The sequence below is a fragment of the Notamacropus eugenii genome, chromosome 6, assembly GCF_028372415.1.
Source record: "Notamacropus eugenii isolate mMacEug1 chromosome 6, mMacEug1.pri_v2, whole genome shotgun sequence".
NCBI classification, from domain to species: Eukaryota; Metazoa; Chordata; class Mammalia; order Diprotodontia; family Macropodidae; genus Notamacropus; species Notamacropus eugenii.
The window spans coordinates 327,000,398-327,072,486 of record NC_092877.1 but is presented as its reverse complement, the minus strand read 5'-3'; the positions used below and the strand labels follow the sequence as shown (position 1 = coordinate 327,072,486).

Here is a 72,089-nt window from a genome sequence, read left to right as displayed (position 1 = left end):
CTGTTGAAGAGACTTTTTAATTATACTATGTTATGGAAATACTTACTTTATTCCAGAAATTGAAATAAAGCAATTTAAAAAAAAAAAGATTGGAAAAGCCTGACAAAGAGAAGGGTTTTATTTTTTATAAAAAAGGAAATCTACATGTTAATTTTTTATATATTTAAAAGGAATAGCAATTTGTATATAATAGATTTGCAGTTGCACATACAATCAAATTTTTTATTATACTATGTTATGAAAATGCTTGTTTTATTACACAAATTTAAAAAAAATAGATACAAGTAAAAAAAATGGAGATTTATGGAGAATATGACAAGTTTGGAAGAGGTCAGACTTTTATTTGATCCCAGATCACCAAACTAGGAGTAACTGATGAAAAAAGCAAGAAGGAAAATTTAGGATTAATATAAAGGAAAATACTTAATAAATAAAATTGCACAAAGGTGCCCACCTCCTGGGGTCCTCGCTTTAGTGATCTTCCAGCAAAGACAAGGTATCTACTTGTTGGGTGTTTTGTAGCATCTCTTTCTTATTTTGACTGAGAATTATTCATTGTGTTTGTTGTTGGTCTATGTTGAGTTTTTATTTGTTTTGTTAAACATTTTGCAATTACATTTTAATGTGGTTTGAGCCACACTTGAGGTTTCTGCATATAGTTTGACATCTCTGAGCACTGAGATGTTAAGTGATTTTGTCAAGAGTCACGTAGCCAATGGGGCAGCCTGGTGGTACGGTAGATAGAGCACTAGGCATGGAGCCAAGAAGACCTGAGTTCAAATATGACCCCAGACACTTACTAGAAGTGTGACCCTGGACAAGGCACTTAAACCTGCTTAATCTCCATTTCCTAATCTGTAAAATGAGCTAGAGAAGAAAATGGCAAACCACTCCAGAATCTTTGGCAAGAAAACTCCAAAATGGGGTTCCAAAGAGTTAGAATCAACTGAAACAACTAAACAAACAAACAAAAACAGCTAATGTAGGTCAAAGATGGAACTTCATGCAGCAACAGCTAAAAACTAATACAACTTAATTTGACTGTAAGGTCCCTTCCAACTCTGTGATTCTGAAAAAAAACCAAACCACTTAGACTTGGTTTAAGGACAGAGTCACGTATTTTTAACATCCTAGAAATAAAAATCATTTATAATTAGCACATTCTTCCTCTGAAGGCAAAAGTTGCGGGTTAATGTATTTAGAAATAGTTTAAGCAGGCAATATTGTTGCCCTACTGATTCATTGTAAACCTTACTTGTTAAAGGTTGTTCAAAGGTAGACAGCAAGGCTTGACTGTCACAAAAACCTAATTAGCAGTTACAAATGAAAATGTCTTTATTGTACTAGGAAGAAACATGGCTACTCAGCCAAATACAAGTGAAATCTAAATTCAACAATTTCTTTTAACTGCTAACATGAGCTAAGTAAGGGCAGCTAAGTGGCATGATGGATAAAGGACTGGTCCTGGAGTGAGGAAGACTTCCTCTTCCTGAATTCAAATCTGACTTTAGACACTTACTAGCTGTGTGACCCTGGGCAAGTCACCTAACCCTGTTTGTCTCAGTTTCCTCATCTGAAGAAGGAAATGGCAAACCCTCCAGTCTTTTTGCCAAGAAAGCCTCAAATGGAGTCAAAAAGAGTCAGATATGACTTAAAGAATGACTCAAAATATGAGCTAAATATATCATTGTATTGTTATTCAATTTTTGCATTACTCTTTTTTCTATGTCTCACTTTTGATCAGGTTTAAAACTATTTAAAGTGGAAGGTCATGAACTCAGGGACTACAGAAAGGCTTCCCCTCAAAAGAGTTCTTTATTCAATAAGAGCTTCAGGGAAAACTAGATAGCAGTTTGGTAGAAAATATATTTACATTAGCACCTTATACTATCTACTATATGAAATTTCAAATAAATAACTGATCTAATTTGCAACCACAGGAGAGACAGAAAAGTTATTTCTTTCACAGCTCTGAGTAGGAGTGAATTTTTAGAGAATATGAAATATAGTGAATAATGTAGATTATGTATGACTTTATAATTCTGAAGTTATATATGACATACATTTATAATGTATAATATAATTATGATTGATAAGCATACATTAATATATAATGAATTATATAATTGTTATATTACATATTGTTGTATGTTATTTTATACTATAAAATTAATATAATTATATATTCTTGCTCAGTCATGTCCAACTTTTTCATAATATAATAAATTTTTAATTTATTATTTAAATAACATATTTATATAATTAGTTTTAAATTTTTTAATATAATAAATTATATAATTGTTATATTACATATTGCATTTAATTTATACTATATAATTAGTATAATTATACATTCTTGTTCAGTAATGTCTGACTTTTTATGACTTCATCTGGGTTTTCTTGGCAAAGATACAGAAGTGATTTGCCATTTCTTTCTCCAGCTCATTTTAATGGTGAGGAAACTGAGGCACACAGGGTTAGGTGACTTGCCCAGGGTCACACAGCTAGTAAGTATCTGAGGCCAGATTTAGATTCAGAAAGATGAGTTTTCCTGACTCCAGGCCAGGCACACTATTCGCTGGGTCATCTAGTTGCCCTAATTATACATTGATTATATGATTAATATGTGTCTTATAAATATGAGTACGTACACATGAGTGCATGTGTGTGTGTGTGTGTGTGTGTGTGTGTATGTAAAACAGAGGTAATGTGGCACAGTAGATACAGAAGACCTTCAAAGCCAGGAAGACTGCTTTAAGACCCATATGAACTATATGACACTGGGCAAGTCACTTAACCTCAATGCTCAGAGGTGTCAAGTAACCCACAAAACTCCCAAATCAGATTAAAAAACAACATGTTAATCTGGAGGAATGTAGATGTCTTCTGGATTTGTAGAAAGTGAAAAGGAGAGAAGGCAGTTTTCATTGATTGCAAAAAACAAAATTCAATTTAAAAAATATAACAGGAAAATGTCTAATAAAACAAATAAAAATACAGTACAACATAGATAATATTAATTTGTGGTTTTCTAAGTCAATATGCATCCAGTAAAATATATTTCTCTTTGAGTTTGACATCACTGCTCTAGGCAGCTCTCTAAGATGCTAAGATGCATTGAAGGTGCCAACTTTCTTTGATATGGGGCATTTTCTCATGGGGAAGGAGGGGAGGTAAAACAATGAAATCATAAGAATAGTCCTTATTCCTAACAAATTAATTGCTAGTGGAGCTTGAAATTGGTCTAACCTTCTTGGGAAACAATTTGGAATTGTACAAGCAAAGTTACCAAATTGTTCTTAGCCTTTGATTCTAAGGGTTTATATCCCAGGTAGGTACCTGAGTAAAAAACTGAAGGACAATGTCTCAATAAAATTGTTCATAGCAGCAAGATTTGCAATGGCAAGAAGTCAGAAATAAAATGAATGACCAGTGGTTGAGTAATGGGTGAACAAACTGTGTTTTACAACTATAATGGAATGTTATTGTCTTTTGATGAATATGAAGAATTCAAAGAAATGTGATAGATGATGTGTATCAAAGAGAGCAGAATCCAAATTAAAATATATTCACTGATTCCAGCTGTAACAAAGAAGATGAAGAAGATTTTAAAGGGCAACAAAACTCAGTAAAGATACAATGGACAATGTTGGTCCATTGATTAACCTATTATCAAGTTAAAATACACACCCTTCCTTTCTTTTCCCTAATAGCAAACACTGTTGCTCAAGTGGAAGTTTTGGTTTTTTGTTTTGAGGGCATTCTTTGCCTCATTTCTTATTAAGCCTTAATTACTGAATGGGCATTGACTGAGTCAAAGTGAGACCTGTTAAACTCCTTAGTTTGAAAAGGACAAGATCTCCCTCTGCATCCAGGGCCATCTCCAATCATCCGGATCTGTATCTGGCCACTGAACCCAGATGGTTCCAGAGGAGAAAGTAAGGCTGATAACTTTGCCCAGCCCTCCCTAACTTAAATCCAATTCACTTGCATGTCATGTTGTCACCTCCCTGATGTCATGGTCCTTTTTGAGAATGAGGGGCAAACAGCAAATAAGTAAGAAGATGTATGTGCTATTAATCACAATAACTCTTAGAACGAATCTATTCCATCATTTTCAGTGAAAACAGGAGAATAAATGCTGAGCTTAGGGGCTTTATATGTTTTTGAAACAAAACATCAATTTAAAAAAAAACCCCACAAAGGCTTTCCCTTCCTCCAAATATTTCCCTATAGTCTTGCCTAAAATTCTTTGTATCAGATATTCATTCTTTTAGGTGTGGGTGGTGCTTTGTTTAAAGTAGTTGTAAATGCTCCTGGGAGGGGTAGTACCTTTAGTTAGCTATATTTAGAAGATAAGCATATTAAATCTAATCTAATCTAGGTGAATGGAAATAAAACATGGGAGATAACATTTTGTTGGAACCAGTTGGAGGTAGAGGTCCAGAGCATGAGGCAATGCCCAGAATGGGGTCCCAGAATGCCTCTCTAACAAGAGGAAGAAGGTATCTGCTTTGCTTCCTTTTCTTGATTTTTAAATTTACACTGTAGTTAATGTGTATACCATCCTATTAGCTAGAGCCATTTCACTCTACAACATGTGATGTAATCTTCTAATATTTCTCTGTATCCCTCATTACTTGTCTTTTGGGGGGGAGGGTACAGAGGACGGAGGATAGAGGGGGGAAAATCAGATTTGTGATTTTATTGATATACGGAACTCATATTATGGAAACTTACTCTACCAACACAATATCCCCCTTTTCTATAACTTACAGTCTTAGAGCAAAGGTTCATGACCTAGTTTGGCTTTTTTTTTTTTAAATTTTCAAAATTATATTTCAATATAATTGGTTTCCTTTGTAATCTTATGTGCTTTATTTTATGCATTTAAAATAATGCATTTAACAACAACAAATTAACAATATATTGCATATATTATTCTAAATATGCATTAAAATACATTCTTTTTCAGAAGGGATCCATAGGCTTCACTAGACTTTCAATGAGTCCATGGCATCCTAAAGACTAGGGACTTCTGTCTTAGAGGATTGCCACGGGAACTGAGAGGTTGTGATTGGTCCATGCTTACATCATCTGTATGTTTCAGATGAAATCAGGTCTTCTGGACTCCAAGGGCAGTTCTCTATCTACTACGCTGAAGTGTACTATTTCATACTACACAGTAGCATTTTGTCACATTCACATATCAGGTTTTGTTGTGTGTGTTTTTTTTTTCCCAGTGTTTCTCAATAGATGGAGCTCATTAGATCCAGTTAGACAACATGCCAAAGAACTGTGTTATAGTTCAAGCATTCAGAGTGGAAGAACCACAAATAGAAGAGGCTCCTCAAGAACACCAGAAACATCAACCTCAAGATATCAACACTGACAACTTTGTAAGAAAAGAGAAAAATTGAGCAGTATTGTGAAGGGCTTCATCACCCCTTTGTGTGTCTGAGAAGGCAGATAACCTAAAAATCTACCAGACTGAACAGGAAGGAAATCATGCCTTCCTAAACATTTAAATGGTTGTACAACCAGGCTCAGGCCACAGCCTTGTTCATCGGGAAAGTTCCTCACTTACACAATGAACTGTAGTCACTCCCAAACCCAAGCAAGCCCAGGTCATTTACATGCAGGAGTTCTTGGAGTCATAAAGGAAGTTACAGAAGGACTAAAAGGCACTGGAGAGTAACCAAGAAATCTTGGGTTGATCAAAATGGCAATCAGCAACAATTCTGCAAATAAAGCCGGTTGCTGTGGGTTTCTTTAACATCTTTAGATGAAATTGAAGGAAGACAAGAAAAAAATCAAAGTTCCTTAAGTTAAAAAATTATGTCTCTGAAATTTATGTAACATGGTTGGCCAATGAAAGTTCAGTCCTGGAAGTAGGCTCATCAAAATGTCCTCATGGTACTCTCAATGACCAGCTCTTGTTACATGTTTATGTTCATGTTTAAAACTTCCAAGCTATAGTGAATCCTTGTTTTTGTTTTAGACAGTTGGGTTTAAATGAAACGATACACTTATAAATGTAACTTCTTAGCAAATTTACCCAGTCCCTGGTAGGAATGCAAAGGATAGTTATCTCCCTGGACTATGAGTTGTCTTTATCAGAAATATTCAAGCAAGGGCTTTACTTGATCCCTTTGGTGAAGTAATCTCAGTTCCTTATTTGAGAAATGAAAGGACCGAAAGATTATTATGTGAACATGGAATTAGATCTGAAAGGGACCTTAGAAATCAACCCCGTTCTCTTATATTTGAGAAAATTGAACCTCAGGGAAGATAAAAAGACTTTTCCAAGCTCAAAGAGGTATGGAAGAGTTTGGATTTGAAACCGTCTTCTAACTCCCAATCCTATATTTTACCTCCCTCTACTCAAACCAATTCAAATCAGTTCAAAAAAGCTTATTATGGCCAAGATGCAATCCAATACAAACAAAAGGCAATCCTTATTCTCAGGGTACTTATATTCTACTGGAGGATTCAGTAGATACACAGAGAAATAGACCTGAGACAATTAGATCATGGCTAGAATGCCTCACACTGGGGATCAAGAAGTTAAAAAAAAAAAAAAGACTACGCCAGAAATAACCTTGAAAGAAACTAGGAATCTTAAGAAGTTAAGAAGGAATGAAGATGGAATACATTCCAGGCGTGGGGACAAAGCTCTTAGAGAGAAGTCTGGAATGTCAAGTTGGGGGAATGCTTTGTAGGCTAGAATGGAAACGCAATATGAAATATACCTGGAAAGGTAGCTTGGAACCAAATTATTGAGGGAGGCAATTCAGGAGCCACTGAAGATTTTGTCACGTGTTTTTAAAATATATTAATTCTGTGATAATGTATGCTTTTCTCCTAGGAGTTAGTTGATGCAATAAAGAGAGGATTGAGCCTCGAGTCAGGAAGACCTGAGTTCATATCTGACCTCAGACACTTACTAGCTGTGTGACCCTGAGCAAGGTGTTTGACCTCAGTCTGCCTCAATTTTCTCAACTGTATAATGGCACTAATAATAGCACCTACCTCCTGGGGTTGTTATGAGGATAAAGATGAGATAAGATTTATAAAGTGAGTAGCACAGCATATAGCACATGTTGTTTTTGTCATTGTTGTCCAGTCATTTCAATCATATTGGACTCTTAAAGACATTTGGGGTAGAGACAGACAGACAGATAGACAGAGAACCCCATTTGGGGCTTTCTTGGCAAACACATTGGAATATTTTTTCCATTTCTTCTCCAGGTCACAGATGAGGAAACTGAGGCAAACAGGGTTAAGTGACTTGCCCAAGGTCACACAGCTAGTAAGTGTCTGAGGCCAGATTTGAACTTAAGAAGATGTAGAATCTCAAGCCAATGAGCACTGAGGCGCTGATTGTAGATGTTTATTGCAACCTACCCATGTTTGCCCAATCTTTGTTGCTCTTGCCCATTTCTTCCTACATATTAGAAATAAGAAGCCCACCTAACATATCCGGGGCATTTCTTGATCTCTCCTAACGTCCCAGAAAAATACTAGTGGAGAACTCTGGTTGCCACCTGTCATCCTTCACCTTCATCACTCAACCAGTACATCTTTTCTTCCTAACATAAATTCCCAAACCATAACTCTAAATTACTCTCACAATTTAATTCCTTCACTCTTACTCACATACTGTTAAATAAAATTTGAAGAAGGTGCTGTACTGATTGGGTCCACTTATAAAATTTATATTAGTTAATCCCAGCTGGGATCTCACTCCAGAAAATCAATATTACCATTTCTTCCTAATTCCCTATTCCACTCATCACAAATGGCTAGATGGCACAGTGAATAGAGAGCCAGACCTAGGGTCGGTATGACCTGAATTCCAATTTGACCTTATTAACTATGGGACTGTGGGTAAGGCACTTAACCTCTGTTTGCCTCAGCTTCCTAATTTGTGAAATGGGAATAATAATAGCACGTATCTCCCAGAGTTGTTGTGAGGATTAGTTGAGATGATATTTCTAAAGCACTTATTACAATGCCTGGCAAACAGTGGGTGCTTAATAAATTCTTGTTCCCTTCCCCTGTTCCAAACCTTTTCTTCTCTCCTTATGCCTTCCATAGCATTCCTGAATCCCCACTGTCTCTGCTAAGAACTTCACTTCCTCCTGTGGGAAAAAAATTGAGGCCATTCTGTACCCTTCCCATCTCACATCCTTCTGACATCTGCCACTGTCTTCTCCTTCACTCCAATCTCTGATAATTAGGTAGTCCTTTTGTTTCAAAAAGCCCCTCTTTTAGTCCATCCTTTACTATCCTTTCTAACAGATTATCCTATCCTTAATCCCTTCTCTCTCTCTTTCTCTCTCTCTCTCTCTCTCTCTCTCTCTCTCTCTCTCTCTCTCTCTCTCTCTCTCTCTCTCCTCCTCCTCTTCCTCCTCCTCCTCCTCCTCCTCCTGATCATCATCATCATCATCATCATCATCATCATCATCATCATCAATCTTTCCCAATCTATTGGCTCTTTCTCTAAGGTGTACAAGAACATCAAGTTCTCTTCCAACCTGAAAGAAACCTCAGTAGATCCTATCATGTCCACCAGTTATTATCTAATATCTCTCCTCTCCTTATCAGTTACTGTTGAAAAAGCTATTTATAATAACACTTCTATTTCCTCTCCTCACAGCCTCTCCTCAATTCTGCAGTCTGGCTTCTGACTTCATCAGTCCCCTAAAATAGCCAATGTATCTTAATTGCCAAATCTAATGATCCCTTTTTAATTCTCATCCTTCTTGACCTTTCTGCAGTCTTTGGTATTTTTTATCACTTTCCTCCTGAATCCTTTCCTCTCTGGGTGTTATGACCCTGCTCTCTGTAAGTTTTCCTTCCACTCTTGTCTGACCATTCCTTCTCAAATCTTTTATGTCAGAACTATATTCACGTCACATTAGGTACCCTATAAGACCCTCTTCTTGACTTCCTTCTATTTTCTCTGTACAATTTCTCACTAGGTGGTCTCATTAGCTCACATGGTTTCAATGATCATTTCTCTATAGATGTTTCCCATACTATATATTAATCTTTGGTCTCTCTTCTGAGCTGCATTCCAACATGAATAACTGGGTACTGGACATTTCAAACAAGATGTCCTATAGATCTCTCAGACTCAAGATATTTACAACAGAGCTTATTATCTTTCCCCTCAAATTCTTTCCTTATTGCTCCAGCTTCTACCATCGTCTACTACAAGGTTACCTTCCAAGTATTCTATTTATCTCACACTTTTGATTTCTATGAGTTGGCTCCCTCAATAGAACACATGTTCCTTGCAGGCAAAGTGTGTTTTAGCTATTTTCCTTAGAGCTAAGCATCCTTAGTGTTTAATAAGACTAAAGAAGTACTTAGTAAGCGATTGCCACATTATATACTTTAACAAATGCTTGTTGATTAAATTCCTTGAGAACATCTTTCCTTCTCTTCTTGCAAGTTCATCCTTGGTTATATACTACAGCCTGGTCAAAAACACCACTTGCTACTCCATTATGCCCTAAGTATAATAATAATTTTCAATATTTCAGACATTATTGTATTTTACGTCTCAGAGATATTTAACACCAGTAGAATGATGGTACTAAAAAGATGGAACTTCATTTCAAGGAGAAATTTGAAGTCATTAAAGGAGCTATGTGATTTCCAGGAGGTAATCTGACCCTCTCTTCTCTTCTTAAAACAATGAGAAAAGAAAGAAAATCTTCATCTTAAAAATATAAATCCACAGTTGGTCCAACCTTTTATGAGTTCCTTTCACCTAAATACCACTTAATTTGGACACAAAACTCAAATCCTAACTGCTTTTTGCTATCTATGCTATTTTCTTCGAGGCATTTCCCTTCTCTAGACTCCAGTTTCCTTATCTATAAAATTAGAGGTTTCGATTAGTTGACTTCTCAGGCTCTTGGTAGCTCTAAATTTTATGATCTTATTATCTCAAGTTGCACAACAAACCTTCATTAGAAATCAAACCTTTCTTCCCTCAAAACAAAATTACAGTTTCTATGAAATGATCAAAGTAGAGTGGTAAACAGCAGAAAGCTTTTGGACTTTAGAGGGAAATGGGTCAATGAGGTAAAAGTATATAATGACTTGGCTAACCTGCTGGGCCTCTTTTCCCCATGGTTCATGTTTCTCTCTGTCTCTCCTTCCCACCCCCCTCTCTCTCTTTCCCAGGCTGGGACTCTACTCAATTCTCTCACAGTTGAATGATGCAGAGGCAGTTACAAAGGCAGCTAGCCAGGTTGCTCTGAATGCTTTCCACTCAGCCCCACAGTAAACAGTGGTTGTCTGATATTTCTTAATTGAAAACTCATGGATAACAAGATGCTATCATACTTGACCATATCAGACTAGTCTGTCATCTGTTCTCTATCTCTTAGAGACAGTCATTGACACATCTAAAATTTTTATTTGGATAGAGGGTAGGGTGCGAAGGAGCAGATCTCTTAAAATTTTAGAGTTGGAAGTGCCTTAGGAATCCATCCATCCAAAGCCACCATTTTTCAGGTAAGGAATCAGAGGCTCTGAGAATATGTAATACGTGTCCTGGGTTACAGGATTAGAAATTTTGAGTTGGTTGTAGTTCAGCCACCTCATTTTAGAGATGAAGAAAGGAAAGCCAAGAGAGCTAAAGTGACTACTAAATAACAGGCATAACTCAAGCCTGAGTGCTAATCCCAATACTAATATTCTTTCCACTGCACCATTTCCCTAGAGAGTAGCAGAACCCAGACTGGAAAGCACATTAGCTTTGGAGTCAAAGACTCTGGGTTCAGATCCTCCCTCTGTCATTTACCTGTTACTTCAAGCATGGCACTTGACTTTTTTGAAGTTCAGTTTCTGCATCTGTGAAAGGAAGGGATTAGACTAGATGTATCTCCAATGTTCCTTCCTGCCCTAAATCTGCCATCTCATGACTACAATCTGGGCTTCCTAACTCTTTGGGATGCTACAGGTTCCAGGAGTTTCTGCCTTGAACTTTGGAGTTTATGAAGTTATTAGTTCTAAGGATTCAGGAATGGAAGGGGACTTCGAGAACAATCTAGACTAATTCATTCATAATTACAAAGAAGAAAATTTCCAGATGGAAAGTTCTCATGGTCACTTGGGTCATAGGAGGCAGAGATGGTGTTCAAGTCCAAATTCTCTAATTTTGAACCCAACATTCACCAACACCAAGCTTTGGAATTACTTAAGCATTCTGGCTAACCTGGAAGCTGGTTAGCTCAGACTTGACTTTGGCAGTTGAGGTCCAGAGTCCTATTGGGAAGACAAAATAACTCTTAAAGGTAAAATAATGGGGAAGAAGAGTATTGAGCCATTGCAACACAGTTCCATCATTCTTCATCCCTTTACCTCATAAGATCACTGAAATGGGTTTGTGCAATCAGACTACTCCCAGGGCCAACTGGTTCAGACATGCTGGGGTTTCAGGTAAATAAGAATGTAAAGGAGGTGGGACCAGGCTCAGGCAACTCCTGGAAGGAGTCAGTGTAGTTCTTCAGGTCTGGAGCTGAATGCAGAGACTGGGGTGACATGTACATATGTGTATGTATCTCTGTCCTCTTGACACGCTACAGTCCTGAAGCATAATTTGGAATGAGCAGGTGTGTTCTAGTTTTGTTTTCTTTTCTTTTCTTTCCCCGGCAGACTAGTGAAAAGCTGAGTCTACTCTGGTGCTCTGGAGTCCATAGCTTCATTGAATTGAAAAACAGTGCGTCTATATCATTCTTGTCTCTTGTCCGCCAGAGTACAAAAAAATGTCTTCATGAAGAAAAATCTTCTTCCATGTGATCATGGGAGACATGTGATCATGTCTCCCATGATCATAGGAGACAAAGAAGAACTGTCTCTCAAGCCAGGGGTATTTCCATTCAAATCAATGTTAAAAGGTCATACCTTAAAATAGCCGGGCTGGAAAATTCACTTGATTCATCACGTAATAATACAGTAAGAAGTGGATTTTGTAAGGTAAATTTGCCCCTGGAAGTTAGCCCAGAGCTCAACTTCCTCTCTGACTGATTTAGATTATCAGGTGTAAACATGTAATAGATCTAAAATGGAAACCTCAGTTTACAAGATAAAATTAAAATCCCCTTTGAATTAATGAAAGATAAAAAGGAATGGAGAAATGGCACTGAATAAACATTATCATTGATATATTTCTAGCAAAAAAAAGGCATAATTTTGTTCTTGTTGGGTATCTGAAAATATTGGGAGCTTTTACAAGGAGATTTGTCAGTAGTTTAATTCAATTCTACAAAGATTTATTCAGTGCCAAAACAACGTGGCATACACTGGGCTTTAGGAATTTTGAAGAATAACAAATTGACCAACAAAAGGTGTTTTCCACATGACAGAATGCATTTGAGACAAATCATTTCTATCAGCTGACCAAAATGGTTGGTGTCAAACTGACATAGTTGAAACTGATAATTTATGCTTATTTAAATTAATAAATATAATGACCGATCAACAGTGGTTTCTCAAGCATGGGCACTTTTAATTCTTTGGTTTTCCAACTTGTAAAATGGGGAAGATGATTGGACTATTTGTAACATAGGGTTGTTGTTAGCAAAAGTAGCAAGGTAGTGTGCTATGTTTTTAGCCTTAAAATGCCACATAAATGTGAACAATGATTATTTTTATGTAAAAATTCTTTTGATTTTTTCAGTGGAGTTCAGATAAAAACACTGTAGTCAACCAACAAGAAAGTATCTTACTATTATTTTATGTATACTGTTCAACAAACTATCATACAGGTAGATGTCATAACTACCTTCTCTAGTTCAATAAAAGTGTTAGGAGAGAGGCTTATCTTCTACAGGTTCACTCAGAGCATCTATGCAATAGCAAACAGGATGAGAAGAATTTGATCATTACCACTGTTATCTGAGTAATTTCATGTCACTGATACATCAGACACAATGGGTATTTATTAAGCACATACTATGTGCCAGTAACCATGCTTATATAGAATATTAGAAATGTTCAGGTATTTAACAATGGCTTCTTTTTGGAGACAATTTTCTTTAAAGTTTCTGCTTTCTCTTGGTATGCCGAGTCTAGTTGAGTATAGAGTATGTGTGACTCTGGGCATATAAATGAATATTAAAGTGGTATGAAGACAAAAGGAAACCTATGGTGGAAAAGTTAGACTGGAAGTCAGGAGACCTGGGTTCTAATCCCATCTCTGCAATTCATTCAATGTGTGACCTAGGGGAAATCGTTTCTCCTTTCTGGGATTCTCTTTTATCATCTATAAAACTGATATGCTCTTCATGATTTTTCGCCTTTTCCTTCTTCTTCTCCTTTTCCTTCTCCTCCTCCTTCTTCTCCTTCTTTCCTTCTTCTCCTTCTTTCCTTCTTCTCCTTTCCTTCTTCTTCTCCTTCTTTCCTTCTTCTCCTTTCCTTCTTCTTCTCCTTCTTTCCTTCTTCTTCTTTCCTTCTCCTCCTTCTCCTCCTCCTCCTCATCCTTCTTCTTCTTCCTCTTCTTCCTCTTCTTCTTCTTTTCTCTCAGAGGTCAAATGATGGCATTAAAGGGATTTACTGACTTCTCTTCTCATCCTCACCCTGCTGTTTAAACCTGAACATTTCTCGGTGTTCTGTCTCTATGCCTCTTCCCTTTCAACCTTGTCTCCCTCAGCGAATTCATCCACTCATGTGGTTTCACACAAACAACTCTCAAATTCTAAAATCCCAAATTCATATCTTCATCTGACCAACCCCTCCCTTGAGTACAGTCCTAGATTTCAGATTTTCTGCAGTATATTTCCATTTATCTGTCCTGCCAATATCTCCAACTCAGTATGTCTCAAACTGAATACCAAAACTTCCACCTTAAAACATGACCTTGCCTAAACTGGTCCATTTCTGTTGGTAGCACCAACATTTTTACAGTCACTCAGGTTCAACATCAAGTATGTTTCTTTGACTCTTCCCTGTCTTAGACCCTCACCGCTCATATCCAGGTAGTCATTAATTGGAAGCAACAGATTTCAGAGTCAGAGGAGATTGGTTTGAATCCTGTCTTTACCACTTAGTACCTATGAGATCTTGGGGGGAGTTTTACCTCCTGCATCTTAGTTTCTGGGCAGCTAGCTGTCACAGTGGATAGAGTGCTACACCTGTAGTTAGGAAGACCTGAGTTCAAATTTGACACTATTAGCTATATGACTCTGGGCAAGTCACTTAACCCGGTTTGCCTCAGCTTCCAAAGAAGGAAACAGCAAACCACTCCAGTATTTTTGCCAAGAAAATACCACATGAGGTCATAAAGACACAGACAACTGAAGTGACTGAACAACACAACAATCTCAGTTCCCTTTTCTATAACAATGAAGGTATTAAAGCTAGATGCTTTCTAAGGGCTTTTTCAGCTCTAAATCTATGATCTTGTGACTGGCAATTCTATCTTTATAACTCTTCTGAATTGACATTCCTAGTGTAACCATCCTAATTTAGGAACTCTCCTTGTCATAATCCCCCCAGTCACCCTTTTTCCTATCTATCTCCTCTTTAATCCATCTTTAACATTCATTTATTGATGGTTTTTTTGAATGCCTGCTTTGGAACCCCTATTGCCTATGCATGACTAAAGGTAATTAACAGACTAAGGATGAGAAAACCCTTCCTGAGGGAAAGAGAATGGTTCAAGCTGTGACCCTAAAGTGTAGTCATGTTGCTATACTGGGATCAAATCCAAGAGTTCAAATAAGAAAGCTGGGCAAATCTCCTGAAATGGACATTCCTACACTAGCCCCAAGTTGGATGTAGGTCAGTGTAGAACAGGTCACATCTTCCAACAGATGTAAGAGGAAAGAATACAATGCATTTGCAGAGAATAGTTTCCTTCACATTACTCTTATACTCAACAATCTGCACTGGCTCTTCATTGACTACCAACTAAAATATAAACTTTTAATCCTGGCATTCAAGGTGCTTCTGACTCCAATTTATTTTTCCAAATTTAGTTCATATTACTCTCTTTCTTGCTCTAAATGCTCCAGACTCATTGGATTAGTCTATGTGCCGCAAGCTCATTCTGCCCTCTACTATCCCCATGTGTTTTCTCAAACTGTTTCCCAATACTAGATTAATATATGTGTACACACATCTCTGCTGGTTGAAAGTCTTCTCTTCTTTCAAGGCCCATCCCAGTGCCATTTAGAATGGACCTTCAAGGTCATCTTAGAGGCCATGAAGTTTTTATTTTTTCTTACACCCTACACACACACACATGCACACACGCACACATGCACATACACACACACTCCCTCTTCCAATTCATCATAGCTATTGTACCTATATCTCTTCTTTGTATATATCTCTCTTGTTGGTTATTCAGGTATGTCTCTCTACACTGTCTCCATTACACTGTGAACTTCTCCATCTAGCTTTGTGTCCCCCACATATAAACAAAATGTCTTAAACATGGAAACTTAATAAAATCGTGTTCAATTGAACTCAGCTGAAATTAAATATTATAAGCAGATGCCACAATTAAGTATATTAGGAGATAGACTGACATAGATAGATAGAGAGGTAGATATACAGACAGAAAGATGGACAGACAGAATAGATAGATACATAGATAGACAGACAGACAGACAGACAGACAGACAGACAGACAGACAGACAGACAGATAGATAGATAGATAGATAGATAGATAGATAGATAGATAGATAGATAGATAGATAGATAGATAGATAGATAGATGGGGCATTTAAGTGATGATTAGTCCATAAGACTATGAGTTGCTCCATTAGACTGTGAAGCAGGAATTGTCTTTTGCCACTTTCTGTATTTCTACCACTTAGCAATAGGACTAGTGAGCACTTAAATGCCCTATGTTTATCTGCTAATATATTTAATTGAAGCATCTATATTTTAACATTTCATTTTAATATAATTAAATTCAACACAATTTCATTAAGTCCTCCTTTTTAAGACGTGTTTATATGTTTGATGCACAAAAAGAGATGGAGGGGTTTTCAGTGTAATGAAGAGAGTAGGGACATACCCAAATAGTAGGTGTTTAATAGTTGCTTTTGGACTAACTGTTACATGTCAGGCACTGTGCTAAGTGCTAGAAAGCAAAAAAAAAAAAAGACACCCCAATCCTCAAGGACATTACATTCTAATGGAAGAAGACAATGCATAAAAAGGGCTAGAATGGGGAAGGCAAGAGTTCAAGGAGAAGATGGAAGTCTGGAGAGTTAGGTGTGAAGTGAACATCTCCTGGCAGCTTCATGAGATGACAGCACCCAGAGGCAGGGATTCATCAGACAGAAGAGAGGGCCAAAGGAAGGTGGCATCTGCACATCAAAAAGCCTTCTAGGGAAGAGGCAATAAAGTGTGGAGTCAAGAGTGAAGCCAGGAGTGAAGTAGATAAGCATTGGCCATAGGAGACATTTAAATTAATAGGAACAGAGTGGCCTCAGGGCATAGGGGTTTTTCCTTCATTAGAGCCTTTTAAGTGAAGGCAGGAAAACCACTTCTTGAAATTATTTTAGTTGGAATTCCTCTTCTGATGCCCTTTTGACTTAATGGCCCCTGAGATCCCTTCCAACTCAAATTTAGATTTTTGAGGTAGACCTGTTAGAGGACCTAGGAGTACTGATTGGGCCACCTGACCAAGGAGCCACCTACATCATGTGAAAGCTTTGGATAGAATTCATCTATTCTTCCTGGAAAAGTACTTGACATTTTTTGATCACTCATTTGAATTTCCAGAAATATTTGTATCTGAGAATCCCTGTTTGCATGACAGTTTGACCCAAGGAAGAGGAGGCCATTCAAAGGCCAAAAAAAGAAAGTCCTTTCAAGCTGGTGCAGAAGTTTGCAATGAGGAGGAGCAAAAGTTGGAACCGAAATCAGGAAGTTGGAACAAGTACCAGAAAGAAATAACCTAGGCAAAACAAAAAAGAGGAGGTGTAACCTACTTAATCTAGACATTTCCCTGGTTCCCAGAAGTCAAAACGTCGTGGTAGACTAAAAAGAAATTAGAGCCAGAGAGACATAGAGATGAAGAGAGAGACAGAGACAGAGATAGAGACAGAAATAGAAAAAGAGATATGGAAACAGAGACAAATCCGCTAAAACTGAGAGACAAATTTTGTTTAGACAGTTCTGATTTTTAACCTATAGGAAAAAGAAGGAATGGAGAAGATGAGAAGTAGCCCTAGGCAGACTATGATTTGTTGTGCTACACGTTCTAATTTAGATAATTAAATGTGAGAGGTTTAAGGGACCATGGAGATCATTCTTATCCAACCCTCTAATTTTACAGATTAGGAAAGGAAGGCCCTGAGAGGGCCTATGATTTGCCCAAGGCCTTACAGGTTGAAATACCAGAGCTCTACTGATAAGATTCCTATCAAATTACTCTTCAGGTTCTGTATGGTCATTTTATACAACAGAGTCAGGGAAGTAATTAATACTTTTATAGAGAATGTAAAAATTTTAGTAAGGGGGTACTTGTAGCAAGAGTTTAGGTATTCCACAATGGAGAAATATCCTCCTATCATCCAGTGTGGCTGTGTAAAATAAAGACCTAATAGTTCCCTAGTAATCTACTATGCTTTGACCATTGATCTACTTCTTGGAAGCCTTGGGGGAAATTTCCCTTGATCCCCCACAGGTGTAAAATGAAATGGACTCCCTCGACTAGAATACGTTGGGCCCTTCAGTGCTACACCTGGATATCTATAGCCCTGGAGACTGAACTTGTTGAAGAAACAGCAGCTAACATTCTCTTCTTTCTTGCTTTATCTGGCCTGTGCTCTCGCCCTCAATGTCTCTCATTCCTAGAATCCCCTCCCTCTTCGTCTTTGCCTCTCTGAGTCCCTGGTTTCCTTCAAAGCTCAGTTCAGACACCATGTGTTACAAAAGCCCTTTCTTGATCATCTCATCTTTAAAAAATCCTTGAATTTATTTTGTATATACTCAGAAATCTTCATGTTGTTTCCCTTGATAGAATGTAGGCTCCTTGGGCCTCTTTGGGATTGTTTCATTGTCTTCTTGTCCCAATACCTAACACAGTGTCTAGATCTTTAGTGTGTGCTAAACAACTGCTTATTAACTGATTGATTGATTGTCACCAATCTTCTCAATGCAGCCAGGAATTATTATGATATTATCAAATTATCTCCACTAATTTCATTTTCTCCTCTATTTTATTAAAATTTCATAAAACATCTTTTTTAAGTTCTTACCTCTGGAGTATTCTAAATTCAGTAAGATGTCAACTCCCAGTTTTCCAGAATCAAACTGGTATATTTTCCTTCTTTTCCTTTGTTGACAAAAATGCTTCTTCCTGATGAAGTGTCCAAATTAAAAGTCAATATTTGTTAAACAATAACTATCATGCAAGACATTGTGCTGAGCAAGACTGGCAAAGATAAAACCAGACTTTAGACTTAGAGTTTCGGCTTTCAGGAAACTCACTAGACAATCTAGTAAAAGAGATAAGGTTTGCATGCAAATAACTCCTTTGCATATTAGCCAGAATTGCAAAGGGGAGGCCCATACAAAGTGCTAGGGGAAATCTGAGGAGAGAGCCAAGTACTTCGATGAATTAGATCAAATGCAGAAAGCTGTGATTAATGAGCTCTTAAGAAAATACAGTAGAGAGTGTCAGCGGCAGATCCTGTACAAAGAGATATTTGTAACCAACTTCAATTCCTTACAACTCATTTGCTTTTTCTGCCAGTTTGGATACTTCCTTTACCAATACAGAGTCGAGCTCCTGTAGAATTTAGTGAACGATCTTCAACAGTTTCTATGGACCTCAAATCCATTGCCTTGTAGTCACAGGGTGATTAACTTCACTGAATTTAGCTAGTTCATCACTCTCCAAATAATAAATGGCCAAAGGATGTGAATATGTAGTTTTCAAAGGAAAAAATCTGAGCTATCAAAGGCTACATGAAACACTCTGAAGCATTAATAATTAGAAAAGGGCAAATTAAAGAAAATCTAAGTTTCCACTTCATACCTCTCAGATTGACATCACTGACAAAAAAAAGAAAATGATAAATGCTGGAGGAGCTGGAGGAAAATAGGCACATTAATGCTCTGTTGATAGAACTGTGAATAATTCTAGCGATTCTGGAAAATAATTTGGAACTGTGCTCAAAAAGTTATGAAACTTGTGCATACCCTTTGACCTAGCAATAATTCTACTAGTGAAAGGGAGAAAATAGAAGCCATATGCAAAAAGAATATTTATAGTAACCCTATTAGTAGTGTCAAGGAACTGAAAACTAAGAGGGTATCTACCAATTAGAGAATAACTGACTCCATTATAGTATGTGAACAGAAAAAAAATTGTTGTGCTTCAAGAATTATGGAAAGGACAGTTTCAGAAAAACTTGAGAAGGCTTTTCAGAACTGATGCAGAATGAAATGAGAAGAAGCAGGAGGACAATTTATATAACATTGTAAAGACTAACAACACTTAAAGCCTTAAGAATTTGGATTTACACTTTGACCAGCCATGACTTCAGAATTCCGGTGATGAAGCATGACAGAGAGGTGATGGATTCAGAATGTAGGGGTGTGTGTGTGTGGGTGTGTGTGTGTGTGTGTGTGTGAAGTTTGGACATGGACAATGAAGAAATTTGATTCATTTGACTATGATTATTTGTTACAAGAGTCTTTCCTCCCCTCTCCCTTTCCAGAGAGTAAGGTAAAAGGGAGAGAAAATGGGGGAGGTTTTTAATTTTTAAAAATTGAATTAAACTGTAAAAAGGAATATATTTCTTTGCATAGCTACACAGTCTATATGATCTAACTTTCTTCTCATTTTTAAATGGGAAAAAGAGAAAATAAGTGCCTTTTAAATGAGTATCTTTATAGCTTAACAAGAAAAATAACTTAGCTAGACTTTGCTAGACCTCTTTTCAAAGACTTTCTGGCTTGGTAGAACCTGTCAGAACTTGTGTTCTGCTGGCACAATCCTTGAGAAACCTGAGGCAACTACATACCATGGCCAGAGATGGGAGCAGAATTTCAGATTTGTAGTGGATAATAAATAAATCTTTTATAAACTTCTCTCTTTCTCTTTTTTGTTTACATTATTCTCTCCTTTCTTTCTTTTCTCTCTTTTTTTTCCTTTTTTTCCCGTTTCCTTCCTTCCTCCCTTCCTTTCTTTCTTTTTCTCTGGATTAAAAGTTCCAGTTCTTTGGAATGTGAAGGGTAGAAAGGTCTGCACAAGAAGTTTATGTATTTTACATCTTTAGAATAGACATTCACTCTTCCAGCAAATGTCTTAACTTCTCACCCAAAAAACAACCAAAAGCAATATCAGGTGGTTGTTAGAAAAAGTATAGTTTGAAAATATAATCATATTGTCATCATTGCTGTGATTCTAGAACTTCTGTTTGATGAACATGAATGAATGAAAAAGCATTTATTAGTCACTTATTCCATTCTAAGGTACCATGCTAAAGGGGATGCTCAGGGGTAAAGGCCCTAGATATTTCTCTAAAACAGAGCCCTCCACTTACCTTAAAGTATGATACTGAGTTAATTGTAACCTCTCAATCATGAAAGGAGGACTGCAAATGTTTACTTCTCCAGGATCCCATTCTGTCATCCTCCAGTTGCTACAACACTATGGAAAACTGCATCCAAAGAAAAGTTCAAAGGGCATAATGTGTATAGGAAGAGGAAACTTCTCTTTAGCCTTAAAGAACCACCCACAGCTCCAAAACATGGCATCAGAAACTGGGATTCCTCAAAATCCTGTCATACCTTGGTCTGACAAGGAGAAAATCAGAATGCCTTTAGTCATTTAATGGCAAGGGAGACAGAGGAAAAGTCCCCTTAGGCTCATAAGATCATACATGTAGATCAGGAAGGAAATTCAGAGATCATGTAGTAAAACCCATGCATTTTACTGATAAGAAAGGTAAGACCCAGAGGAATAAAGTCCTCCTATGTGCAAAGCCACATAGCTAGTGAGTGAAAAAATAAAGAATTAAGACTTCCAATTCAGCATTTATCTCACTGAACCACCTTATTCTCAGGCCACTAACATTGAGAAATTGTGCCTTTGAACAAGTTGTCAGGAACCAAAGGATTGATGTGTCCAATCACTGTGGCCTCATGCTGGCCTGCTAAATATTAGCATCCTCTCTTTCAATAGTTTCTCATATTCAGGAAGTGGCAAGGATGTTTTTTGACATTTCTGGAAGCAGGATGATTGTCATTTCAGAACGGACAATAGTTTATGAACAATACTAATTTTTTGTTTTTGTTCTGCTTTGCTGAGCTCATCCCTTCAGTCCAGATGTTATGGATAGTGTAGAGAGACAACCCCAAACTTACTAGGCATCAAATTCTGAACATGAAGAACAGATATACCTTATCCATGTGCTAAAAATATGCCAGGTAAACACAACTCCTCTTCTTTTCACGCATGACTGCCTAACATGTTATATTCTCTGGACATAAAGAATCAAGAAGCTGGCTTCAGTTCTTATTACTGAATTTGCCATAATTGAATTATTGTTGAATTTGCCATTCAACAGAAACAGAGATCTAACTAGGTCTTTTGGCACCTGAGGAAAAATCACTTGGAGAGAAATAGAAGGCAATCTCCTCCATTTATATAAGTGAGTCTAGGAGAGGAACCACATATCCTCCCAGGAGTCTGATCCCAGCACCAACCCACTGGAGGAAGTCAGGGAGAGTGGGCATCAGAGAGTGAAAAAGGGACAAAGTACTGGGGGGAAGATGGACCCAATGGTAGCATGGAGCCAATGAGGAACCACTGTGGGGAGAAAACTAGAGCTCTAGAGAAAAATTCCAGTCACCTTGTGCCAGTTATGGATCCAGAAACAGGAGCAAAAGAATGTTCATTTGGCTTCCTACCAAAATGTTCCAGTTTCCTACATGGTGTCCTTTGCTTCAGATTATCTTCCATCAATTCCATGCAAATCTCTTATGTATGTTGTTATTTACTGTTATTTCCCCCACTGGAATGTGGGGAAGCTCCTTGAGGGCAAGGATTGTTTTTGCCTTTCTTTGCAACCCAGGGCTAACACAGTGTCTAGCCTATAGCAGGTAGTCATAAATACTTATTAACTACCTCAAAGGTAGATTATAAAAACAAGTAAGTTCATCTAGGAGCTAATTATAGGAGGAGAAATCGACTTTAGATATATTCCAAATAGATCATGTGTATGTGTGTGTGTATGTGTGTGTGTGTGTGTGTGTATGTGTGTGTGTGTGTGTGTGTGTGTGTGTGTGTGTGTGTGTGTGTGTGTGTGTGTAAATTCAAGTCCATGTTGCCATTACCTGGGGGCCAGGCCATTCACTTCTTAAGGAGAATAAAGGATGTTGGCCAGGAGCCAGCTGGAAAGGGTTCTGGGAGGCATTTCAGAAAAAAAAGTTGAAAGCCAAGTAACAGGAAAAAACAGATGTGTTAATAATTGGAATGAAAGAGGAGGACAAAGTTTAAACTCCAATACCAAGAGTAAGACGTTGGCAAGTTCGGATAAAAGGGAATCCTACAAAGAACATGAAGAGAAGAGGAAGAAATTCAAGGGCCCAGTCCCTAAAGTTAACTGTGGTAGAAATACAGACATTTGACATTTCAGACAAGAAGACAGCCTGGGACCACTGCAAAACAACCACTTCATAACTGCTGGCTCGAGAACTCCTTCCCCAGGGAAGAGATAAGGACAAGATTACAGAGAGATGAAGGGGACTGAGCAGCAAAGTCTTTGGCTAGATGCACTGAGGAAACACCAGGCAAACTAAATCTGGAGCATCCTGGAGGACAGAAGGAGCCCTGGTGAAATTACAGGAATTATTTTTCATGAGAAGAAAAGTAATTTCCCCAAAGAAAAGGTATGAGTTTTGTTTCACAAACCTGTCAGTCACATTTGAGTTGGGCACTTCAAACTGGGCAGTTGAGTTCCTTGTCCACAGAGCTTCCTTCTATGAGCTCCAAAGAGAAGACAATCTGAAAATTTTTCAGACTTGGGGACTCCTTAATACCTGGGACCATGTTCTCATCAGTGACACTTGTACACTGTTTTTTCCTTCAAGGAAATAAAACATTTGTGTCCCAGATACTGATTTACTCAGAGAAGTGAGGAGGCAAGTGTTGAGTTTAGTTTGTAGATGGAATGGTGAGAGCCATGTCCAGCATAATGGTGTCACCTTTGTAGCCAGGCTCTGAATTTGCATCCTGGCTAATGGTATTTTTTGTCTTTGACAGCATTCACCCTACAAAGGTTGCCTCAAAGACCACAGTGGTAAGCAGTGCTGAAACTTTAGCTGACAAGCACCATCTGCGACTCATTTCCATTGACCCCATTCAGCATCAAGCTTACACCTTTTAAGACTGACGATGGTCTTTATCCTTGACTAGGCAATGTACACCCATAGTTGTAACTAGCAATTTTCATTCCTGGGGCAAGCAGCAGGAAATGAATCCTCTAATCAACTTTGTTATTCACAATATGGAAAATAATTAAAGTAACTAACACAAATTCAGTGAAGAGGAGAGAGAATTAATTACAATAAAGGTTCATTGATGAATATATGTGGTAGCTTCCTAATTATTCTTAAAAACTAGCTATAAAAACACCTGTTCCTAGCAAATACATATATTAAATTTGTGTTGACTTTATATTTCACTGTCTTTGGCCAGAGCCTACATCACTGCATCCTAGTTATAATGGACATCCCTAAATCTCTTTTGGTCAATGAGAATCTTAGTTTAGTGTTCCACCTTGCTTCTTTTTCCTTGAAGTCCTTCCACAGACAGAGCTAAATGCTAGGCTGACAGAAAGTTTCCTATAACTATATTCTAGTTTATCTCTCGAGCAAAGAAAATCTAACTTAAAAGCAGTAAGCGCATCTTTATAATTCTCCTACACCCAAAGCTTTATTCAAGTGAAGACAATGGAACAGATAGGAAAGAAGAGAGAAGTAACTTTCAACTGTAGGAAGGAAGCCATCAGTTCATCTCTTCTCTAGGTCTCAGTTTCCCCATTTGTAAAGGGTTTGATGGACTAGATAATCTCTAAGATTTCTTCCAGCTCTTTAATCCTATTCGAGGGTAGATAGGAACAGCAGCATAAAGTCCATAAGCGACAGGATCGGCTTTTGCTGCTAAGCCTGTAGCCTGCAGTGCTCAGGATAGACACACACATAAACGGAGTGCTCTGAATTTAAAATGTCAAACAAATATTTACTGAGCACCTATTAGGAGTACTGGTGGTGACAGGGACTCCAAAATGAATTATGGCACCAGGCATGCAATGGGTATCATCAGTAAGGAAGTCTATCCTTCTACTAATTAGGAGCTTTTAATGGAAGCATCTGAGCCTCTAATTAGCAAGAGAGAGATAGGGCAGCATCACCCCAGAACTATAAAGCACTGGAAACTGAACAATACAGAGCCCTCAAGGCAACTTTGAAACAGTGCACAAGTTACTCATCCTACAGGCTCCATGTCAGGAGAATGGACAGTCACCACCTAATGTTTAAAAAAGAATCCTTGGCAAGAAAAAATATATATATATATGTGCTAAGTTGGTCAGTATTTGTTAGGGAGAGTAGTAGGGGTATAGAAGGAAAGAAACATTTGCAGAGTAGAACAACTCAGAAGCTAGGAAGAGGGACATAGGTGACAAAGGATGAGAAAAATGTCCATTACAATAAATATATATGCAGTGTATTTTATTATGCGACAATTGGGTGGCACAGTGGATAGATCTCTAGAATCAGAAAGACTCATTTTCCTGAGTTCAAATCGGACCTCAGACACTTACCAACTGTGTGACCTTGGGCAAATCCCTTAACCCTGCCTGCTTCAGTTTCTTCATCTGTAGAATGAGCTAGAGAAGGAAATGGCAAACCACTCCAGCATTTTTGCTGAGAGGAGCACAAATGAGGTCACAGAGAGAGTTAAACATGACTAAAAATGACTGGCCAACAAAATATTGTGTTATCAATAGATGTGTGTAATAGCTATTCAGAACTGTGAAGTCAGCACATTATATAGACTGGTGAGGTCAGTAGAGGGTTGGACTTAAAATCAGGAATCATGGGATCATAGACTAGCTAGCTATGTGATCACTGGCAAGTCATTTATGACCTATCAGAATCTCAGGTGTCTCAAAAAGTGATATTTGGAGAACTTACTTCATAAGGCAGTTGCCAGTACCAGATAAGATCATCTACGTGCATTAAAAAAATAATTGCTATCATTTATATGGTGCTTTAAGATTTGCAAAGCACTTTATGCATGCTAATTCATTTGACCTTCACAACAACTCTGGGAGGTAGGAGCTAGTATTAAACCCATTTTACAGATGATGAAACTAAAGCTAAAGAGGTTAAGTGATTTGCCCAGGATCACACATCTAAGTAAGCATCTGAGGCAGGATTTGTAGTCAGGTCTTCCTGACTATAAGTCCAGCTATTCTGTCACCTGTAGGTGCTCTTGAACTGCTCATTAAATGTCAGTTGTTATCATCGTCATCATAGTATAGAGACAACATAGCAGAGTGAATGAGGAGCTAATTATCAAACCTTAAAACTTTACTAAGATTTTCAGGCCAGTGTGTGTGAGCGTGTGTGTGTGCACAGATGTGCAGATGCACGTACACATACTACATACTTATTTACAGAGAGGACACTAGCGTACATATGAGTGAGTATGCATATAAAACAAGCATATATGTCTACACATTATTTGTTCAGATGTGTACATATTTTAGGTGTCAAGACCAGAAGAATTTTTATGTATTGGTAGACTACTGCGGATTGAGAGAATCAGCTGGTCACCTCATAATACTAGCCAACACAGACAGGCAAGTTGCAAAAGATACTGACTGTCAGGTTAAACTGGATGGCTGGAAATCCACTTAGGATGAAATTAAATTTTGTTATTTTTGTTGTTCAACTGTGTCCAACTCCTCATGACACTATTTGAGGCTTTTGGGGCAAAGATACCAGAGAGGTTTTCCATGTCCTTCTCCACTTCATTCTATATATGAGAAAACTAAGGCAAACAGGATTAAGGGACTTGCCCAGGGTCACACAACTAATAAGAGTCTGAGGCCAGATTTGAACTCAAATCTTCCTGACTCCACAAATGCCATCTAGCAGCCCCACTGAAGTTAAAATGGACTTCATTAAAGACTATACTTTTTATTTCACTACCTATGTGGTTTGGGAGTTAGTGGAGGGGGAGAACATATTGTGGAGAAGGTACATCTTGCAAACTTCCTTGAAATAATTAGCCTGACATTTTTGTTGCCACCATTGGGACAAGCAACCCAAACTAGTTTCAACACATTCTTGTTCATGTATGTGTCAGATAAGATGGCTGCTAAGGTCCTTTCCAATTCTGAAATTCTCCATTCTCATGGCTATAAATCAATGGTGCTACCTACTTAAATATGTAAATGGATCTGTTGTTATCATCTGCTTGGAAAGTGCCTCCAGTGTTACAGATTGCAACCAACTCATGTCTTCCCATTCTGTGTGGTGCTTATGTATTTGCATGAGTTCATATTCACCCAATGTTCTAAAAACCACACAACTCTTAGACCTGTAAACTTGAATATGACTGTGGTACAACATAGGGACCAAAACAGCAAGTGAATTTTAGGCTGAATTAGGAGGCGCAAAGGATCCAGAAGCCAGAGGTGATAGTACCATTGTACTCTTCTCTGGTCATATCATTACTGGAGTATTGTGTTCAATCATGGGAGCAACATTTTTAGGAAATGCTGGAGAGCATTAAGAGAAGGGCTATCAAGACAGTGAAGAGACTGGGAAAAAGGGAACTTGTCACCCCAGTAGTATGACTGTAAGAACTGGAGATAGCTTGGGGGGAAAAAAGACTTAAAGGAAACACAATAGTGATCCCCAAACATTTGAAGAGCTGTCATGTGAATTATGCTTTAGATTTCTTTTGCTTTGTCCCAACCAATTGCTCCCAACTACTACCAATGAGTGGGAGATTCTGAGGGGTCAATTTAGACTTAAAGGAAGGAAAAACTTCCTAATTACTAGCGTTATCCCCAAATGGAATGAACTGCATAGCAAGAGAGTAGGTTCCCCCTCATGAGAGAATTCTTCAAGCAAAATAGTCTGGATGACCAATGTTGGGATACAATTGACTTGACAAGAGACTGTGTTATGTTGTTTAGTGTAAAGGGTCCTGAGCTGGGAACACTGGATTTGGAGTCATAAAATCTAAGTTTGACTCTCAGAGATGCCAATTACTTGCTGTGTGAGCTTAGGCAGGGAAATTAACCTTCCTCATTCTACAATTCCTTCTCTGTAAAATGAAGGGATTAGACAAGTGGTCTCTGAGTTTCCTTCCAATTTAGAGATTCTCTAACTTGTGGTGCTTCCTACTTCCTGGGAGACAATCACCAGCATTGTCATAGCTAGCATTTCCATTGTGCTTCATGGTTTGCAAAGTGCTTTACATGTTACCTCATTTGATTCTCACAATAATATCAAATGATCAAACCCAAACACAGATAACTATAATATGTAATGTAATATGATAAATCTCTTTGACAGATAAATGGAGGAGCGTGCTGATAAATATTTAACAACAGATTCTGGGGGAAAAAGTATTAAGGACACATTTTTAAGTCTAATCTATATTATTAACATTTTATCCATCACGTTCTTAAGTTTAGACTATCAACAGAAGAATAAATCAAACCCCAGTGTGTCCTGTTGATTTCTGAAGTGTAAATGATCACACTGAGAATGCATCAGTACAAGCTGCCTCCTGCACACCAATTCAATTCAGTAAGCATTGATTAAGTATCTACTATGTCACAGGCACTGTATGTAGGGGATACAGATAAGAAAAAGAATGGCAGTCCCTTCCCCTAAGGAGCTGACAATAGTCTAATAGGAAAAGACAATGTACAAGATGAAACACTAAAGGAGGAGGGGCTGTCAGGGCCTACTAAGTTCCAAGGAGTCAAAACCGACAAGAGTGGCTGATGAAAAATGGAGAGTTAGACTGGAAAGTTCTGAGTCCTCTATGAAGGAGGGCTTGAGGAGTTTATTGCTCTAACCTCCAGCTCTACAGACCAAGGGGAGAGGCAATAGGGGGTTCTGAGAAGGTGCTTAGTGACTGCATGGTGATGAGATTTCGGGTGATCAGCTTACCCTGGGAGTGGATCTATGTTCAGAGAAGAAACTGTTCAGAGCCACAGATGGAAACTAGACAGGATCAGCTAACTATGTGACAACTAAGGGCAAACAAAGTATTCTGTGAGATTATAATGCCTTCGACTTAGGAGGCATTTAAATTTGTTGAATTGAACTGAATTGGATCTGAGGACATTGTAAATGGCTCAGTCTAGCTACTGACTGACTGACTTCTCTATGATAACGTTTTGTAGAAGGGACACCTCCTCTGTGCAGAGGGAGATATGTCTAGGAGACAATCTAAATGTGCCTTGGCCTTAGAGGTTCCAGTCTTCTCCTAGTTTCTAGAAGGTCCCTGGCACAAGGTATCCATCTGTACTCAGTCTTCTCCTCCACTTTGGGCTGGCAGTTCTGCCAAGTGAAAAAGTCACAAAAGGAACAGGGAAAAAGAGACTGGGAGGAACTATTTGTCTGCTGCCCCACATGAGAAATAAAGGAAGATTATCAGTTACTTTCACTGCCCAGGACCACCTTATTTTATCCAAAAGTTCTATTAGTTCCTCTCATTTTTTCTTCCACAGCAGGTCAAACCATAGTTCTACACGCAATGGTATAAGGTATGCCACCACCATGAAATTCTTCCTGTGCCCACTGGTTCCCAAGCAACATCACAGAGAAGTAGCCAAAGGAGAATAGAACAAGGATGATGAAGGCAAAGATCTCTCACTGGTAATCATGGAAATGATTCTCCACTGGGCAGTATGCATGGGGGCTGCTAGAAATTAAAATGACTCAAAGTTTGCCTATAGGTTACTGTAGCCTTGAGACTTGAGGAAACATTTCAGCAGAAGACTAGCCCAGCTATAAATCAAACTGAGAAGGGCTGAAGGAGAAAAGATGGAGCCAATGTCCACTTCCCTGCAGAGCCGCAGTGACAGGTGACATCAACAGTTACCTCCTCAAACAACCTGGCCACATAATGAACTTGTACTGAATGGGAGGAGTGCTGCATAAAACATCTAGACAGCAGCAAACATAAGAACAGGGCAGCATTTTTCTGAAAATCCCCTGTAGGTCATGGACAATCACTTCTCAGCTATCCACAGGCAAATTATTGGCATTGCCAGCATTGCTAAGGTCTGCAGCAATACTGGTTTATGATTCTTAATGACACAGTCACCCACTCTGCTGAAGTAAGGATGTCATTGACATTAACACTGCTGCTATATACTCTCACTGGAAAGGAAGGGAAACTTTTAAGACACCAATGGCACCGGGGTGAGGTCTTTAGATAGGCCAATCTGCCCAGGAGGAGGAGGGAATGATGTAGGTGTTAAGATTATGAGATGGAAAGCCACTTCCACCCAATACCTGGGATCCTCCACTGGATATCTGGGATTCCACTATTAGTGACACATTCCTTTGTGTTTAAGTCATTAATACCTTAATGAAAATAAATTTAACTAATTATTTACCTACCCGATAGGAAAAAAGCTGGAGGGAAGGAAGGAAAAGGAAGGAAGGAAGTAAAGAAGGAAGGAAGGAAGGAAGGAAGGAAGGAAGGAAGGAAGGAAGGAAGGAAGGAAGGAAGGAAGGAAGGAAGGAAGGAAGGAAGGAAGGAAAAGGGAGGAAATGAGCTGTTATTAAGTACCCATTGGCTAAGTGCTTTACAAACAATATTTCCCTAGGAAGAGCACTAGGAAGCTGAGATAAGATGATGGATAAAAGGGAGCGAGTGATACACCCCACAAGAAATAATCTAGTAGGTACCAAAGATCACTTCACAATTTAATTCAATTTGTGAATCATTGGTAGTGTGTAGACTGATAAAAAAAATATTAGTAATACCAAAATATCTATGAGGGATAAATGGAGGAGGTATTAAAGTAGATTTGACTGTGAAGATTTGAATTTACTTTAAAAAAATCAAACTTGCACATGTTTGTGTTGTAAAGTGGATGCACATGGTTCATAGGATCTTCTGCCCAAGCAGGCAGAAAGGAGAGATGGTGGCTAACCCAGTTATCTCTCTGTCTTAGGGAAGGTGTAATGCTTCACATAATTGCGCCGCTGCCTCAGTAAATGATATAGCCCAACAAACATACCATCAAATGTCCTGAGAAAAGCTAAGCTCTTATTCAAAATGGTTCCTCCAATAGTCTTAAAAGTAATACCTTCTCTTCCCAGAATGAAGTGGGCAGTCAGAGCGGCAACATAAAGAAAATGAAAAATTAGACCATTACTGGCTAGTTCTGTACTTTTGCCTGAATGAAACCTTGAAATATTAGAGACACCTATACTTATAGAATGTCTTATATGTTTTTTTGGTTTTGTTAATTGCACTTTGAGATTGTCCATGCCATTAACAGGGAGAATCAAGAGCTGACTGTAATTCTCCCAACACCGTCCACTAACCTTGTTTTGCATACTTCAAATGCTTTTCCAGGCATCCATGCTTTTGAAATGTTATCTACATTTCTAGCTGGATGATAGCCTTTATAATACCATTTCTCTGTCTTATACTTGTCTCATGACAGGATTCTAGGCCAATTAGTGATTAGCTAGCAAAGGACTCATGACACTGAGATATACTGGCAGATATTTAACTCTGAGTTACTTCACTTGGTCAAGCACAGTACTTAGTACCTAAAGCTCCCACGTCACTTAGCACAAAGGAAGAATTCAAGTTCGATGACCAGGCTGTTTTAGTGATTCTCTCTCATTGGAGATCTCCAGGCAAAGACTGAAAGAACCTTTGTTGGTTATGTCACAGAAGAGATTCCTTTTTTCAGGTAACGATTAAACTATGTGGCTATTGAGGTCCTTTCTCACTGTGAAATTTTTTGATTCTGACCCTCTATTTCCCTACTCCATGCATTTTCACTGGTTGTTCCCCTTGCCTAATAATCTCTTCCTACTCATTTGGCTTCCCTGGCTTCCTTCAGATCCCAAAGAAAATCCCATCTTCTACAAGGAGCCTTTCCCAATTCCTCTTAATTCTACCATCTTCTGGCTGCTGAATATCAGCAATTAATTCTATATATCACTTCTTTGTATATAATTTTCATGTTGTCTTCCCTCCTTAGTCCGTGAGAGAAGTCCTTGAGAGCAGGGACTGGTTTTTTTCATTTCTTTGTATCCCCAGTGCCTGACACATAGTAGTTACTACACAAATTCTCATTTACTTGCCCACTAATGGCATTTTTCATCCCAAATGATCATCTTACAAATACATGTGCCAGTTCATAGTGGGGTACAGGCAAGGAAGAAACTCACCACAATCTGTCACCAACAACTGAAAAGTAATGCAGAGTGTCTTGTTCATTACGGGCCTATACCACTACAATTTCTTTCAAATGACAGGACAGAAATTCATCCACTGAGAAGTCTGCTCTCTGTCACTAACCAGCTGTGGAACTTTGGCCAAGTTTCTTCATCTGGAAAATGAAAGAGTTGGATATATGTAAGGGACTACAATCCCTTCCAACCCTACCATTTTATGATTATATGGTACAGGGCAAAGAATATTGACCCTGGAATCAGAGGCCCCAAGTTCAAATACTACCACTTTGTGACCTTGAACAAGTCACCTAATTTCTCTGAGCCTCAGTTTCCCCTTCTGCAATAATAAGTATGCTGGTCAAGCTAGCTTCCTTGGGCCCTTCTAGCTGTGTATTATAATTCTGTGATGAAACAGGGCTTGCCCGGTACTTATCCTTGGGATCACATTGCCCTCTAGTGTTTCACTTTCAAAGAATCATTAAAAATTGAACATAAAAGTTCATTTCAATTTAGGATTATAGAGCTAGAGCTCGAAGGGACTTTAGAGAATATCTAATCCAGCCTTCTCCTTTTCCAAATAAGGAAACTGAGACCAAGAAAGGTGAAATGAATTTATTTTAGACAGGTGCTGAAGACCGAGCACTAATTCCAGTCTAAGGTCTTCTGTCCCCAAAACCTTCAGCAACTATGTGACCTTGGGCAAGTTACTGAACCTCCCTGGGCCTCAGTTCCCTTATCTGTAAAATGAAGACCTTGGACTCTGTCATCTTTGAAGTCCCTTTCAGTCCTAAAGTTATGATCCATCATGACAAACTCCCAAATACGATCCCAGTTCTTTTGAGGAATTCTGTGTCAATCTGTGTCAAAAATTTGTATCAAATGTATGATGATTTTTTTAAACACAGAAAATTCTTTTGTAAGCTTAATCACTTATAAATGTGAAAGAGCTACACATATTATGTAGGGATGGGGAGGAGACTCTGAAGTCAAGAGAGCCCCAAATGCTAATCCTGGCTCTAATACTTACTAGTTGTCTGACCCTAAGTAAGTCATTTAACTTTGAGTCTTAGCCTCTTCATCTTCAAAAGGGGGCAGTGATATCTACAGTCCCCGTAGACAGTCATTGCTAAGGATGGAGGTGGGAAATGGAGTTATATGTGAGGAGGAGCCCAGTATGGTTGGACTATAGAGTGGTGGAGGTAGGGGAAGGGGAGAGGCATGAAGAAATAATGTTTGAGTGGTTGTTGTTCAAGTCTTTTCAGTCATGTCTGACTCTTTGTGACCCCATTTAGGGTTTTCTTGGCAAAGATACTGGAGTGGTTTGCCATTTCCAACTCATCTTACAGATGAGGAAATGGAGGCAAACGTGTGGGAGAGAAAGAAAGAACCAGGAGGCAAAGAACTTTTAATGCCAAAGCATTTGACATTTGATGCTAGAGGCAAGAGGGAGCACCTGGAATCTGTGGAGCTTGCTGGGATTTAGAAAAAGTTACTTTGGCAGCTGTGTGAAATATTGGAATGTGAAGAGACTTGAGGTGTGGAAATCAGATAAAAGGCTATTGCAAGGGGTGGGGAGAAATAATGAGGTCTGAAGTGTAATAGAAGCAGACAGTGACTAGAAGGAGATGAGAGATACTGTGGGTAGAGAAGTGACAATATCTCTTGTAATGGGTGATTGAGAGAGGAGTGAAGGGTCACCCTGACATTGTCAAAGTAGAGTACTAGGACAATGGTGGTAACCTCCATGGTATGAAGGCAGTATGAACAAGGGAAGAGTTTGTGGGGAGAGTAATGAACTCTGTTTCAGACCTGTTAAGTTTGAGATGCCTGAAGAACCATGAGATTATAAGGCAGTTAAACACTGGCTACAGGAGATAGGGAGAAAGACTATGGAAAGATCTATAGATCTGAGAGTCATTTGCATAGAAATGGAAATTGAACTCACCAGAGCTGATAAAATCACCCAGTTAGACATTCTGGGAAGAGAGAAGAGAGCACTGGACAGAGCCTTAGGGGACATCCAGAGTTAAGGACAATAACAAAGATGATGAATTGATAAAGTAGACTGAGAAGGAGTGGTCAGTTAGATAGGAGGGAAAAGGAAGAGAAAACAGTGTTACAAAAACCCAGAGTATCCACCAGGAAAAGGTGGCTAACAGCATCCAGACAAACAAGATGGCTGTCTAAGACATCATGGACCAATCAGCTCTGCTGTTCTCTACAATCAAAGCCCCAACCCTGCTCAGACTCCATGTCTGCTATTTATTGTCCTTTTTAGGGGCACCTGGTGGGATTGTACAGATGGGATACTACTGTGGTGGTCATGCACAGAGTTATTCTTATGGAAAGTATCCAAATATTTTCCAAATGGTTGCAGGGAATCTTCCTTCCCCTCCCCCACCCTTTTCAATAGATCAAGGGCTTCTTATGGATAGCAGTGAAGCACATGGCAGTGATCTGCAGAGAACTGAAGGGGCAATGAGATGGGCCAGTGAGGCAATAAACTGAGACTGTTCCTGTCCCCCACAATGACGGGGTGCCAACACTGACCTTACCAAGGTCATCTATTCCACTCATACAATTTCTTCTGTGGGTGGAGTGAAGCAGTTGAGGTCTGTTTGATTGTGTGGGGCTTATGTCTGACCTTCAGGGAGGAGGAATGAAACAATGCTACTGTATTTCCTTGTGAACTAGGCTCAGACGTGAGTCTCTTTTATATGCCTAATAATAAACCTGCCTTATGCTCAAATGCTTGTTGGTGGCGTGATAACATACAGAAAGACTGAACACCCCTATGGGAGAGAGAGAATCTAAACAAAATTCAGATATTCATAGGGTCTCCCTGAGTGGTTACGTGATCATTGACAAGCCTTCAAGACTGAACCTTGTAATGGGTTATAGAATACAGGAACAGTGTCAGTGATATTTATATAGCATCTTAAGGTTTTCAAAGTTCTTTACATGCCTCCACCCATTTGGACCTCACAACAACCCCAGGGAGTAGGTGGCATTATCATTGCCATTTTACTGGAACCAAGACAAAGAGAGGTTAATGGTCTTCATTGAGTCACACAGCCAGTAAATAAATGTCTGAGGTGGGATTTGAACCTGCGTCTAAGCCCTCTAACACCATCATCTCTACATTAATAACAAAATCTTGCTTTTGTTTTCTTTCCTTGGATTTCCTTGGTATTCCTTGCATCAAAATTAACTCATGATTCTACCTTTCTTTTTGGCCTTCCACACTATGTTACTTGACACACAAGAGGAAAGAACTCAGTTTAGGAATTCCCACTTCTGATGCTTACCACCTGTGTAACTATGGGTCAGTCAATTAACCTTCCTTGGCCTCAGTTTCTTCATCCATAAAATGAAAGGATTGGATTAGGTGACCTCAGAAGGCCCTTGCAGCTTTAGATCTGTGATTCTAGCATCCTAATTATAGTTTTGCCAGAGAAGATGTCCTTCACCTTCAAAAAAAATAATAAAAAAATAAGATTTTTGCTCAAGGATGCGATTCTCCTAAATACTTTATTTTTCCTGTTCAGGCAGTCAATGTCTTCCATGTCATGTATCCATCACACAGTTACTGAGTGTTCGATAAATGATCTGCAATATGACAGGTGCTGTAGCAGTTGGAAAATCAGTAATATTTTACTTCCAGGATCTGAGGCACAGGTGAAAGAGTCTGGAAGTCAGAAGGTTAAGGTCTGAGTTCTAACTCTAGTGCTTGTTGTTTTTGTCACATGGACAAATCCTTTAATCTCTTTGGAACTTGGTTTCCTTCATTTGTAAACTAGGACTATTGGTAATAACTGTACAGTGCCTTAAGGTTTGCAAAGTACTTTGTGAACAAACATTTCCTCATTTTATCCACACAACCCTGGGAGGTTATCCACCATAACCCTTGTTATCATTATTCTCATTTCACAATTGAGAAAACTGAGGCAGAGGTTAAATGACTCGACCAGGGTCACCTAGCTAGCAAGTATGTGAGGTCATATGTGAACTTAGAGTCTTCCTGCTTCCATGTCTAGTTCTTTATCCATTGTACCACTTAGCAGCCTCATAGTAACACATACACTAATGATCCTCACAGGGTTGTGAAGAAAACACTCTGTAAATCTGAATCACTAGAAATGGGAACTATTTAGAGGGCATAGTGGATAGAAAACTGGATTTGAAGTCAGAAAGACTCAGGTTCAAATCCCGCCTCAGACATTTACTAGCTTTGTGACTGAGCAGCTCACTTAAACTTCATCTGCCTCAGTTTCCTCAGTTGTAAAATGAGGATAATAATAGCACCTATTTCCCAAGGTTATACATACTATCAAATAAGATAATATGCGTAAAGCAGTTTGCAAACCTTAAAATGCTATGTAAACTTTAGCTGTTATTCTTATACTGCTGGAAAGATGAGATAATAGTCCAAAGCCAACCAAGAGGAGACTTATTGTGGGTGGAAATGAAGTAGTCTGGGCAGACTTCATGGAGGAAGTAGTATTTTGTTGGGGGGGTGGGGCAGGTTGGAGACAAACTGGACTAAATGATTTGTCCAGATTTGAACTCAGGTTTGCCTCACTCCAAGGCCACAGCTCTATCCACTGCACCACCTAGCTGCCCCAAAGAAGGAACATTTTATTTGGGCCTTAATAAAAGGTATAGGACTTAGTTAGGCAGAACAGTGAAAGCATTCTAAGAGAGGAGAATGTTAAGGTCAAACAGATCAAGGTAGAAACCAGCAATTAGGATTTACAGACAGCAGAAAGCAGATAAGTTCTGGGAGAGCAGCAAGGTTATATTGGGGTCACATGTCAGAAGGCTTCAAATGCCAGGCCACAATGCCATAAGTCAGAGGGAGACATTACAGGTTTATGAGGGTAGAAGTATTGATATTCTTGCAGGATGAGTTGGAAACAAAGAAGGGAAAAAGGGGAGGCAGGGAAGTCAGTCAGAAAACTCTTGCATCATTTAAGTATAAGGTGCCATTCTGGGATCCCACTTATTTTTTTAATCTGTTTTTTCTACTTATTTTATTCAAGAATGCCATTTAAGGGAACATGTATTTTATTTTCAGAATGAATTCCTATCAGCCCAAATCACTGCCACCATCCACAGCCTCCTAAGCCCCTGAAGGAGCCAGGTCTCTCCAGGGCCACAGACAGGTCCTCCACATGATCCAACAAAATCAAGTGCCTATTTTCAGCTCAACCAGTTTGGCAATAATTGACTCATGCTGGTCTTATACAGGAACAGCTCACTGGTGGAAGCCAAAGGCTTCTCATTCCTCCCACAGAGGATGGAGATTCATTAGCAGCCTGAGGCCAGTTAAAGTTGTGCCTTTTCACCAACCTAGAAACAGCAGAAATCCAGAAATATTCACAGACTCACACAGGACTCAGCGGTATTTTCTCCACTTACTTACATGCCCAAAACAGAAGAAAATGGAAGCCCAGGAAGTGCAAAACAGAGTGGTTTGCACAACTGAGCTGTGCTCTCCAATTCTCTGCCCACCTCTAAGATGTGATCAGTGACAGTTCCTGGTAGTTCTCCACACGTCAGGCAGTTAGGGCTGGAATCAGGAAGACTTCACTTCAAATCCAGCTTCAGACAGTCTGTGAATCCTGGACAAGTCTCTTCAACTCTGTCTGCCTCAGTTTCTTCAGCTGTAGGAGGGGAATAACAATAGTACCTACTTCCACAAATTGTTGTGAGAATCCAAAGAAATAATTGTACAGTACTTAACACAGTGCCTGGCACATAGTAGGCATTTAATAATTTTTTCCTTCTTTCTTTCTTTGCTTCCTTCCTTCTTTTTTCCCTTCTTTCCTTTCTTTTTCCTCCCTCCCTCCCTTCCTTCCTCCCTCGTACTTTTTTCCTTCTTTCTTTCCTTCCTTTTTTCTCCTTTCCTTTTTTATTACCCTCTCTACTTCTCTTCCTTCTTTCTTCCCTCCTCTTCTTCCTCCCTCCATTCCTTCTCTGCTGTTCTTCCTTCTTTCCTTCCTTCCTTCTTTACTTCCTTCTTTTCTATTCTTTCCTTCTACTCCCCTTCCCTTTCTTTCTTCCACATACACCAAGAAACATGAAGCTGAGAAATTAAGCTACAGCTCGTGAAAGTCTATTAGAAAAACAAATCAAATGAGTGGATTAAAAAATTAATACAAAGAAAAATTTCTCTGGCTACAAAAGAGAAGACTAAAATGACCTGGGAACAGTATGCAAATTTGCTGGTGATTTACAGAGGGCAGGGCAGGGTGAATTTAGGGTAAGAAATGTTTTTCTTGGACAACTGCTTTGAAATATTTCAAACATAAAGTCTTTTCGCTGCTGAGTCACTCTTGGCTAGTCTCTAGGCTTCCTTTTTTTTCTGCTTGACTTTTCACTTGCAATAAAACCTCATGAGCTCAGATTAAAGGACAATCAGTCATAATTAGTGAAAAGTGTGCATTTTAAGACATCTTTAAAACTTCCTTTTTTTGCTTTCAAGCACCTCTAATTAAGCAAACTAAATTTTGGAGGAAAGAACAGAGGATTTGGCCCAAGAAAGCCTGGATTTAAATCCCAGTATTGCTGAAATTTATTACCTGGGTGACCTTGAGCAAGTCTGTTCCATGCCTGTAAAATAAGCAAGTTGAATGAGACAATGCCAAAAGTACCTTTCAGTTCTAAATTGATGGTTCTGTCACAAGTCTTCATGGTAATTTTCCACATTGCTGAATCCCATCTCATTAATTGCCACTGGTTAAGGGCTGGGCACTATGTATTTTATTCCTCTCTGTACCGTCATGGCCGTTGGCCCAGTGCCATACGTGAATGGGTACTCAATAATTATTTGCTAAACAAAGTAGTGAAATGAGCAAACTCTACCATTCTCACTGACTGGGACATCATTGCTGCCATACCTCTCTTCATCCCGCTACTGAGCAGTAATAGCGAGATGGGATACATAGAGAGAAGAAGCCTACTTAACCTCTCCATCTTTCAGCATTGGATTTGCATGGGTAAAAAAACAGAATTATCTCACACTAGGCTACAATATGTCACACAATTTACCACTTTGTAGCAAAGTTGTTTTGGACTTCTGTAGGTAAGAAACATGAAAACAGCAAACATAGGTAGTGGCATGCAGACTTTTAATGGGAGTTCATAATTTGTAAAAATAATATTTGAACTAATAATGCTTGAAGTAAATACTAATAACTAATAAAGCTTGAGTTAAGATTTTGCTCTGTTCTGTAGGACTTAATAAATCATGTCGATGAGAGTTAAGAATGTCCTCCAAGATGGATAATTATTTTGAAACAATGAATTATTTGGGTAGCAGATTATTTCTTAGATCTTTTAACTCATTTCCCCACTCTGGTTCCTATGGAGTGACTGCTAGCTCAGAAAGAACCTTGAGTTTAGCACCCACATGATATATAGAGGCACCACACTGGATAGGGTGCTGGAGTTAGGAAGACCAGAGATCAGATTTATCCTCAAATACTAGCTATACGTGAACTTAGACAAGTCACTCAACTTCAGTCTGCCTCAGTTTCCTCATCTATAAAATGGAGATAATAATAGCATTTACCTCCTAGGGTTTTTGTGAGGATAACTGAGATAATATTTGTAAAATCACTCAGCATAGTGCCTAGCACATAGTAGGTGCTACATAAATGTTTATTCCCTTTCCTTTCTCAGATGGCAGTGCTTGGCTTTTGAAATGTTCACATTGCATCTTCAATTCATGTTTATGGAAGTCAGTTCCATTACCAGGCTACCCACAGCTCTTTATCCTTTATTTCTCCTTATACCCTAGCAAGGTAGACATGACCTAAGAGATTTGTCATTCCAGATTCAATTGTCATTGCAATCTCCTCTCCGCTAAGTCATTTAGCAATGCACCTCAAACAAGACTTGGTGCCTGGGTTCCCTAATATCCAAGAGTTAATATTTCTAACAGCTCAGAAAAAAATAGGGAAAGAGAATATCTGTCTGTCAGTAAACATTTACCAAGAGTCTTCTATATGTCAGGCACTGTGTTAAGCCCTGGGGATATAAAGAAAGGTAGAATTCTCTCTCTTGGCCAGCCTTTGTTCTCCAAGAGCTCACAGCCCAGTAGAGGAGACAACATACAGCTCACTGTAGACATAAGCTATAGAAAGGATAAACTGGGGAAAATAAACAGAGGAAAGTCCTTAGAATTAAGAGAGATCAGAAAAGGTTTCCGGTAGAAGGTGGGAGTTTATCTGGAACTTGAAGGTCGCCAGGGAAGTCAGAGAGTAGAGAGATGAAGAAGGAGAGTGTTCCAGGCATGGAAGACAGACAGTAAAAGTGTCCAGAGTTAGAAGATGGAGTGTCATGTTTACGAACAGCAAGGGGACCTTTGTTACTGGATCAGAGATTACATGGGGGGATGGGGAGCGAGTAACATGTAATAAGACTGGAAAGGCAATGGGATGGAGGTAGGTGGATAGGTAGAATAACCGGTTATAAAGTGCTTTGGAATGCCAAATAGGATTTTATATTTGATCCAGGAAGTAATAGAGAGCCATTGGAGTTTATGGAGTGGAAAGTCAGTCCTGTGCTTTAGGAAAATCATTTTGACTGCTGACTGGAGGATGTACAAGACTGGAGAAGGACTTGTGGAAGGCAGACCAGCCAGGAAACTATTGTAATAGTCCAAGTATGAAGAGACTGGGGCTAGTGTCAAGGCAAGGGCTATGTCACAGAAAGAAAAGAGAATTTGTGAAAAATGTTACAAAGATAAAATTGACTAGTTTTGGTAACAGGTTATATGGGGAAGGGGGGATGAGAGAAAGTGAGAATTCCAAGGATGACACCTGGACTGGGTGGATGAGCCCTTGTCAGTGATAGTTGGGGAAGTTGGCGGGGAAAGATAATTAGTCCAGTTTTGGACATATTGAGTTTAAGATGTCTTCAGGACATACAGTTGCTGATGTCCAAAAGGTAGTTGGAGATACAAGGCTGAAGGTCATCTGAAGGGTTAAATTAGGATAAGTGTATCTGAGATTATCAATAGCACAATACCTAGCACTTAGTAGGTGATCAATAAATACTTAGGGACAGCTAAGTACTGTGGATAGAGTGTCACACCTGAAGTCTGAAAGTCCTGAATTCAAATCTGGATTCAAACACTTACTAGCTGTGTGACACTGGGTAAATTACTCAGCTCTGTTTGCCTCAATTTCCTGATTTGTTAAATGAGTTGAAAAAGGAAATAGAAAGCTTCTCCAGTATCTTTGCCAAAAAAACTGTGGGCCTTAGCTCAATATATTAATATTTCCTTGTTCATTTAACTGGGTATTATGGGGAGCCCTGAAATTGTGTATATCTCTTTAGCAATTATTTAGTAATTTTGTTTAATGAAAGACTTTATAAGGCTAACAGCAATGTAGAAATGTTATTATTTTTATGACCATAAATCTTTTCTCTTCCACATCTCTTAGTTTCCCAATCTCACTTAGTGTCACAATGATTTTGTTTCTGTTGGTGGCAGGGTTGGGGCCAGTACAGGGCTGGCAAAGAAGACAAGATGAACCCAGGCCAATCTTGCAGACAGAAAGGAATATCTGTTCCCTAGCCCTTGGGGGAAAGGTGGGAATAAATCTAAATTGGAAAAAGACCTTTAAAAAAACTATTAGATCCTCCCACACAATTGCAGATAAACTGAGATTCAGGGAAGTTGGATGTCTTTGTGAATGTGTACAGATAAAGTAGGGGAACAAGAAAGAGGAAGGGCAGCTGTTCTGGAATGGCTGGTAGTCTGGGATGATTTGTGAATGTAAGGTGGGGGGCATCCATGCATGGTCTTCTTGAGCACTTCCTGGCTGGTCACATTCTGTCTCTTCTCTCACATCCTGCATCCTGTCTGCCATGAGCTTCTGCCTCATCTGTGCTTTAGGGAAATCACTTTGACCGCTGCATGGAGGATAAACTGGAGTGGAGAAAGACTGGTAGCAGATAGACCAACCAGGCGTGAAGAGATTAGGGCCTGCACTAGGACGTTGACCATATCAGAGGAAAGAAGGGGGTGCATGCAAGAGAAATTACCAAGGTAAAATCAATAGGTCTTGGCAATAATTGGAGATGGGAGCGTGAGAAAGGTCTAGGGTGATTATTAGTATGGATGACTAGGAGGTTGGTGGTACCTTTGACAGTTACAGGGAAGGTGGGATGAAGGGAGGGTTTCGGGAGAAAGGTAATGAATTAGGTTTGGGAAATGTTCAGTCAAGAAGTCTAATAGGCAGTTTGAGAAGGGAAACTGGAGGTCGATAGAGAAGATAGGGGCTGGACAAGTTTCGGAATCATCTTCATAGAGATAATAGTTGAATCTATGAGAGGTAAGATCACCGAGCCAAATAAATATAGAGGGAGAAGAGAAAAGAACCCAGGACATATCTCTGTACAGAAACCTATGTTTTAGCTGGTGTGATATGGAAGAAGACCCAACTAAAGATAAGAAGTAATCCAACAGTAGGAGAGGAATGTTTGTCCTCAATTTTCTGAACAGGACCCTGACATCAGGGAGGTGATTCCATGACATGCAAGTGAATTGGATTGAAGTGAGGGAGGGCTGTGCAAAGTCACCAACCGAACCCACTTTCTCCTCCAGAGCCATCTGCATCCAGTGGCCAGATATAGATCAGGGTGACTGGATGCAATGGGAGACCTTGAACCTTTTAAGCTAAGGTCTTTAGCAGGTCTCAGTGTAAGTGAGGCAAAGCCCATTCAGTGAGTAAGGCTTAAAAAGAAATGAGGCAGAGAATGGCATCTTTACCCAGTCAAAAAAAAAATCAATCTGGGAGGGGAAGATCCTCAGGGTTTGTGGTCAGAATTGAAACAATTGCTATTTACATTCATTGTGAGCCAGTCTGGGCTCCCACACTGAACAAGTGGGGCCTGGCCTGGGACCTAAAGTTGGCTAATCAATGCAAAAAAGAAAAAGGAAGGGAAGTAGAAAATAGCAGTCTCAGAAAAATCTAGTGTAGTACCCCAGAAGAGAACATGAAAAGAAGGTGATCCCGCAGACTGTCTTGAATTCTAGTGTCAAAGGCTGCAGAGAACTCAAGGATGGGGACTGAGAAGAGGCCATGGAATTTGGTAATTAGGAAATAGCTACTTTGCCAAGGGCAATTTCCATTGAATGGGGAGGTCCTAAGAAAGACTATAGAGTGACAGACAAGACCAGAGTGAGGGGAAAGGAAGGAGGGGCATCTATTGTAGGCTATCTTCTTAAGGCATTAAGCCACAAAAGCAGTAGAGAAAAAGAGATTTTTAAGAAGGAAATTTTTTTTAAAAGATTTTTTTAAAAGCTTGCAAAAATGGATTGAGTGAGAGTTTTTGAGGATGGTGCTGAGAGGGGCAAGTCTGTAGGCATTTGGGAAGCATTGAGCAGACTAGGGGAGACTGAAGATAAGAGTAATCTGCTTCCTGTAGGGAGTTAGCCTTGGCCATGAGAAGGGCCACCTCTTAGTGTAAGACAGCAGTAAAGGAGATATGGAAATAAGGTGTCTATATGATATGAGAGGAGAAGGAGGGGAGCAACTCTGAAGCAAGAGCCTCAACTTTTAGTAAGGCTAGGCTCTCACCTGAGAGGATACGGAGAAGGCTACCCATGGGAGATTTAAGGAAGGATGAAAAAAGTTTGGAAGAGACTCTATGGGGAGTGAGACGGTTAGTTAATTAAGGAGATGTAAAATGATTGCTTTCCATTGGTGAGGACCCAGTTCAGACTATGTCATATCTATTCATACTGGAGCCAGACAGCATAGTTTCTTTTTTTTCTTTTAGTAGTCTTTTTAAGAAAAAATAAATTTATTTAGTTTTTTGTTTTTCCCCAGTTACATATAAAAACAATTTTTAACATTCGTTATTAAAACTTTGAGTTCCAATTTCTCACCCTTCCCCCTTCTCCACCTCCCCATTAAGAAAGCAAGCAATTCGGCGGGACAGCTCCCCAGCCGCTGTCACCAGTACCAGCAGCACCGGCCGAGTCTCGAGGGTGGAGGCAGCCCGGGTAGAGCCCCTGCGCCCGCCGTTGCCGCGCCCCCCAGCCCTGCTCCGGGAGCGCGGGCCGAGGAGTCGAGCTCCGCTGCCATCCCGGGGAACCCGCTGCCCGGCGCCGCTGCGGCCAGCCCCCCGCAGCCGGCCAGAAAGGAAGTTTTCAATCAGAGATGGGAAAGTCTGAGAAGATTATCATTCCCCCTGGCCAACTTGTTCGCAGTATACATTTGTGTGAACAACCAAAGACTAACAGACAGAAAAGCAAATGTAACATACCACTAACCAAGATCAGCTCTGCAAAAAGAAATGAAAATAACTTTTGGCAGGATTCTGTAGCATCGGAAGTCATTCAGAAGCAGGAGAAAAAGCCTTTTAAAAATACTGAGAACATCAGAAACATGAATCTGAAGAAATCAGCTTTTCAAACTGAAGTGAGTCAAAAGGGAAATTATGCTGGGGCAAAGTTTAGTGATTCACCATCTCCTAGCATCCTTCCAAAACCTCCAAGTCACTGGATGGGGAGCACTTTTGAAAATTCCAGCCAAAATAGGGAGCTGATGGCAGTACATTTGAAAACTCTCTTAAAAGTTCAAGCTTAGTCTCCAGATTCATACTATGTACAAAAAACCATAGGTTTTCAAGGTTTCTGGATACTTTTAAAAAATCAGTACAGAAACTGATACTTGCCTTGTGACCAGAAGTGCAAAAGACAGTTTTAAAATGTCACTCAAACAAACTTGTGTTTTATATTTTGTAAATACTGTATACCATGTAGTATGTGCATATTGTTCATATCCTGAGAGGTACATTACAGTTTTGTTATGAAAGCATTTTGCACTGCCTAAAATGGTAGATGTTTTGTATATATAAAATGGAAAAGTTTTACGTGTGCTAAGGCACATGGATGACTGATGCATTTGCACAAGGTATTTTGAGAACTTTTCAAGGAGAAACAGTTATCTCATTTCAAGGTGAAGACCTAAACGTGAACAATTTGCAAAATGTACTACTGAAATTTTAACTCTGTGGCACAATCATTATAAGCATGGGGTTTATGTGTTGCTCTAAAATAGATTTCTGCTTTCTGATTGCAAATATTGGTAAAACTATTATTTCCACTTTTACCAAGGTTAACTTTGCGTTTGTTCAAGATCCAGTAATTTTAAAGCATTTCTAACTGCTTTAATGACTGAAAAATTGGTTGTATTCAAATTCTAACATAATAATTTGGCCTCCTCTTTAAACAAAAAAAAAGCAAGCAATTCAATATAGGTTATACATTGTGTAGCCATGTAAAACATTCCATAATAATCATGTTGCGAAAGAAAACAGACGAAAAATTCACTTTCTTTCAAAAAAAAATGTTTAACGTTTTTATTTAAACTTTTGAGTTACAAATTCTATCCCTCTCTCTTTCTCTCCCCTCCCCCATCCCTGAGACCGTAAGGTCAACATAGTTTCATGATTTTCTCCACTTTCATGGGTAAAACAAAAGCAGTACTTGATGAGAATAATCTAAGACTGAGGCTTGGCAAGATTGGTGATGTGACCAAGGGGGGAAGGACTTGAGAGAGGACAATGAATTAATAATTGAATTACCTCACCAAGAGGTCAAGATGGGATAGGAGAAGGGAGTAATTAACACCTGAGAGAAAATTGAGGGATCAGAGAGAAAGTCTACACTCCAACCCCCACCCCCTGGATTTTGATGTCCTGGGGTAAGGCTTCAGTTGTGGGTCTATATTATCTTTGCTTTAATCTTTCTCCTGCATGAGTTTTCTGCCCTAGGAACAATATACTTTGAGCATGTGCAAAAGACTTTCCTTACTCCCTTTGTGACCTTGATCTCATCACTTTAACTCACATCTACTTCTTTACTTGTCAAATGAGGAAGTTGGACTAAAAGACATGGATAGTGCCTCCTTTCCCAGAATCTCTAGAGTTTTATGATGCTCTGTACACAGGAATAAAAGGGTCTCTGCTTGGTAATCTTCATTCCTCAGGAATCTGCCTCAAATCTAGCTGAAGACGCCAGAAACAATATTGCCCCTCTCTGTTGTGAAGTTATTGTTTATTTCCAAGGAGTCAAGAGAAGTAAATTCTCAAGGTAACTCTTTTTTCAGTTCTGTCTTTTTGCCCCGTGGGTTGATTCCACTATTGAGCATAGCTTGGAGAAGTAATCCCCCATTTTTTTTTTTTTTGCAAAGAAATTTAGATTTATCCTTATGGGAGAATCTTCAAGTGTCAGTCTTTATTCATGGTCTTTGCTTTATTGCAGCCTAAACAACCATGGATAGCTTTAGAGCTATGCGTCAGTCCTGGATTTTCCCCACCACCATCCTCTGTATCTACGGGTTTTTCTCCATGATGAAGCTATCAGAACCATTTCTCGTACCTTACTTAACTGGACCAGATAAAAATCTTACCCTTGATCAGGTAAGTCAAATGACAAGTTTATTCAGAACCAAGAGCATGTTTGTTATATTGAGGGAGGAGCTGGAGGACTGTCAGTTCTACATGAACTGAACTCCCTCTTGCTCTCAAGTTACAACCAAGAATCCTGTCCCATCCCTTTAACTCACCTTAAGTAAACAAGTTGAAGGATTTTCTAGTATTTGTTGTAAGAGAAATTTAGTGACTTAGCTCCTTCCAAAAAGAACTGGTGTCCACAAGAACCCCATATTGTCACACAGCTAGGGCTGTTCCTCAGGCCTTCAAAAAGTTTACAAGGACAAGATACCAGCTCCCCTTGGATTCCATTACTTTTCACTCAAAAAGTCACTTCCCAATTGAGAGTACCTGTTTAACAAAAACACTGGAACAAAATACTGGAAAGAATTTGCCCCAAGAAAGAAGATAACACTGTTAATCATTTTCTATCTTATAGAAATTCTTTGGCTGTCTTTCCACTGTTTTGTAAACAGAAAGATTAGGAGAAACATTTCATTCTCTTTAGGCCTTATCAACAACCTTTTTAGAATGGTCTTGGGCCCCTCCAGCCTGTCTTCCTCTCCAGAGTTACTAATAGCATCTGAGTTCCTGCTTCATTTTGAGATGTGGCAAATTCTAAAAGAAATGCAGTTTTCTGCTCCACTCATCCTCCTAGGCTGATGGGTCTAGAACTGGAAGATACCTTAGAGGTCACCTAGTCCAACCCTCCTCCCCATTTTTACCGATAAGGAAATGGGGAAGAATAGATAGTGGATTTGTCCAAGGTCAGACAAGTGGAGCCAGGATTCCACTTCTGGAGTCTTAGGACTTCAACTTTAGCTTAAGCCCTGCAGCAGTAGGTTCTAAAATGCTGATGAGGGTGAGACTATTGCTAGTGTCTACTATGTGCTAGGCACTGCTAAGTGCTTTACAAATAAGTCATTTGATACAATAACCCTGAGAGGGTGCTATTATCCCACTTTTATAGATGAGGAAACTGAGGCATATAGTAGGATGAAAAAGACAGATGAGAAAAGCACATTCCTTCTGCCCCTACCCCAACTTCTTTGCCAAAATGAGGGACTATGGGTATGGAAAGTCACAGTTGATTTCTGAACTGCTCACCTTTTTTATTCTTCCTGGGAGAGGAGAGGGAAACCCTTAGGAAATTAGGTGAGAGAAAGTGATAGGAACTGGGCCTGATTTCACTTTCTCTCTCCTAGGTGACAACTCCCTCTACCAATAATGGCTCAGTTTTCTTTTATAGCTGAGAGACTTAAGGTGTTGCCTAGAGCACTGAGAGGTTAAGTGATTTGCCCTGAATTAGAATCAATAAGTCTTGCTCTTTAACCCATTTGCTTCTGGATCCAAAATAGTTTATCTATTTGCTATGCCAGGATGATTTTCTACGTAAGCCAGACTTAGTCTTTTTTCATCTCAGGAATCCCTTTGACTGTCTGAAGCCTATGGACCCAATTTCAGAATAATTTTTAAATGGATAAAATACACAGAATTGCAAAGGATATCAATATATAGAAATAGAAATAGCTATCTATATATCTATCTATATCTACATTTTAAAACAAGTTCACTTACCCCAGGTTAAGAATGTGTGTCAATGTCAGTGATAGAAAAAGCGAAAGGTAACAATGAGAATTTATTTTAAAAGAAGATAGGCAAAATTCAATATAGAAATAGATACATACATATCTGTATCTATCTCTCCATATACATATATATGCATATATATATACACATCAGGTATGTTTTATATGTACATGCATGTATTATATATGTATGTGTTTTTACATATGTGTGGATAGACAAGATAGATATGCAGTCCCTAAATGATTAGGGCAAATTAATTTCTACCATGGCAAGCCAATCATTCAAGAAAGATAAAACTTCATTCCTGTAGGAAACCACTTTTCTTTTTTAAATAGCATCTTGTTCTTAAGAGTAGTACAGTGTTATTATATTACCACAGGGCAGGTGTCTGGGTTCAGCTTTTACCCAGTGGATTCCTTCCTTTCTGCTATCCTCTGCACCTACAATAAATATTGATTGCTGTTTGCCTATATAAACAAAATAATTTGACAACAATCCAAGTGCTTATCAAATATCTACTGTATATAGAGCATAGTGGTGGCTTAAGGGGTAATGTAAAAAAATATGGTCTGTATTCTCAAATAGCTTACACAGGGGATGTGGAGGAACTAATAAATAAGCAGAAATATTTGAGCTAATATGAGGGAGAAAGCACCCAGAAAACTCAAGGCTTGAGTTGAAACGTAAGGTGAGCCTTAAATGGAATTCCTAGCCAATCAAGGAGGCAGGTGAGGAAGAAATTAATCTAAGGCATGGGTAATAATGGCCTGTACAGAGCTACAGAGGAAGAAAATGTATGGGAAACAGCAAACCAGGAAAAAATTTCCGAGACCAAGAGTTCCCTTCTGATAATCTACGGAATACACCATGTAAATGGTCACCATGGAGGTCTGTCAACTTTCCAAATCTGGCTCTTGGAAAAATCTGCTTTCCACTCCTCTGCTCACTGATGGTAAGAATTCAAAAGATACCAAACTGGATTAGAAATTTTATACTGGGTCAAGCTACACATTCTAGGTTTCATTGATTTCATTAATTTCATTGATTTCTTTAATTTCAAAGGAGACATTATTTGTAAAGTGCTCAGCCCGGTGCCTGGCACATAGCCAATGCTATAAAAATGCCTTTCAGTCATTTCAGTCATATCCAACTCTTGATGACCTCATTTGGAGTTTTCCTGGCAGAGATACAAAGATGTGTGCGTACATTTACGTATGCCTACGTCTAGATAGATAAAAACATTAGCTATTATTAATTCACTGTCTTTCATGTACTTGAAACTGAGTTTTCTCATTGCCATATTCTGTGTTTTTTGTGACCTCACAGGTCTCCAATCAGATGTTTCCAGTTTGGACATACTCTTATTTGGTGCTGTTATTTCCTGTGTTTGTGCTGACTGATTACCTCCGGTATAAGCCCATCATCATCTTACAAGGAGTTAGCTTTTTGATTACCTGGTTAATGCTTTTATTTGCCCAAGGATTGTTAGCCATGCAGATCTTGGAATTTTTCTACGGGATGGTCACAGCCACAGAGGTGGCCTACTACTCCTATATTTACAGTGTGGTCACTACGGAACACTACCAGAAAGTAACAAGCTATTGTAGAAGTGTCTCGCTAGTGGGATATACTGTAGCTTCTGTCCTGAGCCAGCTCTTAGTTTCCCTAGCAAATGTATCTTACTTTTATCTCAATGTTATAACAATGGTTTCTGTCTCTGTAGCATTCGTTTTCTCATTTTTTCTGCCAATGCCCCAGAAAAGCATGTTCTTCCATAAAAAGGTGGCAACAAAAACTCAAGGATCACCAGACAATGATGCAGTAGCTCTCGAGATGCCTAGTAACAGGAGCTCATCCGTCAGCCAAGAAGGCCAAGGCTGTGTCATTTTAGAATCATCTGCCAAATCAGAAAAACAGCAAAGCCAATCAGCTGACCCACAAGGAAACCAGGTGCTGAGAGTTTTTCTGCTGTGGTGTCAAGACTTGAAAGAGTGCTACTCGATCAAATGTCTTTTATTCTGGTCCATTTGGTGGGCTTCTGCCACTGCCGGCTTTAACCAAGTGTTAAACTACGTCCAGCTTCTGTGGGATCACAAGGCACCATCTCAAAGTTCTCAGGTGTATAATGGAGCAGTAGAAGCTGTTGCCACATTTGGAGGTGGGTAGACAAAGCTGGAGCTTGCTTTTTCAACACTCTCATTCAGTCAATTATCAGGTAATACCACAATCATTGGGGATACAAATAAATGAAGCTAGGTGAACCAATGAATAGTGCTCTGCTTCAGTTTCCTAAATTGTAAAATGAGGATAATGGCATCTACTTCTCAGGTTGTTGTGAGGATCAAATGAGATTACATTTGTAAAGTGCTGACAGTGCGTGGTACCTAGTAGGCACAAAATGTTAACTATAAGTAAATAGTTACATAAAGACAAAAATGAAATGGTTCCTGTATACGAGGTACTATTTTTTTTTTTTGGAGCACATTCCCTAAGTGTCTCCAGCTACTACTATCTATGAGTTAACCAAGGAAGGAGGGAGGGAAATGGGTACTATTATCTCCATATTTTTACAGTTCAGGAAATTGAAGCAAATAGCATACTCTCTGGATCACCTAGCTACATAAGAAATAAGAACAGTTCCTAGTATGTATTGGTAGTTGCCTCATCCAGGATTTCCCTATACCAATGAAACCCTTTGTACATAGTTGTTTGCATATAGTCTCCTCCATTATTTCTTTGAGCTTCTGAGAGCAGGGATTGGTTTTTATTGATTTTTATTTTATTTTTGCTTTTCTTTGGTTCCCTAAATGGTCAGCACAGTGCCTGGCACTTTGGAGGCACTTCATCTAACTTTGGAAGTTAACTAAACAATAGAGATGTTTATTTTCCTAATTGAAAATCAAAGGAGACTTTGAAGATATTTTTCTAGGAAATCACGTGGTTCCACACCCATGCCTTTATTGACATTTTTAGGAAACCATTGTCAAACCCATCCTCTGAGCGTCTCGTTTGAGCCTTAGAAGTTGAGGACTATTCTTTCTGGTTGCTTCACTTGGACGCGTTTCCTTCCCTTTTGATTTTCTGTACCTGTTTCTGGACAGAAACTATATCCATTTTCCTTCCCAGACATTATTACCTAGCCTGTGTTTAAACTGGATCAAAATTTCACTGTCATAAAAGCCTGTCTTTAAAGGGCCCCCCCCTTCTAAACATAGATATTTCCACCTCTTTGTATTGAAAAGAACTCTTAACTGCTTTCAATTTCCTATGTAAACTCTTCAATTAGCATTAATTATATTTGCATACATATGCATACTTATTGGCATGCCTGTATACGTACACTGTCTTTTCCAATTGCCTTCTTTTGCCCATATCCTGAGCACTCAGCACCTTAATAAAATTTTTTTTGACTAATTGGCAGACCTAAGATTAAGGCAGGCCAAAAATTTGGCCACACCTACAAGGGACCAAGCAGAAGACTAGTAGGAATTTTGCCTAAAAAACTTAACTGCATGATCCACAGCCCTAATACATATAGTCAGAGGATTGGTTACTGAAAATGAGAGGCAGAGAGCAAGTATAGAGACCTTGCAACCATAAGGAATCTAGAAGCAAAAAAAAAGCTTTGGCGTTTCATGTATATATAGGAAAAGGATGTATGAATTCAGGTAGAATTAGATTGTGAGATCTGGAATGTTTTTACGCCTCAGAAATCAGCATATGCTACAAATCAGGACTTGATTTATTTTGTCAATGTCTAGATTTAAAGTAATGGGAGAAAATGTTAGCAGTGCAAATAAAATTTTAAATGTGTGCTGCTACATTTTCCCCCCAGAGCTGGTTCTTAAACATTTACCAGCACAGTGCTTGGTAGACATATGGAACTTTTGCTGGAAAGTAGAGAAAAATTAAGGTTCTTAATTATCTCCAAAAGAGGGGGAAAAAATGAGAAACTCTCCCTTAAGAGAAAGGACTGAATGCAGTAGTAAAAAAGAGCCAGCATGTCACTGGGAGACTAGATGACCTTCATGTTTAGTTCCAACTCAGCTGCTTACTAGCTGGGTTTCAGTCTCTGGGGCTCATTTTCCTCATGTGAGCTGTGCTGGTTCTGGACTGGAAGATAATATCCCCTTCAAGCCTCAACATACCCTGGGACAAAACATTTCATTATTGGCAAGAAAAACAGGAATTTTTAACAGAGTGGATTTTTGTCAATCCAAAATCCTAAAGGGACTTTGCCTTTACTATATTATATATAGTAGACTTTCCATGTCTGGAAAGTCTTCATCTTAATCTCATAGCATCCCTTTAGCCTAAACATTGTTTTAGCTGTCACCTCCTCCAGGAAGCCTTTCTTAATTTTCATCATTGTCAGTGTTCTTGTCCTTCTCATACGTTTTGTGCTATATTCAGAATCAGACTATCCGGGTTCAAATCTTCCCTGTTTACCTATATGACCTTGGACCAATCACTCATTTAAAGCAATGGAAGCCTAGGGAGGTGAGCAATAAAATAGCCTTCTACAAACTGTCTTTGATCCCTCCAGCTCTAGAATTATGATTTTACAATCATAAATTCTTAAACATGATTTTTGATTTTTTTTTCAAATGGGTGTTTCCTAGATTGGAACAAATAATAAACTGGTCTTTATTCCCTTCCTTGCAGGTGCTGTAGCAGCCTTTGCTGTGGGCTATGTGAAAATCAACTGGGATATTTTTGGAGAACTGGCTTTAGGAATCTTCTCAGTTGTAGATGCTGGTTCACTGTTCCTCATGCATTACACCGATAACATCTGGCTGTGTTATGCTGGCTTTTTGATTTTCAAAACAGTTTATATGCTTCTCATAACCATCGCAGTGTAAGTAATATAACTATGTTTCTCTTAAATTTGTCTAATTTATAATTTATAGAGAATACCCCCTTCTCTTCCTTTGCATAGCAGCACCATTTTAATGACTGAGATCTGTCTTGAATGCTTCTTCGTTTTATTGTCAGAAGCTGTACAAGAAATAATTTACCTTGGTACTTTCTCTGAATTTTGCTGAGGATGATGACATTAGGAAAAGGTCAATTGTATTGAACAATAAGTTTGGCAAGGATGTGTGTCAGCAGGTTCTGGTTTTGATTTTGTTTTGCAAATTATCATAAGAGGATATGATTCCATTGTGTGCTCACTGGTAAGGTTTCTTTGAGTCCTGATCTCTCATTGGGTAATCCTAACATACCTACCTCTTTGTGAAACCAGCTTTAAAAATGTTCTCAGGAAAATGAAATAAAGATGCCCAGTAGAGATCTAGATACAGACATTATGTAAAGATCAATCCTACAGATGTTTTTGAAAACACAGAAGAAGCCAGGGCCCACCCTGATTCATAAAGAAAGCCAAAATATGCTATATGCTATAAGGAAATTATTAAAAGAGCATTTTCAGATATGAAAATGGTCCTCCATGATATGGGGGGGACCTGAAGGGACAAGGTGTTCATTGCTCACAATTTCCTATTTGGTAACTCTGATCAGTGATAAAATAATCATCAATAATATCCTAGCTCTACCACTCATTAATTTGCATTAAAGTTCAACTAGGACACACCTTCCAACTCAGTCTATAATCCAAGGACCTTCCCATGGTCTTTTCTGGGAAATAAACCCTATTCTTTCTCCAGCTCTGCAAGGTCTATTTCAAAGCTGTGTGGAGGAAACCCTCAGTTTAAGCTTCTTTAGAGAAGATAGATAGTCAGACTCTCTCACTCCCATAACATCTTTCATAAACTTTACCTTTGAAAGTTCAGTCTCCACAGTCTTGAATCAGAACCCAACTGAAAAAAAAAAACCAAAGATAGGAAGTACATCCATGCCTACCCATGCATTTTTCAGTTCTTTGAATGAAGTTATAAATGAAAATTGATTAAATGTTTACCATGTGCTAGGTATACAAAGAGATAAAGGGCGTCTTAACTTAAGTTTTTGGTGCCATGGACTTCTGACAGTCTAAAAGTCTATGGAAAACATCAAGCTTATTCTCCAAACATTATATAGAAGGAAAATCATAGACTTAACAGGATCACAAATTAGAGTCAGATGCATCCTTAAAGATCATGTAAGTTTCTAAGATGTTTGAATTGATTCATTGCTTGACCAATAGGATATAAATATCCCAGCCAATTGGACAAGTGTGAAGTAAAACTTGAATGTTGCCTTAATTCACATTTCTCTTTCTGTGTTACTGATTAGAAACACTTTTTCATATGGTTGGTTTACTTGTTGATGCTCTACCCAAGGGGAATGTAAATTTTGATCACTGAAACCTTTTATTCTTGAGGACAAAGCCTTAAACCCAAATCACTCTGAACATAAGTCCCAGGTCAAGCCCTACTTAGTCATTGCTTTGGGACTGGATTGACTCCTAGTGAATGTAAAAAGCAATTATTTCTGTTTAGGCCAGAAACCCTGAGGGTCTTACCCTCCCAGGTTGATTTTTTTTTTAATTTTTTAATTAGGTAAAGAGCTCATTCTGTCTCATTTCTTACTTAGCCTTAATTACTGAATGGGCTTTGCCTCAACCAAACTAAGACCTGCTAAAGACCTTAGCTTAAAAAGGCCAAGGTCTCCCAGTGCATCCAGGGTTATTACGTCTTGTGTCCTGATCTATATCTTGCCATGAGACTCAGATGGCTTCAAAGGGGAGAAAATGAGATTGGTGATTTTTAAACAGCCCTAACTCACTTAAATCTAATTCACTTGCATGTCTTGGTATCACCTCTCTGTCATGGTTCTCTTCAAGAATCATAGACAGATAACATCTATAGAATGACTATTAATTGGGGAATGGACCTTGGTCTCAGGGCAGATCGGTGGCTCAATGGATAGAGAACCAAGGCTGAAATCAGGAAGTCAAATTTGGCCTCAGACACATACTAGCTGTGTGACCCTGGGCAAGTCACTAACCCCTATTTGTCTCAGTTCCTCATCTGTAAAATGATCTGGAGAAGGAAATGGCAAACCATTCCAGTATCCATGCCAAGAAAATCCCAAATAGGGTCACAAAGAATTGGACACAACTGAACAATATTTTGGCCTTAAAATTCAAGTGACTCCCCACCTAACTTGGATATCAGACTTTTATCAGTGATATTCCAACCATAAATCTTATGCAAAAGTTCACATGGTACTTTAACTTATAAATTCAAGGTCATCTTGCCCATGCAACTTGGAACAATGAAAATTATCCAAGTGTTTGTTCCATATTTAGAGTTAACATACAGGCACAGGGTCTGTAAGTATACTGTCTTGGTCAGTGTTAGAGCACTCTGTCCCACTGTACTCCTAACACCCACATAGGAGGTTGACAAGTTAATGATCCTTCAAGGGAGGGTTAAGGATTTTCTTTGGTGTGCTGGCAAGGGATTACATGTACTTAAAAAGAAAAAGAAAAAGTTGGTCACTTCAGGGCCTCCAGTGCCAGCCTACCGATCTAAGTGTTCACAAAACCACTGCCCTTTCAGATCTTGTCTCAACCTGACAAAATGAATCAAGATTTGCAAGGGACAGTCTGCATGCCAAGAGAAAAACTTGTTTCTTGTTTCAACTCTAACCTCTAAAAAAGCACTCTAATATATGTTTTGAGGAAAACAAGCTGATTATAAAAAAAAAACTAGGAAAATACAAATAATAAAGATATCTTGGTTCAATGGAGTACTAGGTGTGGAATCCAGAAGACTTGGGTTCAGGTCTCACCTCTGGCACTTGTGTGGTTGAACAAATCACTTAACTTCCTACCTGGTTGTGAAGGGAGGTTCCAACATGGAAGTAACCCAGGATAACAAATCATAGGTTCTTTACAGGGATTGTTTAGTAGGATCCTTGTGAGACCTCATTTTGTGTCCTGGATTTTGTAATTTTCCATTGGGATGACTTACTCTGGTTCAATTTATGCTTCATGTGTAGTTTGATTTTTTTTTCTGTTAATTTGAGATTTCAGTTAATTCATTCAACAAATTAATAGCCCATTTATAGCCCATTTTAAGAGAAATGGCCTCATTCTTCCCAAGATTGCAGGATTTAAAAATAGAAGAAATACTAGAATGGGGAAAAAATGCTTTCATCAAGTATTATCAGTAAAAGACTATCCAAAATACGTGGGGAATTAATTGATATGCAACCTCAAGAGTTTTCTAAAGATTCTGAATATATGAATCATCTGATTTCAGGACCCCTCTTCTGAACAGTATATAGTCTGACTTAGTAAATAAGTTGTAAAATACAGAGAAATTAAATGACTTGTGTCTCAGGTGCAGTTTGAACATAGGTCTTCCTGACATCAATTCCCACACCGTATCCAATATGTCCTGTGCTACTACTTCTTGGTTTTGAATAATAGGGCTCTTTTTATTTTGAGGTTGGTTCTCTCTTTCTTGCCAAGGCTAGAAGAGGCTACTCAGTCCAAAATTCCTTACTGATCAACATGGAAGCTTTGACTTGACCTGTTTCTGACTTGGGTTGGTTTGTCCTTCCTTATGCAATTTAATTGATCCCAGATTTAGACTGAACAGCTTTAACACTATTATAGCTCAACTTCCAAGCTCAGGAGATCTGCCACCATCAGCTTCCCCAGGAGCTGGTAATACAGGCATGCGCCATGTCAGGCCAAAAGAGAAGGAACAGAGCTTTAACAGCTAATTCAGTTTTTCCGCTCTTCAGTCTTCCACCCTTAATTTTTCTTCCACTTCACCATTCATTCATTTTTTCTGGTAGATGATTGAAAGGAGGGTAGACCTCCCCATTAGGACAATGATTTACCTCCCTTAAAAACCCTGAGTATAAGACCAACAAAAAAATCCATCTTTTGCTCTTACTTTATTTGGTGTTATTAGTATAATGATGCTGGTATTGATATTGATGATGTTATTGACTATTTATATATCATGTTAGATTTCAGATTGCAGTAAACCTCAGCATGGAGCGCTATGCTTTAGTTTTTGGAGTCAATACCTTCTTGGCCTTAGTGATTCAAACCATAATGACATTAATTGTAGTTGATGCTAGAGGTCTTAGTCTGCACATCGACATTCAGGTAAGTTTCATTAATCAAATTCTACTGGAGATGGGTAGCAGAGCTGTAACTACACAGCTAGGTGGAAGATAAAGACTGCTAGATTTGGAGCTGGGAATGGAATCCTGCCTTAGACATTCTAATTATTTAGTTTTCAACATTCATTTGCATTTCATCAAGTCTTTCGGAGTTGTCTTCAATCATTGTATTGCTGAGAATAGCTAAGTCATTCAGTTGATCATTGTACAATATTGCTGTTGCAGTGTAAAATGTTCTCATGGTTTTGCTTACTTCACTTTGCATCAATTTATATGTCTTACCAGGTTTTTTTCTGAAAGCATCCTGCTCATTATTTCTTAAAACACAATAGTATTCCATCACAATTATATACCACAACTTGTTTCACCATTCCCCAATTGATGGAGACTAAATGACTTTAATGCTAAATGACTTTAATGCTTTAGACTAAAAGACTAAATGCTTTAATGTCTCTTCCAGCTTTAAGTAATATGATCTCATGTTCTTATGTTTGGGTGGTAATGGTTCACTCTCTATAGATCACTGCCACAGGCCCATCTCAAAATTTTTCAACCATATCACACTCATTTACTGTGGATGCCCCCTAAATCTTTGCCCTGGGCTCTTTTTTTCTCTATATATTCTCTCACTTAGCAGTCTCATCAGTTTCCATTGATTTATCATCTCTATGCAGATGATGCCCAGGTATATCCAGCTCTAGAGTCTCTTTGAGTTCCAATCCCACCTACCAACTGCCTTTTTTATATCCCCATAGTCATTTCACATTCAAATGTCCAAAACAGAAGTCATTATCTTTCCTCCCAAGTTCCTTCTTCCCAACTTTCCTATTACTAATGAGTACACACCCTTGTCCTTCCAGTCCCCAGTCTGTAAAACTGATATCATTCTTGCCTCCTTACTTTTCACTCACCCTATCAGGAACCTTGAGGGATATTGCCTAATTGTGTTTCCTTTTCCACAGCATGTCTTAGACATTGTCCCTGCTTTCTAGTCAGACACAGTTTTGTCAATTTCCACCTGTCCATTGTAATACTCTTCTAATTGGTCTCCATTACTTACAGAATCAAAACACAATCTAGCCCCCTTATTCTACTCCACCCATTTTATGAAACAGCCTACTTGTTGTTCCTCACACAGGAGACTTCATTTCCCCCTCCCCCACCCCGTTCCATTTTGGGAATGTTCTCCCCATTTCTGCCTCATTGTCCCAAGATCCTTCAAGACTCAACTCAAATACTACTTTCAGCAGGAGGGCTTTACTGGTTCCCCCATATGCTAGTGACTTCCTCTTGACAGTTATTTTTCAGCTATCCAGTATGTATGTTTAATACACCTATTTAAGAACATATCTCTTCTATTTGAAGCTAAGCACCTTGAAGGCAAGGATTGCTTTTATTCTTTAATCCACAGTGCTTAGTCTCTAGTACTGCTAATTGATTGAATGGGAAATCCACTTGCAGTTGGTAGGCATATTCTTCCCGCTACATTCAGATTTTCCCATCAGCCCTACCACCACCCCCAGCCCAGACTTCACTCTTAGCACTCCTGTTTTAAGTATCCCTCCCAAAAATAGTATTTCATATGAAAAAATGAAAACAAAGCTGAGATGACAAAATATTAGAGATGAAAAATTATGGCAAAGTGGTTCTTTGAAATGAGAACACCAGCTGCTCCCATTTGGATGGTCCTCTGAGGGTAATGTAGACTGTCTCTATGACATTCCTAGTCCCACTTGGCACCAAACCATCCCACTCAGTCTTAAGTAAGGAAGTCAAATGAGCCCTGAGTTTCAGAGTCTATTAGATTAGTCATCTGATGATGGATATTTTTGTTAAAATGTTAAACCAGATGAAATAAAATGCATGGAAATGGGAAAATAATTCCTAAGGGAAACTATCTATAGGAAGATATAAAATACCCAATACAAGACAGAACAGAATGCTTTAAAAAAAAATGTAGTGCAACCATGGCTTGGATATTCCATCACACGTTTTTTTTAAAATGGATATCAGCTCTGTTTTTACTGTGTTTGACCTTACGTAATTGCTTTACCTATCTGGTCCACTTGTTTCCTCAAATACAAAATGAGGAATTTGAACCAAGTGACCTCAAAGGTTCCATCTAGATCCAAAATACTTAGTCACATTGATTTTTAATGAGGTTTTAAGCACTGAAGTGCTGGTAAGTGTTTTAACAATGAGCTCTGTGGGGGGGAAAATGCACACTCTTTTAAATTTAACCTACACTAGTAACATTTTCTCCATCACTAAGTCTAAAAAACCTACAATATGATAAATCATGCCTTTATTTGTAGCAGTGGTGGATCTCCAGGGTCTAAGTGTTCTCAGTGAAAATTTAATCACTGGCTCTCTTGAGCTTTAAATTGATTCTAGCCCACCCCTAAGTTTAAGGAAATTACTGGAATTCCCTACACTAACAGACTTATTGGCTCACATATTTGTCAATTTATACATTCATATATTCACAAGCATATTATATGCTATGAGCAAGTGTCTTCAATGGGGGCTTTATTTTTGTTTTTCCATGATCACAAACCCAGCCTAATAAGTTTGAGTTTTTAAAGAGTTATAACATTTCTCATAAGCCCAAAGCTCCAGTTTTCTGTGGGTACTTACTTAGCGCAGAAGTAGTTACAGACCAAGACTAGGTCTTTCCCACAAAGGGAAGTGTTGGGAGCAACACAGTTCACTTTTATTACTTCAAGTGGTCTGATTGCATAATCTGGGGGTGATTCTAATGGTCAGGATCCGGCAGCCAATCTCTTATCTGTTGAAACTAATTAAAAAGAGCTACTAGGGATAGGGGAGGGCAGCAAGGATATATTTTGATATGGATTTCAAAGAGTGAGCTTCAGACTTGGAATCTGACCACTTAGGTTCATATATACTACTGTTTTCTCTTCTTTGTCTTTGGGCAAACTTTTTAAATTCTCTTTGGCTTTTGACTCCTCATCTCTAAAATTTGCGAAGTTGAAATACATGGTTTCTAAGGTTCTTTTCCCCTTTAACATTCTATTAAATCCAGTGAAAGTTAGAAATCTATACTTTATATTCCATAATGTAGTGTCCTTCTGATGGAAACACTTGTTCTATGAGATTTTTTCCCATAGTAGTGATGCATTGTACTTATAGCTGACAATGCATTCACAGAGCAACAGATTTGAGTTACATATCCTAAAGGATTTGGAAATGAGGTTCTGTTTGGCATTTAAAGCCCTTAATAATCTCTTTCCTACCTTTCTATTTTTTTTATACTTTATTCTCCATCCACATACTCTGTTTTAGCTATATTTGGAATTTCTCACACATAATACCCCCCATCTCCCAACTCTGGGCCTTTTTCACTGTTACTCATACCTGGAATGCCCTCCCTCCTCAATTCTCTCTACATCATGGTCCCTCAACTTCCTTCAAGACTCAGGTCAAATCCCAACTTCTCCAAGTACTTTTGTCCAGTTTCTCTTACTGCTAATTTTTTTTCCTCTGAAATTACTTTCCATTTATATTATCTGTATCTTATGTACATTATATTTATATGCAATATCCCCAATATAATGTGACTTTTCTTGAGGGCAGGGACCTATTTTAACACAGTGACATATAGTAAGCATTTAATGTTTCTTGACTGACCAAATGTCATTATAACCATTCCGTGAAGAGATCCTATATGTGACCTTGGTCCCACTAGTGCCTATACTCTAACCAAACCAATAGCATCATTGTTTCAGCAGAGTATGTGTGTGAGTAACCAAATCTATTTTGTTTTTCCAGTTCCTGATTTATGGAAGCTATTTTTCAGTCATTGCTGGAATTTTCATAGTGAGAAGTATTTATAAAATCTATTCCACCAAATGCCAAAAAGAGAAAGTAGCTGCTGTCACCAATGCAAACTCAAGTGAGACATCGCCAGAAGAACATATTGAATCAACAAAGCTTTAGCTCTGCCTACATTGGTCTCAGTTTTTTGTTGAAAATTACTTTGACTGATTTTTGAAAATTGATTAATAACCTTGAATCAAGATATGGACTGACTAGATTCCAGTGGACCTTTCTGAAACCATCATCAATCTCAGTCCCTTTGGACAACATCTCTAACTGACCTCAGGTCAAATTCAGTGCTAGTAAGAGATTTGGTCACCCTGATTAATATAGCCTTTCTAAGTGGATCCAATGAAGAACAGATTTCTAAACATCAACTGTACCACTCAGGAAAACTGAAGCTTTTTGACAACCTAAGGATCTGAAGAACATTCTCTCTCCTTATAAATTACAAAATGGACCAGCCGGAATTTCCTCCTGACAAATGTCTGCTCTCACCAAAACAAACAGCTCCCATGAAAACATTCATCATTGCATCATTCTTCCTCCTCTGCAATTAAGCACATCCTCTGCACTACTTAGAATTCTTCTGGAAATGCAGCCATCTTTGCCCATGTCTGAAAACCCTGAATTGCTGAAATGCTGCTCAGAAATTATCACTTAATGGGGTGCCCAACCAGTGGTTCCTTTATTTCATCTATCAAACTATGTTGTCAGGAGACTAAAGCACTAGAGTGCTTTTCAGAAACTCCTCAGGGTGCTACTCCTGACTCTGACCTTCACACCCAGAGTGACCCATAAGCCTCAGCTGCACTCTCTTCCATTATCTCATTGTTTTATCATTTTCTAGAAACAAAGGACCTACTGGAAAGAGTTTCTGAAATCTCTTTATTCTACCCTCTCAAAAGAGGGAGATTTCCTGAAATCCTATCCAGTGGGTCTTTAAGAATATTGTCTATTTATTAATTGACCTTCATTATCAAATGACTATTGGTGCTAAATAAATATTTTTAAGTGTGAAAAAACTTTTTCTAACCTTCCATGGGTAATTTTTGTTGATCATTAGTGCTTGTTCCTGAAAAGTCAGCATGACAAATTAAATTGGAGTCTGCAACTATGAGAGGAAAGAACCCAACTGTGACTTTAAGGCCTAACTACCACTACTGCTCACTCCAAAAATTAAATGGTCAGGATAATGATGAGGCAGTTTACAAGTACAAAGGCATTCCACTCTTTCAAAAAAGGACCTATGAAATCAAGATGCTATCTACCTCCAAAGAAAGACCTGAGAAAGTATACTATAATATGGTTTCACATTATAAATCTGCATCAAATGGTGGCCTTCTGTAGTGTGAGATGGGGAAGAAGAGAGAGAGTTCAGAACTTATAACAGATTTTTTTTTTAAATTTCAGATCAGAGGCAGAATGCATGTATGCAGGGCACAGGTTTATTGGCAAGAGTCCGCAGATTTCTGGAATCACAACATTAGAAGGAAATAATAACAGTTGTTCAGTTGCCCTATTGTTTCATCCTCCATCCCTTTGACTTCTGAGACCAAAACACTCTTCCCTGGTCACCACTCACTTCCCTATGTTTCTCCCTCTATTTGAATGATGGTGCCAACTGCTTAAACTTAGACTTGCTCTGGCTTAGCCATTCTTCCATAGGTCCAGAGGAGGTGGCCCTCAGTAAATACTTTGTTCTATCACTGACTCCTATCAGGGATGAGGGCAGTCTTTGGGCCCAAGAGGAAGGTGGGTGTAGATGTTTCTTGGGGGTTGATAGTTAGTTTGATGGATGAGATAAAGCTGGATTGCCACTTGCTGGCTACATTATAGTTGGGATTCTTTTTTTCAAGTATGGGTTGGACAAGAGATGTCAGACATGCTGCTACAGAACCATTATACTAAGCCTGAGGATACCAATACAAAAATTAACAATGGCAGATCTCAACAGTTTACTGTAAACTAGTGGGGGAGACAACACACAAGAGAGATCTAAAAATAACAAGAGGGAAAAGGAAGTTATATACAAGGGCACAATGGAGCATGCTGGGGTATGATGGAGAAATCCAAAGGAGTGCAAGAGAGTGGGAAAGGAAGAGTTGACTGACCTAGTCAGAGAAGGAGAACAATTGTGATAACAAGTAATGTCTTCTAAACAGATAGAAAGGGTTGGCAGTTGCAGGAGAAACAGAAGTGAAACAAGGCTTATTAAGAACTTAATTAGGCAGAGATCTGTTTGTCCTTAGCTCTTGAAGAGGACCATGACATCAAGATAATGACATGACTTGCAGTTGACTTTGAGTTGAGTAAGAGAGGCTCTGCAAGGTCACCAATCCCACTTCTCCTTAGTCATCTGGGTCTAGTGGCCAGATAATTCATCAGGACAACTGGAGATGGCCCAGGATGCAATGGGAGACCCTGGTCCTTTTAGGCTAAGGTCTTTTCAGGTTCTCACTTTGAGATAAAGCCCATTCAGTGAATAGGCCCCTTTAAGTAGTTACTCAAGGCATGACCCCTTTAAAAAAAAAAAATCAAACTGGGTGGGAAAGACCCTCAGGGTTCCTGGCCAAAAGAGAAGCAGTTACTATTTAGTATTCACACTATTAGGCAGAGATCTAACTGAAACCTCTTCTGACCCTTTTATAAGTTTTCCCTCTAAGTCTCCTCAGGATCACATTGTCCGGTAAATCTCGTATTCTGACAAGTCTCCTCAAATGCCTCTCCCCACCAAACAGAGAAAAAATCCATTTAGACTAACTCACAGTGGTTGTGCATGATAACAAAGTACTCAAGTGTCAGAATTTTCTACAAATCTGTGCCTCACGAATTGGACTGGCCCTTACTGGCTGATTCCTGTACTCATTAAGGAAAGGGAACCTCAGCTGTCCAATAATGAAAGATGTTTCAGGAGGCAGTGAGCTGCCCAATAGTATAATTCTTCAAGCAGCAGTGACCACCTGTCAATGATGCTGGACAGCAGATGCCTATGCTGGTGAGAAGTTAGACCAACCAAACTTAAAGGACCCTTCTACCTCAAGATTCCATATTTCTCTTTCATTAAATGACCTCTCAAAGTCCCTTCCCAAGGATAATTCAATGAAAAAGAGGCTAGGGACTGCAAACAGGGAGAAAAATATGGTCTAGATGCTTTCTTTTCCAAAAGGCCATGGCCGTCTGGGAATACTGTATTACTTTGTCTTCTCTGTAAATTAAATCAAGTGTTATGGAAAGGGTTAAGACAAGGGACAGGAAAAGGATCACTCTTTAATGGAAACTAGCTACATTTCACATCTCATCTCACTCTCTTCTGCCTCTGTATTTGCATAGCTCATCTCATATTCTTGGAATGCTTTCCTTCCTTTATCTTTCTCATCCTTCAAGATCTAGTTCAGATACTGTCTTCTCCATGCAGCTTTTTCTACTTTCTTCCCCCATTCATCCCAACTCCTACATTCATCCTGTTGGGACTGGAAGCTCAAATCCGTGTGGACAGTCTCGGGCGGGTAAAAGTGGGACTTCTAAATCTTAGAGTCTTACGAGGCCCTCCATGAACAGCGGGGGTTCGAGAAGGTCAGACCGAGCTAGCTGGGCTAGCTCGGGTATCTCAGCCTCTCCCCCGGAGATACCTGATGGGTGGAGTCTCCCTGCCCTCGAGGTCATCCCGGATTGGAGCACACCTAGTTACCTAACAGCATGGTATTGAGATGCAAACTGTGTGGCTGAAGATTAAGTAGGATTGAGGAAGCCTAAAAGCTCTCTTAGCACGTGTGGAGCCAAAGAGAAAAGTAGGGCTCCGCTTCTTTTCTTTCCTCTCTCCCCTCCCCCTCTCTCCCTGCTTGTACTTCTACTTCCAATCCCTTAAGCTTAGCTTCCTTAGGAAATCTCCCCCTCTTCGTCCTAAGAAAGAAGACCCCCTGCACTTGTAACCGAAACCTTGTAATAAAGCTCAACCCCTGTTTGACTCTGGAACGTCCTTTCTCTCATACGTGCATCCGGCGTGGCCAGCCGACAACCTCGGGAGGTGAGGTAAGGAAGACTCGGGTAGCCCAATACAGGCCTCTAGGCTTGGCATCATCCCAGCTAAAAGTTCTCTGTCCCTCATCAGATTTTCCCAGGACATTTTGTCTTGCTGTTTTTCTTTCTTTTTTGGCGGGAGAAGGAGGGGATCTTGTCAAACTCTATTTTGTATTTTATTTATATATACCAAGCCAGGAATATGTTAGTAAATGTTTAACAACCAGCTCTCTGGAATGGGGGGAGGGGCATAAGCATGACACACTTTTACATTTACTCTGCATTTTTAGCATTTTCTTCATCTCTCTAAGTCCAGATAATCAACAAAATAAGTCAAGAGCATGTGCCAATTTCTAAGGTATAAATGGTCACACTGAAAATTCAACAAGCTGCTCAGAGATCAGTTTGAGCTGGCTCCAGCAAAGTCCTGCCCCTAGTGGCCTGTAAATTTGAGGGCAGAGATTGACATTTTTGTCTTTGTCTACCTGTTACCTAGCCAAATACCTCATATGTGGTAAGCACTCAATGCATGTGCATGGGTGAGGTTGGGGGGGTGGGGCATTGTTGGCCATGTAATTTATGAGAGCCCACATGGGTATGTCTAGAGGTGGCTTATGAAGAGAATGAATCTTTATATTTTCTCCTCATCCTTCTTCAAGGGATGCTTTAACTCCTTCCAGGAAGGGATCTAGAAGTTGGGGCCAGAGGCTGATCACTCTGCTCTCTTCAGAGAGCTCAAGAAAGAAGGTATTAGTCTAAAATTTTATCTATCTACCCTTAACAGTTAGACAAGAAGAAATAACTTTTAAGTTCAAACTGAGCTCCTCAATCACTGTTCCTTAATGGGGATATATATATACACACACATCTATATGAAATATACAGATGTATATATATATGTATGTGTATATATATGTATAGATGTGTATGTGTGTATATATACATATATGTATGTATTCAAATCTTGACTCCCCACCAAAGAGTTCTACAATGAATATATGTAGCAAATAGCAAATAAACCCACTTATCCAAGCCAAAAGCAAGCAGAAATAAGAAAAAGTATACAGATATACATATATATGTATATATATATATATGACATGTGTGCATATGTGTATGTATATATGATATATGTGTATGTATATATGTGTGTGTGTATGTATGCATATGTATATACATAGATAACCAGGATCTCTTTTGTCTCAAATTCTTGCCAACTTTGAACCTATAGAATTGGGTAATAAGTCTCCATCAGTGAGGAGAGCCTCACACAGATGGATTTTGAGATGGGGTTATACATGTTTCTTTAATATGATTGAGTTGAATTGAATTAGCCCTTGCTTTCATCAATCTCCATTCTTATACCGTCTAAATTTCTACAGATATGTAATGAGAAATGACAACTTCTGTCCTCAGGGAGTTTACCTTCTCCTAGGAGTACACAGAGTTTGGTTACTGAATTGTGGTCTTGTGTACATCTGGCTACCATGGTGACAATGAGTCCAAGATGCCTGCTTTTACTATGTGGTGTTGGGTACAATTGACCAGGTAGATTGTGAGTGGCTCCCTTACTGATGTTAGCTGGTGTTCTTTAAAACAAGCCTATACAATCCCCCTTTTTCTGTAGGTTGGCACTCGTAATCAAAATGTTGGTCTAATTTTTTTTTTTTTTTTTAGTGAGGACAGTACACACTTTAAAAAAAAAGGAAGGACACAATTCTTAATGGCAGTTTATTTTATTGAGGAATTTATAGAATAGATTGTCTCATATCTATTAGTGCACATTAGCAGTAAGTGAAAACTTATAAAAAAGTATAGGGTACATTCAAAAGAACAGAAATACCAGAGTGGAAACTATAAGGGATTATACATTTCAAAAGAAGAAAATATTAGAAATCATCATACCATTTTGTTCAATTCTACAAAAAATTTAACCACCTTCTTGTAAAATTAGTCTATGGGACTTTAAATGAACATATTAATAATATCCTTTTACACATGAAACAAGACACAAAATCTGCTGTCATCTGCAGATACTTCACAGGTCTAAATACATAATCCCTGGTGACATGCATGTCAGAGAGAAGATTTTATGCAAAGGAAGAAAGTCTTACCTTCCTGTTGTCCGTGTGCCCTCAGCATGTCTTTCTGGGAGGCCAGGCCCTGATCACTCCCCTCTAAGAGCAGCATTGCTTCTTACAGCAGCATTGTTGGCAGCAGCACTTCTGTTGGCAGCAGCCCTTGCCACAGCCACAGCCCTTGCCACAGCCACAGGAGCCACAGGAGCCACAGCAGCAGGTGCGGCGGCAGCAGACAACCGTGGGGCTGCAGCAGCAGCCACAGCAGCCACAGCAGCAGGGGCAGCAGGAAGAACAGCTGCCACAGCCACCACAGCCGCCACAGCCGCAACCACAGCTGCCACAGCCACAGCCACCACAGCTGCCACAGCCACTGCCACAGCTGCCACAGCCACTGCCACAGGTACCGCAACACATAATGTCAGTACAAAAGGTTCAGATGAGGTAAGGAGAGAGAACTCAAGAGAGGTGAGTGAAGTCTGATGCCCTCCTTCTGTAGGGCTGCCCTTATATACCTTTCTGGGGGGACACAGCCCTGGGCACATGACACTATTGTTTATTTCATTTTCTAGGGGAGACACTTTTTGTTTACTTCCTCATGTGATTTTTCAGCTTCATTAAACTGCTTATTTTAGTTTGCCTTCAACTAATTTCTTTTATAAATTTTTTTAAAAATAAATTTAAATAATTTATAATAATAAATTCAAATAAATTTTTTTATAAATTTTTTTTATTAAGTATGTACTATGGTCCCAGGAACTGTGCAAAGTACCAGCTTTGAACTCAGGTATTTCTGACTTCAGGCCCAGATGCTCTATTCACTGAGCCACCTTGCTACCTTAAAAAAAAAGTGGGCAAGTTATTTAAATTTCAGTAAGTCTCTAAGATTCAGTTCAGGACAAATGCTGACCTATATAGGTAACCTACACCAATGAAAGCATAGGGGTGGTCCCTCTCTTTCTCTGAAATAAAAATAAATAAATAAAAGGAAAAACCTCAGTCTGAAATATTGTATATTCCATAAGAAAAGTTATAATTGAATTTAATAGATATCTGTTAGGTTCCTACCTTGTGCAAAGCACTATGCTAGTCACTAGGTACTCAAGGATAAAAACAAAAATATCACCTGCCTTCTGGAAACTTACATTCTTCTGGAATGACTTTGCCTTCCCTCTCCCCACCTCCATTTGCTTATTGTTACGTAAACAGCACATGAGAGGCCTCGAATAGGTTCACTCTTGATCTGGTCAGACAGGAAGGACAGGGAGACAGTTGTGGAGGGGTTAATAACGAACTTTACTGTATTCTAGTCTAGTCTTTTCAAGTTGCTTGCTATATTTTCTCCTTGACCTGGGAACTCTGGAATTTGGCCACAATGTTCCTAGGAGTTTCTCTTTTTGGATCTCTTTCAGGTGGTGATCTGTGGATTCCTTGAAAACTTATTTTGCCCTCTGGTTCTAAAATCTTAGGGCAGTTTTCCTTGATAATTTCATGAAAGGTGATGTCTAGGCTCTTTTTTTGATCCTGGCTTTCAGGTAGGCCCATAATTTTTAAATTGTCTCTCCTGGATCTATTTTCCAGGTCAGTTGTTTTTCCAATGAGATATTTCACATTATCTTCCATTTTTTCATTCTTTTGGTTTTGTTTTGTGATTTCTTGGTTTCTCATAAAGTCATTGGCCTCCATCTATTCCATTCTAATTTTGAAAGAACTATTTTCTTCAGTGAGCTTTTGAACCTCCTTTTCCATTTGGCTAATTCTGCTTTTGAAAGCATTCTTCTCCTCATTGGCTTTTTGAACTTCTTTTGCCAGTTGAGTTGGCCTATTTTTCAAGGTGTTATTTTCTTCAGCATTTTTTTGGGTCTCCTTTAGCAGGGTGTTGACCTGCTTTTCATGATTTTCTTGCATCTCTCTCATTTCTCTTCCCAGTTTTTCCTCCACCTCTCTAACTTGATTTTCAAAATCCTTTTTGAGCTCTTCCATGGCCTGAGCCCATTGGGTGGGCTGGGATACAGAAGCCTTGACTTCTGTGTCTCTTTCCCTGATGGTAAGCATTGTTCTTCCTCATCAGAAAGGAAGGGAGGAAATACCTGTTCACCAAGAAAGTAACCTTCTATAGTCTTATTTTTCCCCTTTTCTGCGCATTTTCTCAGCCAGTGACTTGACTTCTGAGTATTCTCTTCACACCCACTTTGCCTCCAGATCCTCCCAGCCAGAGCTTGGGGTCTGAGATTCAAATGCTGCTTCCCAGCCTCAGGGCTTTTGGCAGGGGTGGGGCTGCTATTCAGTGTGAGATTAAGTTCAGCTGCTCAGGTGGTGGCAGGGCAGCCTCAAGGGCTCAGTTCCCTCATGGGGTTTATGCAGAGACCTTCAACAATGGATCTGGGCTCCTGCCTGCTTGGGGAGCCTCAGTCTGCTCCCACCTCTGCTGCTGCCTTCCGAGGGGGTCTGAGTTATGGGGGCACCCCACTCCCCTTTCACAAGCTGAGAAGACCCTCTCACCAACCTTTGGAGCCCGCGTGTGGAGGGACCTGCCTGGATGCTGGAGATTCCATCCCTGAAGCCTGCTCGGATCCGCTCCTCTCGGTGCTGTGCAGCCAACTCAGGGCTGGGCTTGGCTCCAGGTCCAGGGCACCACAGACCTTTTGCGAGAGGTTTTCAGGGCTCTCTGGAACAGAAATCTTGTCCTCTCCATTGTTCTGTGGCTTCTGCTGCTCCAGAATTTGTTGGGAGTTCTTTTTTACAGATATTTAATGGGCTGTGGGTTTGGAGCTAGCGTATGTGTGTCTTTCTATTCTGCCATCTTAGCTCTGCCCCCCTAGTCTAGTCTTTTCAAGAAGGTGTTGCAGATAATGGGAGCATCAGCTCCTACAGCATTCCTTAATCATACTTTTTGCAGAGGTGGGAGAGAAGGTGGGGCAACTACCCATACATCTCGATGGGGTCAGGTTGTGCACTCTCCTAAATCCCCTCCAGCCTCAATGGGGGTTGGTTGAGGCAGGTATATGCATTCCTCTATGCATGACCCAAATCCCAAATGGATTTCCCCATGGGTTCTCCTATGGATTCCACCCAAACTTTGATGGGGGTAATAATATTACATTGTCACATTACCCCATGAGTTCCCCACTCACTGACCAGTGCTCACTTGCTTTATAGGATAACCAACAAAGAAAGCATCTTGCCAACATTAAGCTTATAGGTGAATGTTAGCAAAATCATTCTGTGCAAGCATAGCAAATATCACATTTTGTTACCCCTTATCTTCCTGTGCAGTCTCAGTAGTACTGCCTATCACTATGATTCTAGGAGTTACTATCTAGGATCCTTGGAGCTATTCTAGGACTTATATCTAACACTTGGAAACTAGATATTGCCAGGGCCATGGATGCTAAGAAACTAAACTCTAAAAAGGATAGCAAAATCCTCTTTACTTATACTTGCCCACTTATTGGATGACGTGGCTTAGTCATGGATCCTATCCCTTACCTCCATTCAATTACTCACCTTCAATGACCTCAGATTTTGACCATGATTTTGGCTTGTATTGGGCTCAATAGTACTATTGCTTTTTCTGTTTGCTTTTTTCCTGAGACTTCTTCCCTCCCTTTAAGGCTAGTCTGGCTCCTGCTGTTAGTTCATTATAAACTCTATCCTCCTCTGTGTGGCATGGATCCCATTAGCTGGCTAGGTCTTCTAAACATAAGTCCAAGGCTCTTTTCATGATTCTATGTCATTACTATTTGAAGACTTAGAAAAGGAATGTTTTTGTGGTACAGGAGGGGTATTTGAAAAACCAGCTTCTTACTCTTCTCTCCTCCTGTCAATAGAAATGATCATTTTAGTTTAGAAGGAAACAGTAGGAAGTTGGACAAGAAAATTAGGTCTAAACCATCACTACCTTTTCTGTGGCTTGAGAGGAAATATGAATCTATGAGAGAAAGACATTGATAAATAGAGGCTCGTGAAGAGGAGGATGACCAAGATGGTGTTGTCCTGTGTGTAGACTATGTGAAGAGAATTGGCAGGAAGTGGGGCTATTTAACGTGGACAAGAGAATACTCTTGTGGGGAGGTGGGATAGGAAAACTGTTTCTGAAGTGCTGTCTTATGGAAGAAGACAGATCTGTTCTGTCTGGCCCCAGAAAGAAGATATTGGAAGAGCTGGGTGAAATTTAGAGAGCTAGATTTCAGCTTTGTGAGGAAAAACTGCCTAATGGGGAGAACTACCTCAAAGTAGATTGGGGCAGAGATCATTGGTTCTTAGATTTACAGCTGGCAGGTAACTTAGAAACCATTAAATCCAATCTCCTCCTTTATGGAGGAGGAAACTGAGGAACAGAGAGATTTAAATGACTGGCCCAGGGTCACATATCTAGTTAAATGTCAAAGGTAGGATTTGGTTAATACCATCTTTCTGAATCTAGGTCTAGGCCACTATTCACTCTCCAGCATTACCTGTTAAATAGTAAATTCCTAAACACTTGACGTCTAAGGTGTCAGGGTTGACTGGATGATCACTTGTTAGAGTGATCATAAGGAAATTCCTATAATTGGTTGGTGAGTCCAGATGAAATCTGGGTTGGAAAGGTCCTTTCCAGCCTTGAGATCTTGGATATCTACGTAAAATACCATTTCATTTAGGAATATGTTTCCAAAATAATATTCACTATATCATTTTCACTACAAGAGAGTATGTGGTATGTATCTTTTCCTTTTCTTCCCCCACTTTTTGAATCAGGTTTATTTCAACCAACAAAACTTAAAAATTAATAAATAATGTTAATATATAAGTAATTCCATACAAGGATAAAAAAATCTCATCAGTGTTTTCTTATAAATGAATTTCAGGTTATTTTGTTTATTGGATTATTTTAGGAATAAAAACCATGCTTTGGCTGCATGATGGAGAAATCTCACTGCAAAAAGCCTTATTGTTCCATCAGTGCAGAATAAGCAACACTTGGGTTCTAGGTATCACCCTAGTCCTTGCAACATCAAATTTCAAATTGACATGGAGAAGAGCAGAGCGCCTATCTACAACGCTTGTAACCATCTAGAGAACCCAAAGTTGAGACGTAAAGCTCATTTTAAGCTCTTTAGGTGAATCCCTCAATGTGGCTGCAAAATAGAGAGCATAAAGACAGCAAAGGGAGCCCTGAAGCACAAGGTGGGGAAGGAGTCAACACTATAGTGGGGCAGCCCCAGATACATGGCAGATGAACCCTAGGCCCAGAGGAACTGAGGCTCAGCTGTTCTAGATCTTGAGTTTAAGTCTCTTTAGAAAGTAGGTAGTTGGGCCTCCCTCTACCTCTGTCTTTCTGTTTCTCTCTGATCTCTCTCTCTGTGTTTCTCTATCTCTCTGTCTGTCTGTCTCTTTCCACTTTTACGAACATTCACTTAACAGAGTATTATCACCCTTCCCTTCTGAAACATTAATCGTCTTATTTCTACACCATGGGAGCTGCTACAACACTGACAAAGCTGAATTGTGCCACTGCAAAAGAGAAAGAGAACACGGATGATGACACCTTTAACTTTAAT

General features: G+C 39.2%; 2 protein-coding genes across 2 annotated transcripts; both read left to right on the top strand.

Moving 5' to 3' along the window:
• The first annotated feature begins 22,389 nt into the window (after positions 1-22,389).
• On the top strand, positions 22,390-61,473 carry SLC19A3 (solute carrier family 19 member 3). Its single transcript, XM_072618071.1, has 7 exons — positions 22,390-22,891; positions 45,484-45,587; positions 45,759-45,916; positions 48,845-49,676; positions 52,184-52,376; positions 56,450-56,591; positions 60,401-61,473. Exons 3-7 carry the CDS (start codon positions 45,770-45,772, stop codon positions 60,566-60,568), a joined length of 1,482 nt encoding a protein of 493 aa, XP_072474172.1. The 5' UTR covers positions 22,390-22,891; positions 45,484-45,587; positions 45,759-45,769; the 3' UTR covers positions 60,569-61,473.
• On the top strand, positions 42,091-44,081 carry LOC140509937 (proline-rich nuclear receptor coactivator 1-like). Its single transcript, XM_072618072.1, is given in 3 exon segments — positions 42,091-42,577; positions 43,406-43,637; positions 43,640-44,081. Coding segments are annotated over 3 exon segments (702 nt in total). The 5' UTR covers positions 42,091-42,547; the 3' UTR covers positions 44,080-44,081.
• Positions 61,474-72,089: the final 10,616 nt, after the last annotated feature.

Excerpts from the sequence above, each read along its gene's own strand:
- SLC19A3 (XM_072618071.1), top strand. The coding sequence starts at position 45,770 with ATGGATAGCTTTAGAGCTATGCGTCAGTCCTGGATTTTCCCCACCACC. Across the intron at positions 45,917-48,844 it reads AAAATCTTACCCTTGATCAG|GTCTCCAATCAGATGTTTCC; the intron begins GTAAGTCAAATG and ends GTGACCTCACAG. Across the intron at positions 49,677-52,183 it reads AGCTGTTGCCACATTTGGAG|GTGCTGTAGCAGCCTTTGCT; the intron begins GTGGGTAGACAA and ends CCTTCCTTGCAG.